Source organism: Cricetulus griseus, chromosome 6 (assembly GCF_003668045.3).
Source record: "Cricetulus griseus strain 17A/GY chromosome 6, alternate assembly CriGri-PICRH-1.0, whole genome shotgun sequence".
Taxonomy (NCBI): domain Eukaryota; kingdom Metazoa; phylum Chordata; class Mammalia; order Rodentia; family Cricetidae; genus Cricetulus; species Cricetulus griseus.
In genome coordinates, this window is record NC_048599.1 from 7066332 (window position 1) to 7130577 (window position 64246).

At 46.8% G+C, this 64246-nt stretch overlaps 1 protein-coding gene and 1 pseudogene across 1 annotated transcript; both read right to left on the reverse strand.

Annotated features, from left to right (window-relative positions):
* Window positions 1-6519: 6519 nt before the first annotated feature.
* LOC100764849 lies at window positions 6520-7074 on the reverse strand (annotated as a pseudogene).
* Window positions 7075-40231: 33157 nt separating this feature from the next.
* Mc3r (melanocortin 3 receptor) lies at window positions 40232-41203 on the reverse strand. Its single transcript, XM_027423239.2, has one exon. The coding sequence runs from the start codon at window positions 41201-41203 to the stop codon at window positions 40232-40234; it is 972 nt and encodes a 323-aa protein (XP_027279040.1).
* Window positions 41204-64246: the final 23043 nt, after the last annotated feature.

Sequence of the window (64246 nt, forward strand, 5' to 3'; positions counted from 1 at the left end):
ACATATTGTCATAATGTACAAGTGGATGATAGAGAATAACTTGCAAGAGTCACTTCTGTCCTTCCCCTATGTAGGTTTCAGGGTTGGAACTCGGGTTACCAGGCTTCAGCAGGAGGCTCCTTTCCCCACCAAGCCATCTTGTGTCCCCTCTGTGTAAATTTCAGAAGGCAAGTGGCATCATAAAATGATCCCAGGAGCATCAGAATATTGATCACATTTGCAGTTCAAGATGTTTGGTCTTAGAGGACAGATAACTCCTCAAGTTCCCATGGCCTACAAAACTCACAGCTGGTTGCCTTTGGCTTTGACCTTGGCCCTTCCCCACAACTCCATCTTTCCAGTCTACTCTGCAGAGCTCAAACTTGCCAAGCCTTCATGGCCATGTGCTCCAATTCTTTAAAGTTATTTCTTTCTCTTTGCACATGTATGTATACATCTGCGTGTGCTCTTTTTATGTTTATTTATTGTGTATATATGTGCACGTGCTCACACGTGGAGAAGCACCATGTTGCAAGTGTGGAAGTCGGGACAATTTGCTGGAGTTGGTACTCTCCTTCAACCATGGGGACTGAGCTCAGGTCATCAGGCTCAGTTGCACGAGTCTGCTAAGTATAACACCAGTGACTGGTCATTGTGCTGATTATGTCACCCTAACACAAGTTAAAGTCACCTGGGAAGAGGGAGCCTCAGCTGAGTAAATGCCCCTACCTGATTGGCTATGGGCAAAGCTGTGGTGTATCTTCTTGACTGATGACTGATGTGAGAGGGCCCAGCTCACTGTGAGTGGTGCCACCCCTGGGCCTCTGCCTCCCAGTGCCACCACACTCGGCTGTAAACTTTTCTTTAAAGAAAAGAAATTGGAATTTTAACTGGTTGGGGTTTTGCCCTGAAGTCACCATGCCCTTTATTCCATTTAGTACTAGGTTTTTCTTTAAACTTTTTATCTCCTTGAACACAGATCTTGACTCCATTACACTTCCTGGTGCTCCCTTTCTCCTCAAACTCTACATTTTGTATTTTTCCTTGCTCAATTTGCTCCTTTTCATTATAGGCATGACCTATACATAAGCATGGCCACTAATAACCAAGCAACACAGTCAATACTAGGCTATCTGTAACTTTCCTCTGCTAAAGCTGTTAATCCATAACTCTTTAATTTAGACTCAGGCAGATTTTTTGGAAGAGGGCAGAAAGCAGTCACATTTTTTGCCAAAATATCACAAGAATTGTCTCTAGGCCTCATACTAATGTTCTTCTCATCTGAAACCTTTGGAGTCAGGCCCCCCACAGTCCAAGTCATTCCCCAACACCACTGTATTCCATACCCCAACTAGAATGGACCATCAAGGCTTTAAAGCATTCCACCACTTTCCTAACCCAAAGTCCCAAGTCCACATTTCTGCAAACAAAAGCACAGTCCAGCCAATCACCACAATACCCCAGTCCCTGGTTCCAACTTCTGTATTAGTTAGGGTTTCTATTGCTGTGAAGAGATACCATGACTATGGAAACTCTAACAAAGTTTTATTTATAAGAGTTTATAACATTTATTTAGGGCTGGCTTACAGTTCAGAGGTTTAGTCCATTATTGTCATGGCAGGCAGACATGGTTCTAGAGAAGGAGCTCTATATCTGGAACAGCAAGTAGCAAGGAGAGAGAGAGAGAGATAGAGAGAGAGAGAGAGAGAGAGAGAGAGAGAGAGAGAGAGAGAGAATGAGAATGGGTCTGCCTTGAGCTTTTGAAACCTCAAAGCCCACCCCAGTAACACACTTCCTCCAGTAAGGCCTGGTTTCCTAATTCTTGTCAAGTAGTGTCACTTCCTGGTGACCAAGCATTCAAATCTATGAGCCTAAGGGAGCCCTTCCTATTCAAATCACCACAGTCTGATCTTTCCTCTAGGAGCAGTTCAGGCTTTGCCTCTGTAGTCAGGATGCCATGGTAACGTTGGGTCCTTTTTGGATTACCCTATAATGTCTGTCTGTCCCTCCCTAGAGATGTTGTGGTAGTTTGAATATAATTGCCCCCATAAGCTCTGTGGTAGTTTGAAGGAAAATGACCACCAAAGGGAGTGGCACTATTAGGAGGTGTGGCCTTGTTAGAGTAGGCGTGGTCTTGTTGGAGGAAGTGTGTCACTGTGGAGGTCTCATAAATGTTCAAGCCACATACAGTGAGACAGACCACTTCCTGTTCCTATAGATCAAGATGTAGGGCTCTCGGCTCCTTCTCCAGTTCTATGTCTGCCTGCACACCACCGTGTCCATGATGACAATGGACTACACCTCTGAACTATAAGTCTCCCCAATTAACTGTTTTTTCTTTATAAGAGTTGCCATAGTCATGATGTCTCTTCACAGCAATAGAAACCCTGACAAAGACAGAAGTTGGTACCAGGGACTGGGGTATTGCTGTGCCTGACCATGTTTTTTGTTTGAAGGAATATGGAGCTTGGGACTGTGGATTAGAAAAGCAGTTGAGTGATATAAGTGCTGTTTAATGGGCCATCCTAGCAGGAGCATGGAAGACAGTGGTGCTGAGTGTGAGTTGATGAACTGTGGGGGCTGACTCAAGAGTTTTCAGAGGAGAATTTTAGTATGTGGCCTAGAGATCATTCTTGTGCTGTTTTGGTGAAGAATGTGACTGCTCTTTGTTCTTGTCTGAAGATTCTGCCTGAGGCTAAAGTGAAGAGTTTTGGATTCTCAAAACAGCCTACTATAGACTCTGCAATGTGCAAATTAGGGTTAACTCTAATGAAGATTTATAAGAAAAAGGAGCAAGCTGAGGAAGGAGATAAATAGATTAAGAAAGGGAATAAATGGAGAGGTGACCTCAGGGCAAGATCCCACCCAGCTACATTTCTAATTTGTGAAAAAGAATTTTAAAAAAGCTTAGAGTCAGGTGTGGTGGTACACGCCATTGATCCCAGCACTTGGAAAGCAGAGACTAGGTCCCTGAGTTTGAGGCCAGTCTAATTTAGAGTGAGTTCCAGAACAGCCACGCTTAGGCAGTGACGGTAACCACTGAAACCAGAAAGCTGGTGGAGATGTAATTGAATGAGGGAGTCACATGGTTCCGGCTTTAAGAATAGAAGAAGGGGGTTGTGACGTAATCCTCTCAGACTAAAGAAAGCTGCTGAGGCCAGGCATGTGTCAGGGGTGTCCCTGAGTGGAGGCCTAGAGAGAGCACTGCATGAAGCTGTGAAGTGAATCCCGGATTGCGTTGGAGACCCCAAGATGTTGGAGAAGCCTGTGGGATACCTGCCCAGGAAAGCTGCTAACGGGGAGAGAGAAGCGTGTCACAGTCAATGCTGACAGGAGCTGGAGATCTGAAGAGCATGCTGACATCAGACATGGGGATGCAGAGTCTGGAGTTTGCCCAGCTGGTTTTTGGTCTTGCTTTGGCCCAGTGTTTCCTCACTATGCTCCCTTCCCTACATTTTGTAATGACAGCATATATTCTGAACCATTGTATATTGGAAGTATGTTTTCTGATTTTTGATATTGATTTTTACAGGTGATTACAGTTAGGAAATTGCATGAGTCTCAGAAGAGACTTTGAACTTTGGACTTTTAAACATTGTTGGGACTGTGATAGACTTTGGGGACTTTGGAAGTTTAACTAAATGCATTTTGCATTATGATATTGTTACAAGCTTATGGGGCCAGGGAGTGGAATGTGGTAGTTTGAGTGTAATTGCTCACGGAAGCTCATAGGAATGGCACTAACTGGAGGCGTGGCTTTGTTGCAAGCGTAAGCCACCCCAAATAAATGCTTTCCTTTTTAAGAGCTGCTGATGTGGGGCAATGCTCTTGTTCACTGCAAAGATCTGTCACTCATATTGGTTTAATAAAACCCTGACTGGCCAGTAGCCAGGCAGGAAGTATAGGTGGAGCTACCAGAGTAGGAGAATTCTGGGAAGAGGAAAGGCAGAGATGGAGTCCCCATGTGGGGGAAGTACTTCTGTGTATGTTTCCCTAACTCTGGCAGGCAGCTGGCGTAAATCTCACACGTGGCGGTGGGGCTCAGCGGCTTTTGGCGGGAAGATTTATCGTAACACCCCCAGCCAGACACAGTGGAAGCAAGTTGAGAATGCCTTACTGAGAAAAGGCACCAAGCCACTTGGCTAAACATACATAAGAGTTATGGGTTAATTTAAGTTGTAAGAGCTTGTTAGTAATAAGCCTGAACAATAGGTCAAGCAGTTTATAATCAATATAAGCCTTTGTGTGTTTATTTGGGACTAAATGGCTGTGGGACGAGGTGGAACAGAAACTTTGTTGCAGTGGTCATGGTGTGTCTTCATAGCAAAAGAAACCCTAAGACAGAATCACAGGGAATGTACTGTGTATGTTCATCTTATTCATTATTGAATAAAGTACTGTTTGGCCAATGAGACAGCAAGTTAGACAGGACTAGGAGTCAAAGAGGATTCTGGGAAATGTAGTAGAGAAGTGGTGATCCAGGCAGGAAGTGACATAGCAAGGAGACTCATATTTAAGCAAGGAGAAACAGGAAGTGTTCCTTTTCCCCTCTGCTCTTCCTCCAGCAGCACAATGTGATCCACCAGCAAGAAGGGACACCAATGGAAGGTGTCTGATAAGATAAGTCTTATAAAATATATAGATTTATGATAATTAAGACTGAGCTAGTAGATGAGAATCCTAGTCATTGGCCAAGCGGCATTTGTACCTAATATAAGTCTGTATTATTTTGTATTAAAATAATATTATTTTGTCCATCTATGCCACGGGCAGAACTCGGGTTGCTAGCGGAGACCACCCACATGGTGGTAGAACTCGGGCGGCTTTTGGCAGAAAGATTTATCGTAACAACAGAAGTCTGCCTGCCAATCATCCAGTTGAAGCATTGTCTGATTGCTATACTTTATAGGAATTAACTTTCCCCTTAGATGTAAAAAAGACAATTCACATGGAGATATTTCAGGATGGGCTCGAAACAAATAATAAGAGGCAATTGTTCTGGATGAAGTTCATGCTCTCAACCCATTAGACCAGGCTTAATTTACAGTGAAGTCACTCATCATAAACTTTATACCGACAACTAAGCTGAAGCTAAAGTTGTATACTATCACAGAAGTCAGAATTAGAGAGATCACAGCCACATTTCCAAAACAGTCACTATAATGCAGTTTTCTCTCTGACTTATCCTTGCACAAAAAAGCCAACCTGAAGTGACCAACTGACAGCTATTTCCTATTGTTCTGTCTCCATTTCCATACTTACAGCAAAAGTAACTGGGAAATGATTAAAACATTTTTTTTTGTTCTTGGCTTCAGCTTTCTTTATTAATCATCATCATCATTATTTAATTTTTAGAACTTTTATGTACATGGGTATTTTGCCCACAAGTATCTCTGTGCATTATCTATGTGTGATACCCATAGAGCCAAGAGAGGGCATTGGATCATCTGTAACTGGAGTTACAGGCAGTTGTCAGCTGCCATGTGGGTGCTGGGAATCAAACCCAGGTCCTCTGGAAGAGCAGCCAGTGTTTTTAACCATTGATTCATCTCTCCAGCCCTAGTTTCTGTTTTCTTCAGCCTATAAAGCCAACCTATCCTTGGGTCACTGAAAAACTTGATTCTATTTTTGTTGCCTAAGCCTTGAATCACAGACAAATCCAATAAAGATGTTTAAATTTTTATAATCCATCCTTTGATGTGATGCAGAGAACCTTGGCCCTCATCAAAACCTTTGGCTAGACTTCAGGTCTTTGATGTTTTTTGCCTGAACTCATGTTTGAGGGCCGGGCCGAGGGATGAGTACAAACAGAAAGCTCGCCTCTTCTCTGTTTTCACCAGTTGTCAGTCACCGTTCGCCCTTTTATTTATTTTTTCTTTTGTTGTATTTACAAGTATGACGTGGCTTGCATGCCCTCTCACACCACACAGATACAAATAACAACTGAAACACAAAAGTAGAACGTATCAATGCAAAACCTAGTGCAAGCACTCAGATCCTCATCCCTGGTGGACCAGAAAAAGCCATTCGGTGGAGACTGGACACAGCTCCTCAGTGAGGGGGGCACTTTTGTTCTCATTCTCACTCACTGTTTTCCATTTGCCTTGGAGCTCTGGACTCTTTCAAGCTTTCCGAGTGTCCTTATGATGTCACTTACATCTCTTCCCAGTTTGCAGTCAGCCATGCGTTCTTTGCCTCTGCTTTCTCTGTGGTCACCTCTGGACATATCCTGAGACCACTTAAACCTCAAACCTCAAGGCTTTTTCATGGCTGGCTCCTTCCTTCACTTTGGTCTGATCTGAAACTTTACCTATGAAAGGCTCTTCTGGAACCTTTATTCTGAGGCCTTCAGGAAGCTGTTTACTGTTTCAAGAGTCAATGCTCACATTTGTTTTTTTTTTGGAATGTTTCAAGATGTTTGTGAAGCAGTCATAATTTTTTTCAATATGGGTCTTTTATTGTCCCAAAAGACACCCCAAATCATACTTAAATTCAGGATCTTGTTTCTGGAGCTGGGTAACTTAGGTCTCATTCATAAGCCTACTGCCCCGTTGCTTTTTCAGACACATAGAAACCATCCAAAAACTTCCTGATATCTTTGTTTTTAACTGTTGTGACTTGCTGAATCAGAGCTGCTGCATTTGCAACAAGTTCAATATCATTTCCTTCAAGGATTAACTCATCCTTCTGGGCTTGAGAGACAGAACAAGCAACACCTGTTCTCATCTGAACCCTGGGGATGTATTTTTCACCCAAGAAATTTCAGATTTCAACCAAAGACCCACTCTCCTGAATAACGACGTTGATGGGGAAGTGAGCAGGCCCAGACCTCATCTTGTAGTGGAAGCCCAGTGTGAGTCCCTTGATCATGTTCTGAACATGGCTGCAGATGGTTCGGACAGTGTCCAGTTCCTTTCTGTTACCCCACCGTTTGTCAATCTGGAGCCTCTTCGTCACAAGGACACTGAGCTCTACATTGATGTGGTTGGATTCCTCCCCCCCAGGGTTCCTCTGGGGCCTTCACAACGACTGTGAGCCCCTTCAGAGTGATGTCTACGTTTTGTCAACAGTCTGATTGCTGATAGTGGTCTTCATTCTCGCAGTAGATGGGGCAAAGAGAGAAAACAGTCACAATTTTTAAAAAGTCTATGAGTTTAACACTAAGGAGATTATATGGAAAACAAATGCTGGAGTGCAGCTCCCGCAGGTCAGAGAAACTGGAGAGGAGACTGGAGTCAGCAAGTGAACATGGGAGATTTATCTGAGGGAGCAAAGTTAATTCATTTTCTTTTCTCTTATCCCCCTTATACTGCCTAAGACAAAAACTTCCATGCAAGAAAAGACCATCTCACAGTCACAAGTTACCTATTTTTAAAAAACAAACAGAAATCTTTATACAAGAGGAAATCACATTAGGATCCCAGGTTACGTGTTTTCCTTAGAAGCCCACAGGTAGTGAAACATTTTCCTTTGCGTTGTTTTTCCACTATAACATCTTTACCCCAGAGCAATGATTCTCTTATTATTGATGTGCAACATTCTAAGCAAGCCAAGTATCCCAGCGGGTTCCTTTGTCCTGGCGGCAGGCAGCTGTTTGCAGTTTCAGTGTAGCAGGTTCCTACCCTACCCTCAGTCTACCTTACCAAACCTCTCCCAAGCGGTCTAGCTCACCATCTCTTCTGTTTTCTTTACACACAGTAGGGTCATTAAATTTCCTGTCACAAGGTGCACATGGAAGCCTGTGATTAAATCTGTAAGCTGCACAAGCAAGGAACTCAGATCAAACTGTGCGTGTAGGGACATAATTGCCTTCTTTGGTCCTCAGCTTGTTTTTCCAGAGGCAGAATCCATGGGTCTATAATGTGTGAAACTGAAACTTCCTTGTTCTGCTTTTTCATCCTCAGCAAGTCTCACATCTGGCAAAAAGGGAGGGTGTCTTCTACTCTTATTTCTGTCTTTTTTTTTTTTTTTTTTTGGTATCTCTCATTGGAACAATTGTCAGAGCAACCTAAATTATTTGACTACTCATCTTCTCTGTTTTAACCACCTGTGCCTTTAAATCATTGATCCACCTGAGAGTCAGTGCTCTATAAAAATCATCTTACGTGTGATCTGCAAGTAAACTGCCCAGTGAGGAGAGGGGCTTTCCCAGAAAACAATCACAATGTACTAGATACAGTGGATTCTAAAAAATCACACCATGCCAGAAGCGGTAAGAACACGATAGAAGGCGCAGCCTAAGCAAGGGACATTCTGGAGACCACCCCTCCCATTTGCCTCTCCTGGGTACACTCATCATAGGTGTACTACACAAACTCCATTGCTGACTGCAGCTCCTCTGACACAGGCAAGCAAAGACAATGAGCTCTCAAGATATCACTTCCCAATGGCTTTTCAAAGACTTACTTTAAAAGTATCTGTGGTGATGTATTGTTTATGATCTAATAAAGCTTGCCTGAAGATCAGAGTGCAAAGCTAGCCACAGTCATAGAGGCCAGACAGTGGCGGCCACACCTTTAATCCCAGCAGCCACACTAGTTAGCCATAGAGGCTGAGCAGTGGTGGTGTACGCCTTCAATCCAGCACTAGAGAGGAATAGATACCAGAGCTCTGGGTCTCATGTGACACTCAGTCTCCAGCCACGTTGAGGACATGATGGACCCAGCCTTGGTAGAGGTGAGAACTCTCTAGTGGCTGGCTGCTTTGCTTTTCTGATCTTCAGCTTGAACCCCAATGTCTGTCTCTGGAATTTTATTATTCATGCTACAATGTTACGATAAATCTTTCCACCATAAGCTGCCTGAGCCCCACCGCCACGTGTGAGCTTTACGCTAGCCACCTGTCCGAGTTCGGCCCAAATAAACACACAGAAACTTGTATTAGGTTCAAAACTGCTTGGCCAATGACTAGGATTCTCATCTGTTTGCTCAGTCTTAACTATCATAAACTTATATATTTTATAAGACTTATCTTATCGGATGCCTTGTTGGTGTCCCTCCTGGTCGGTGGATCACATCGTGCCGCTGGAGCAGGAGTGGAGGAGAAAAGAGGGGCCCTTCCTGTTTCTGCTTCGCTTAAATATGAGTCTCCTTGCTATGTCACTTCCTGCCTGGATCAGCACTTCTCTACTACATTTCCCAGAATCCTCTTTGACTCCTAGTCCCATCTACTTGCTGTCTCATTGGCCAAACAGTATTTTATTTAACAATCAGTAAGATAAACATACACAGTACATTCCCCATCACTACAAATATTTATTTTTTGTGTATATATTCATGTTCTGTGTATGCAGGTGCACAGGTGTGTGCTGTGTGTGCAAAGGTCAGGGGACAACTGGGGTGTCATTCATTAGGTGCTTTCCACCTATTTTGTTAGTTTTTCAGATAAAACCTCCCACTAGTCTAGACTTTGCCAAATAGGTTAGGCTGGCCAGTCAATGGGTCTTAGGGTCTCCTGTTTTCACCTCACCTGGGATTATGAGTCTCTCTGTCTCTGTCTCTGTCTCTGTCTCTGTCTCTCTCTCTCTCTCTCTCTCTCTCTCTGTCTCTCTGTGTATACCACAGCATATGGTGGTCAGGCAATAACTGTTGGACTTTAGTTCTTTACTTCCATAGTGTGGGCCCTAGAGATTGACCTCAGATTATGAGGCTTGTGTGGTGGAGTGGTTTGAATGTCTCCCATAGGCTCAGATATTTGGATAACTGGTCCCAGGTGGGTGGCGCTGCTTGGGGAGATTTAGTTGGTGCAGCCTTGCTAGAGGAAGTATGGCAGTGGAGGTAGGCTTTGAGATAAAGCCTCCATCGTTTCCAGTTTTCTCTCTCTGCCTTGTGCTTATGATTGAGGATGTGAGGTCTGAGGTCTCAGCATTATTATCTGGCTGCCATGCCTGTTGCCGTTGCCATGGTTACCTGCCATGATGGACTCTTGTTCCCAGGAACTACAGCTAAAATAAACCCTTTCTTCTTTCTGCAAGGTGCCTTGATTGCAGTCTTTTAGAGCAGCTAAGAGAGGAGCTAAGCCACCTGGCAAGTGCCTTGTGTATCAAACTATCTCACTGACCCGGAGCCTGGCCTTTCCCGTGGGGCCTGGGGCTGGAACTCAAGTCCTTGTCCTCAAAGGCAAGCACTTGACTGACTGAGCCAAGCCCTAAGCCCCACACTTGCTCACATTATGTCTGTCCTGAGACAGTGCCCATCTCTCTCTGTATAGCAGAAATGCTGTAGGACAGCGTCTGCTCATATTAACTCCACCAGTCCACATCAGGGTTATGACAGTAGCCTAGGGTCAGTCACAGGAGGAGGAGTGACACAAAACACAGAGAACGTGATCTGAATCAGGGTTCTCCCCTGAGGTGCTTCCTGTTAAACACCCGCCACCACATCACTGCCCCACCGATGGAGGTGTTCCTTCCAGAACTCAGAAGTGACTTTTCGTCACAACCCTACCTCCTCCATATCTCTTGGCAATACTGTGTGTATTTGCGTACTCACAACCCAGGAAGACATCTTTACGTCTTCCTGCTGTTTTAGATCTTACACCTCAAATGGCAGTTGGTGTAAATAGATTTCCGTGAGATAAGTCTGTTTAATTCGGGAACCACCAGTGGTGTGTGAGACTGCCACAGTCAACGTGGAAGAGGCTGAAGGCATGTTTGCTGAAGCCAGCAAAGGCTTCCAGTGGGAGAAGCTTCCAGCTGAGAAGTGAACAGTTAAGAAGACAGAGAGGGGGCCAGTTTGTGGGGAACTGGAATTCTAAGATTTTGGGGGAGTTGGAGTTCTCCTGGGAACTTGGGCCGCCTGAGAACGTCTGGTTGTCAAGGTAGACTTGATTTTCTACTCGCTTTCTCCTGAGAGAAATTCAGTGTGCTAGACAGTAGGATTTTTCACTTTCCATTAAAGCGCAAATGCCAATAATTATAAATAGAAACGTATTTTAAAATGTGGCCTTTTTGTGCACCCACTGAGTGGCCACTTTTCTCACAGCGTGTGAAAGTGCTTTGCCTGTGGTGTTGGAAATGTTAAGGGCATGGAGGGGTTGCCGAGCGAGCTATGTACTTGCTCCTTCCAGGCTCTAAATTCACCTAATACCTGTTTTTGTCCGTGCTTACACAGGCAAGCACAGGGATGACTGTGTAGGAGTGGAAGGCACAGTCCCTTTCTTCACCTGTTTTGAAGTTAGGACCCATGTTCCCAAACTGAAGCTCAGCCATATAAAGTCACACAAAAGTTGGTTGGTGCAGTTTAACATGGCATGGCTACCTCAGAGGTAATGACTTAAAGCCACAGGGAACTTGATGTGTTTCCATGTTTGAGTTTGACAATGCATAGATGCCTGTGTGGAGACAGGACAGCACAAAGGGTCTGGTCTGATGACAACAGACCAAGGGGACCCATCAGGGCCCATCTGTGTTGTAGGACTTTCTCACCAGGACTGCCAGCCCACAAACAATGACATAGAGACTTTTTATTAATTATGAAAGCTTGGCCTTAGCTTTGGTGTTTTCCAACTAGCTCTTATAATTTAAGTTAGCCCGTATTTTTAAATCTATGTTCTGCCACATGGGTAGCTTGTTAAGTCATCTCTATACTGTGTGCCCTGCTTCCCCTGTGTCTTGCTAGCAAATCCCACCTTCTTCTTCCCAGAGTTTCTCTCTGCCCAGAAGTCCCACTATACTCTCCTGCCACGCTATTGGCTGCTCAGCCTTTTTCTTACACCAATCACAGCAACCCATTTTCACACAGTGTACAAATATTCCACAGTGCATCTGTTCAGAGTCTTCTCTCCCTCTCTTTGTAGTCAAGGTTCTCTCTCTTTCATCTGGGGCAAGGAGTAGAAACTGCAAATGGGTCTCCCTGTGAGAAGGGAGAGAGCAGGGAGGAGCCTCTAGAGATGCTGTGGGTGGCTCTGAGGCTGTGGGTGGCTTTCTATGACCTGTCTTGGGGAAAGGGGTTCTGGTTTCTCCCTCCTTCCCTCCCTCCCTACTCCCCCTCCCCTCTCCCTCCCTCCTTTCCTTTCTTACTCCTCCCTTTTTCCCTTCCTCCTTCCCTTCCCCTTTCTTTCTGTCTTTTAAAAAGTTGTGTGTGTGTGTGTGTGTGTGTGTGTGTGTGTGTGTGTGTGTGTGTGTGTGTGTGTGCTGCATCAAGTGTCTTGCTCTATTGGTTTCCACATATTTGCTTATTTGTTTGTTGAGACACTGTCTCACTGTGTAGGCCTGACTGTCCAGGAACTCACTCTGTAGGCCAGGTTGGACTCATACTCACAGGATCCACCTGCCTCTGCCCCCTGAGTGTTGGAATCAAGCACTGTGCTGGAATGTACCATTATGACCAGCTCCACCTTAGTTTTTTAGATAGTGTCTCTCATTGAGCCTGCAGCTAATGAGTTTAGTTGGCTAAAGTAACTGGCTAGGAAACCCCAGGGATCCTCCTGCCTCTGCCTCTCCAGTGCTGGGATTATAGACACACACTGCCATGCTTTGGCTCTTTATGTAGGTGACAGGGTTGAAGGTCATGCTTACACAGCAAACGTTTAACTCATCAACCCATCTCTGTAGCCCAGGGAGTTCAGGGTTCTCTGAAGAAGATGCAGTCTCTGCTCTCCTGATGCTCTCTCAAAACCCAAGAGCCCATGCCCACAGTTCCTCTACCTTAAGAGGGTCACATCTGAACGGAAACCACGCCCAAAGGGTGTGGCCACTACTACAAGTTCACTGGCAAGGCAAGATGCCACTACAGACTCACTTTAGGAGAGCAAGCAGCAGGGCCCTTCCTCCTGAAGCATTGCAGTTTGGCAGCATGCCAACGTGCCATACTTGAGGAGTTATCTTCTGACATGCCATCAGAATAAAGCCGTGCTCAGTTGTAATCACTGCTGCCTCTCTTCCTCAGAAGAAATGACATTATCCCTGAACTGTGGGGAAACACAGGCTTGGCATGAGAGAGACTCAGATTCCAGTTCACGGTGTGGGAAACTCTCCTGTACTCTCGGGCCTCAGTTTCCTTCAAACTCTCCTGGCCTCAGTTTCCTCCATGACTGGAGAAAGGAAATAGGAGGTAGGCCATTCTGCAGAGACCTGAGGAGAAAAACAGTTATTCTCCACCTCAGGTCCTTTGCATTCTTCTCCTTCCCTTTCAAGGTCATCAGCTCCAGTTTCCCCAGTAGGGTTTTTGTTCTGTAAATGTCAGCTGTCCATACTCAGTGAATAGCAACAGCGCTTTGTTCCTGTGTCTTCTGCTTCTCAAGGCCCCTGAGGAAGATAGTCAGATCTCTCTCTCCTTCACCCAGACCTCCTTGCTTCCACCATTCCTTCAGCACTCAGGAAAATCTTGGCTGAGTGCCGGCTCTGATCCAGTCTCTGTGGAACACCATGGAGAGCATGGGCAGCTGGATCTCTGCTGGGGTGGAGGTGTCACTAGCTAGGGTTCCACTTCCTGGACTGAGAGTTTCTGTTTGCCCTCCACACCCATCCTCACCTCTCTCTATCAGTTGGCTGTCTCAGGGGGCTGCTCACACCACAGCCTTTTTGTCCCTGGCCTTGGATTGATTCAGCAGATGCGGGAGAGGGATGCCTGAGTGGGCTGCCTCCCTGTGCCTGTCAGGAAGAAACAGCTCTTTTCAAAACAGCCTTCCCCGAGGCTCTCTCCCAACCCTTTGTCTCCTGCTGCCTTCCATACCCCCATCTTGTAAGTAATACCTTTGTAAGTGTATATTCTTTTGAAATTGTGTCAGTCTGGAAGGCCCATCTGTTTTCTGTTGGGGCTCTTACTTGGTTGCACTGTAGCTCTTGTGTACAGTGAAGTGTGTGCTGCTAAGGCAGGATTTCTCACCTAAAAAGCACTCACAGATTTCTCTGTGAAACCCATGGTGCCTAATGAAGAGTGAATTACAGCTTAAAATTTCTCCACGTTGGCCATATCCATAAGGATTTTCTTCAGTATAAGTTTTCTGCTGTACAGTGTGGCATGAATTATTATTCAAAAGGGTTTCCCCAGTGAATGAATTCATGAGGCTTCTCCTCTGCATGGATTTCATGATGCTTAATGAAATGCGAGCCTTGACTATGAGCTTTCCAACTCTCCCTTCACAGAGCTGCTTGCTCAGGTAGACTTTCCCTTCTTGAGTCAGAGAAGTACATCATTAAACTCCGTTTCTCAGGCTCATTTCTTACATAGTGCTTGCCTCTGCTATGGATTCTAAAGAGTCTGGTGAAACTTGACTTCTGACTGAAGGGTGTTGTTTGCCTGTGCTCATGGGGCCTTCACTCCGTTCTTGGCAGAACTGTAGCAGAGCCATTTTACATCTCTGTGGATGAGATGCATCATCTTTTTAGAGGTCCCATAACAATTAATCAAGTCTAGTTTATGCTTCAGATTTGCTCTGGGGGTGCCACGGAGTGGGATTTTAGTTCCTAGGGAAATGAGTTGACAAGGTAACTAAAGTGTCTCCCAACATCATTACATTTGTTGCTAACCCCTTGGCCTGGGTGGTTGATGTTGTCATTGTTGTAACTTGGTGTTGTTTGTATGTCAAGTCTTCCTTATTTTCCTAGCTGTTGTATACCAGGCCCACACTTTTTGTAGATTATAAAAAATAGAATATAAAGGAGTTTTTTTCCCCAAATCTATTCAGTTACATAAGGAATAAACATCTTCAAAAACTTGTTTCCTGGAATGGATTCCTTTACCTCAGGGTTACAGTAATCTCAAATGCAAGTATCTCCCCTTACTCCCTCTTCTTCCCAAGGTCCATCTCTTCCTCTTTCTTTTTCTTTTTTTTCTGGAGCTGAGGGCTGAACCCAGGGCTCTGTGCTTACCAGACAAGTGCTCTACCACTGAGATAAATCCTCAACCCTTCATCTCTCTCTCTCAACATTTTAAAAATTTACCTTATTATTTGTGTGTATGTGGGAGGGGGCTCATACAGACCATGGCATATATGTGGAGGTTAGAGGGGAGCTATTATGTGTGTGTGTGGGAGGGGGCTCATACATACCACGACATGTATGTGGAGGTGAGAGGGGAACTTTGTGGATTGGTTCTCACTTAACATGGGCTCTAGGGGTTGAATTCAGGTGATGAGGCGTGTGCATGACGTGGTCAAACACATTAGATGACCTATGTAGTGGGTGACCTCTGCTATGATATCAAATGAGTCCAACCCTTCAGTGACTTGTAAAAGTGTGTATTTATTTCTTGCCTATGGTGCAGGCACCCTCAATCTGTGCGTGTCCTCCTCCTAGACGCCAGGCTGAAGAAGTAGCCTCTACCTGGGAAGTTCTAGGCTGTCAGAGGCAGGAATCCAAGAAAAACTGTTAAAGCTTCTTTATGGAAATGTTACCTTTGTTTACATCTCATTGCCGAAAACATGGTGCAAAGCCTAAGGAGTGTGTTAGTTCTCTCAGGAGGGGTGGGGTCAATTTTCTCTAGGTAGGATGCTGTCAGGCAGATGGTATATGCTTCTAACAGGAAAGAAACAGCAATGATGGTCATGAGTCTGAGGAACACAATACCCCCCCCCCTTTTTTTTTTTTTTTTGCAAGACTGGTTCTTGTAAACGCCACTCTCTCTGTTGTCTTGATGGCAAGTCTTTAGTTCTTCTGCCAGGCCATTGCTGTGGAGATTCCATCACGGCCATCGTGGAGACTGCACTCAACTCTCCTTTTGTTGAATTCTGTTTCCTACTTCAGTGGTAATTGTCTGACTTAGTATTTCATTTTAATCACAATAGTTATGACCACATAAGTAATAAAGCAAGACAATCTAACACAAACAAAAGTCCCCTTTGCCCTCAGCAGCGGTAATTATAGTAATTAGTGTATTGTATGGCATTTGAGATGTCTGTCTACTGATATTTACTTTTTGTTTATTTACATGTATTTTGATGTAAGTGTAATAATACCACAGATCTGATTATGTAACCTATTTAAAAAACAACAACAACAATGTGAAACTCCTCTCCTGCTCAATTGTATTCTTACCCTGACTGTGGGGTATTGCAGGGCATTGCTATCATCAGATTGTTCCAGAACTTCCCCGGTGGCCTGTATTTGTTTCCAAATTCTTGTCTCAGGGAGTTACTGGAATGTATTTTTCCCCCTATGTGCTTTGTATCACATTCTGTAAGGCAGACACACCATGCCACATTGTGCTGAAAACTTAATAGAGAGCCGAACTCTCCTCCGAGGGGATTTTACCATTCGCACCTTCAGAGTCAGAGGGACCCCGTGGACCCTGCCTCCCATGTGTCTATTCACACCTGCAGGGTCAGAGGGACCCCGTGGACCCTGCCTCCCATGTGTCTATTCACACCTGCAGGGTCAGAGGGACCCCGTGGACCCTGCCTCTCATGTGTCTATTCACACCTGCAGAGTCAGAGGGACCCCGTGGACCCTGCCTCCCATGTGTCTATTCACACCTGCAGAGTCAGAGGGACCCCGTGGACCCTGCCTCCCATGTGTCTATTCACACCTGCAGGGTCAGAGGGACCCCGTGGACCCTGCCTCCCATGTGTCTATTCACACCTGCAGGGTCAGAGGGACCCCGTGGACCCTGCCTCTCATGTGTCTATTCACACCTGCAGAGTCAGAGGGACCCCGTGGACCCTGCCTCCCATGTGTCTATTCACACCTGCAGAGTCAGAGGGACCCCGTGGACCCTGCCTCCCATGTGTCTATTCACACCTGCAGGGTCAGAGGGACCCCGTGGACCCTGCCTCCCATGTGTCTATTCACACCTGCAGGGTCAGAGGGACCCCGTGGACCCTGCCTCCCATGTGTTCAGCAGCACTGGGTATTTTCTACCTTTTCAGTCTGGGCCAGCCTGCAGGCAGACTCTTGTGCTTCATTTAGTTGTTAAAGGGTTTCGAAAACCAGACAGAACTTTTCCTGTAGAAGAAACCCGGTGTGTCTGGAGCAGCAAGGGTGTTGTCTGAGAGACCAAGTTAGTTAAACACCAACACCTCGGCTCTGTAAGCACTCACTGGGTCAGTAACATCTTTCATCACATAGGGCCAGTCAGTCTCAAGCCTGTCAGAAATAACTTCAGGGTAGCAACAAAAGGAAAAGACCAGCATTCCAACTGAAGTGTCGGACAAGGCAAACTGTGACGGAGAAGGTGTATCCGGAGGAGTGAAAACAGACGGAAGAGTATTTGGGTTTATGCTGACTGGGGGTGACGGTGTCTTTTCCCCGCTGGCTGGGGTAGACATCACAGTCTTATTTTATTGGCTAGTCTGCAAAAAATTGGTGCGTAGGAAACAGAGGAGAAACCGTGGGGTCGGGGCGTGGGGCAGGGCCATCATGTGGCATGGCTCCAAGGAGGCTGGGTGAGCAGCATCAGACCCTGGGGTGCAGGTGTGGGCCTTCGAGTAAACAAAGGTTTTACCAGCTTGGGGGGGGGCAGACATTTGCATACAAGTCTTAGAGGTGGGGAGATGAAAAGATTCCTTGTTCTAAACAGGCAATTCCAGTGTTAGAGGGGCAGAGAGGCAGAGGGAGAGAGGGAGGGGGAGGAGGGTGGGAGAGATAGGGGGAAAGAGAGAGAGGGAGGGAGAGAGGGAGGGAGATGGAGGGGGAAAGAGGGATAGAGAGAGGAATCCCTGGGATTTGCTGGCCAGCTGGCAGAGCAGGTCCAGTAAGTGATCTTGTCTCAAAATGTAAGATAGGAAATCAGTTAAAGAAAATACTAGTTGTGGATTTCCGGGCTCTGCATACGTGTGCATCCCATCCAAGTGTGGTATGCACAGACACATGCACAAAGACTTCATCTTCAAACCTGAAGAGGCCCAGGCATGGTGCCATTTCCTGTGAGCCCGGAACACCCGAGGGCCAGGCAAGGTATCATTTCCCAGGAGCCCGGCATACCAGAGGCCCAAGCATGGTATCATTTCCTGTGAGCCCGGCACACCTGAGGCTGAAGAGGATTGCTGCTCATCTGATGCTAGACTGTTTACAGAGTGAGACCCTGTTTCAAAACAAAAATAAAAAAAACAGCCTCAAATCCCCCAAACCTGAGGAAGTTTAACTTTGCAGAAAAGGAACAGACCTGGTGAAGGTCTCGATGTTTCCCAGGTCATAGTTTGTTTGCTGCCTGGCCTGGAATTGGAACCTAGCCTCCTGGCCCTTTGTTCTGTACATCATGTCCCTCATTTCTGGATGCCAGTTGTCCTAGTTGCTGCTGAGGAAGGCAGAATTTCTGTAAGGGATTTCAGAATAAACTCCCAAGCTGGGAATGTGCAAAATGAGAGCCCAGAGATTCCCAAACTGCCTCCCGTAAAACACAAGATGATCCCTGGAGGAGCCTGGATTCTCTAGGATCAATGTGATTTCCTTAGGGTGGATGTCACTGGGTATTTGACAGGGTGATGAGAACTCTGGATTTCAAATGACAAAGGACAGCATGTCTCAGACCCTGTACTCTGCTCTGACAGGTCCACCCATCCATGTGTGTACCTATCAAGTGCATGGCAGGCTGACCACCAGTGTGTGCACCTATCAAGTGCATGGCAGGCCTGTTCATCCATGTGTGTACCTATCAAGTGTGTGGCAGGACTGCCCATCTGTGTGTGCACCTATCAATGTGCATGTTTGCTCTCTTGCAGAGAACTTGGGGTTTTGGAGGGAAAGGCACTGGAGTTCAGAGCAGCTTTCGAAGTCAGTGAAAAACAGAACGCAAAACTCATCTGTTTAAATGGTTAATGGCTCGTGTGACAATCTTCCCAGTGTGGGACAGTGTGACCTTTCATTTTACAGACTATATAATTATTAAGATTTTTCTCCCAGGAAGCAACAATCACCTCATGTTCCATTAAATAAAATTAAAATTTTTTTGTGTGCTGAGCACAGGTCATTATCGAATCACAGAGGTACTGAGGCGGATAGCCTCTGATGTTAGGGCTTTCCCATTAAAGGGTGTCTGTCTCATCAGACTTGGGGGATCAGGCAAACAGCAGAATTTTGATGGCTGGTTCTTCTTAAAATACAAACTAGATTTTCTTCCTAAATTGTTTTAAGCTTTCAGTGTATTTATTTTATTTGAGATAAGGTCTAATTATGTTGCCCTGGCTGGCTTGCAACTTATTATGCAGACCAGACTGGCCTGAAATAAATGGAGATCCACCTTGTGCTTGGATTACAGGTATGAATCACCATGTCTGCAATTTGTTCATTAATTATTGATAGGATGGTTTAGAAAGTTTTATATTTTTTTATTCAGTTTTGTGTTTGGGTGTTTGCCTACATGTATGTCTGTGTGCTATGTGCATGTCTGGTGCCCTTGGAAGGCACAAGAGGGCATTAGCTCCCTTGGGACTACAATTACGGGTGGTTGTGAGCCACCATTCCGGTGCTGGGAAATGAAGTCACACCCTCTGCAAGAGCAACAAGTGCTCTTAACCACTGAGCCCTCTCTCCAGCTCCATCTTGGGGATTTTGTTCTTTTGTGTTTTTGGAGGCAGGGTCTGCTCTCCTTATTACTGTGATAGAATTCCAGAGAAAAGCAAGTTGGGGGAGGGAGGGTTTGTTTTGACTTTTGCTTTGAGAGGACACAGTCCATTAGGACGCAGAAGGCAGGGAGGCAGGAGGACAAGGCAGCTGGCCATGTTGCATCCATTGTTGGGGCTGGGGGTGGAACAGAGAGTGGTGAGAACTGATCCATTGATCATTGTCTTCTTCTGTATTCAGATGGGATTTCAGCCCAAAGATTGGTGCTGCCCAGGCTTAGGATGGTTTTCCCTCCTCAGTTAACCTAATCTAGAAAATTCCTCACAGACCAGCCTTGTCTCCTGGTGATTGTAGAATCTTTCAGACTGACAATACTCACCACCCCAGGGTTTAACTTTAGTCATGCTGGCCTGGAACTCACTATGTAGCCCAGGCTTGATGGGGGAAGTACTTCTGTGTATGTTTATCTTATTGATTATTAAATAAAATACTGTTTGGCCAATGAAATGGCAAGTTAGGCAGGACTAGGAGTCAAAGAGGATTCTGGGAAATGTAGTAGAGAAGTGCTGATCCAGACAGGAAATGACATAGCAAGGAGACTCATTTAAGCGAAGGAGAAACAGGAAGGGCCCCTTTTTTCCCATTTGCCTCCTCCAGCAGCAGGATGTGATCCACCGGCAAGGAGGGACGCCAACAAGGCGTCCGATAAGATAAGTCTTATAAAATATATAGATGTATGATAATTGAGACTGAGCTAACAGATGAGAATCCTAGTCATTGGCCAAGCAGCATTGTACCTAATACAAGTTTCTGTGTATTCATTTGGGCCTAACTCAGGCAGGCGGCTGGTGTATAGCTCACACGTGGCGGTGGGGCTCAGGCAGCTTTTGCCAGAAAGATTTATCGTAACACAGGCTAGTCTTGAACAGTGATTCTCCTGTCTCAGTCCTCCAGATGCTGGGATTACAGGCCTGAGCTACCAAGTCCCCCTAAGAGTTGGTTTTCTAAGAAGGGCAGGGTTCTTTCTTCCTACTGTTGGGCCATGGCGGAAACTGCTCAGACTTCCAGTTCAGCCCCAGGAGTCCCAGTCTTGTGTCCTCCGGGTGTGTGGACTCAGATGCCTCTGCCCTTCTGAGCCCCAGACTCAGCATCCATGTAACAAGGACAATTTCCATGTTGTTGAGAAGAAAATGAAGAGAGAAAGCTTCACCATCCTTCCAGATCTCCTCAGATGGGGCCACATGCCTGCAACAGAAATAGTCCCCAGTGGGTGAGCCCTGGTCACTGTCATTGTGGGAGAAGGTGCTGGTTCCTCAGAGGGGCTACCTGTGCTTACAGAACTGCAGGGTTAGATGCTACCTTTGGTTATGTTTCTTGTCGCCATGACAAAATAGCTGACAGGAAGGTTCATTCGGTATTACACTCCAAAGGGTTAACACCATCCATTCTGGTGTTGAATTCTGGTGGTGGGAGTTATGAGGGAGGTAGCTGATTACATTGTGTCTGTAACCAGGGGAGAGAGACAGAGAGAGAGAGAGAGAGAGAGAGAGAGAGAGAGAGAGAGAGAGAGAGAGAGAGAGAGAGGGAAGGAGAGACAGAGAGACAGAGAGAGGCTCATGTTCAGCTTGCATTCTTCCTTTTAGTTCAGGATCTCGGTCCATTGAAAGATGCCAGAGTAGAACTTCCTGCCTCAGTTAGCACAGTCTGGAAATTCCCCTGTAGGTATGCCCAGAGGTTTTCCTTCCAGGTGATTTATATGTTGTATCAGGGTCTCTAGAGTCACAGAATTTGTAGAATGAATCTCTCTCTCTCTCTCTCTCTCTCTCTCTCTCTCTCTATATATATATATATATATATATATATAATATATATACACACACACACACACACACACACACACACACACACACACACACATATATAATCAGGATGACTTACAGGCTGCAGTCCAACAATGGCTGGCTGTGAATAGAAAGTCCAAGCATCCAGTAGTTGCTTACTCCCACGAGGCTGGGTGTCCCAGCTGGTCTGTATCTGCTGAAACCCGGAAGGAGGAGGCTCTAATTCGGGTGAAGGAATGGAAGTGCTGACAAGGTGAGGGCAGACAGGCAAAGAAAGATGAGCCCTTCCTTCTCCCAAGGTCCTTATATAGGCTTCCAGCAGAAGGTGTGGCCCAGATTTAAAGCCATGCCTTCCTGTCTCAAGATCACAAGCGAGCCCCCCATTTCTGATGGCAGTTCATTCCAGATATAGTCACGTGGACCACCAAGAGCAGCCATCACACATGTCATGTCAGCCTCAACATCGCCGATTCTCTTCTTACGCTGCCTGCTTTGCCCCTCTGCCTCGACTCCAACTCTTCATGTCCATCTTCCACTTACTTGCTTAGACTTGTCACGGTGCACACGCTCCTCTAAGTCACATGCATTGGTTTCCTGGGGACAAAGTCCCACAACCAGGTGGCTCAAAGAGGCAGGAATTTATTCTGTCACAGCACAAGAGGCAGAAATCTGAGACCAAGGTGTGACCAGGACATCTTTCCCTTGGAAGCCTCCAGGACAGGGACCCTCCCTCTTCTGGTGTGGTGAGCAGCACATGGTTTGTGACTATGCTGCTTGCTGTCTGTCCACCTGGCCTCTTTCTGAGGGACTCCTGCCCTGTCTCCCTGTGTGCTAACAAGGATGTTTCCTGTAAGGAGTGAATTCCTTGTGAGTGTCTTAACATAATTATAGCTTCGAAGACTCCTCCAAACAGAATGTCTGGAAGGACATGTACTTTAAGCTACTCTGTCCCTAACTGAGCCACCTCAGGAGAGCAAAGGTGCCTCTGGTCTCCCACACAGGGCCCAGGTGCCACAGCCAGAGTTCTTGTGTACCTCGTGTGACCTGAGGATGTGGCTGTTTCTCCTAAAAGCAATAACTCTGCTGCCTATTTCAGGGCATCAAGGCTGCCGGGAGATGAAGCCCACTTATCCCACATGCTGCCCAGAGTAAAACACATACAATTGGTGATTGGTGTGTCATCTCCTAATGCACTCACTGAAGTACGCATACCTTCACGGGGGGAACCTGCATTAAGTTATTACCAAATGGTAAGATTTGGCTCCAAACAATTTGCTACTTCACAGCTAAACCAGCAGTGAGTGGGTTTGCTACTTCCTCAGAGTGATTTTGCAGATGAGGAGCAGGAGTGGAAGATGGGGGGAGCTGAGGGTAAGAACTCTGGGAAGTGCAGGCTAGGCAGCCAGTCTCTCAGCACAGCACTGTCACAATGCAACACTCTGGAGGCTTGGACTTAGTCTCCGTGGCTAAGTACTTCTTGTGTTCAACTAAAACAGAGCCTGGCATTCTCAACAGAAGCCCAGCGTTGGGTGATAGACTGTGCAATGCATTCCATTCCACGACTTTTACAGAGATGAAGCCCATTTGGCAAAATCACATCAGTAACTTCTCTGCCAGGCTCTATGACTTCCTCAGCTGCAGGTTTTGGCTGGGTTTGCAGTACCAGATGTGAATGCCTACCTGTGCAACAGATTTCAAATCCAACCAGCAAGTGGTTGGTTATTTAATTCCCCTAATAGGTTTGGCACTATTGCACTGGAGGGCTCATCTCGCCAGGGTGGCTGGGGTTGCTGCACAGGGAACATGTCTTTATTAATCACTGTCTTATATTGGGCGTCTTCACATGGTGGTCACTGGGATAAGCTCTTGCTGGAAAGGAACTCTTTTTGTTCTCACAATGACCTGATGGTAGGTGTAACTAGATATGGGGCATAATTGTTCTCATTTCACAGTGGGGGAAACTGGGACTCAGAAAGGTGAAGTCATTTGCCAACTATCCCTCAACTGGAGGACAGAAGACTAAAAATCAAATAACCGAAACAAACAGAAAACAACCCTTTAACCAAAAATCAAACCAAAACAAGCAAAAAAACCCTGATTTCAAAATCATACTTCTTTAAATGCCATCCTAGAGCCTTCATCTAGTAGCTGATGGAAGCAGAAGCAGACACCCACAGCTAAGCTCTGAGCTGAACTCCTGGAATCCAGATGTAGAGAGGGAGGAGGAATGCTGAGCAAAGGGGTCAAGACCTGGCTGGAGAAACCCACAGAAACAGCTGACCTTAACAAGGGGGAGCTCGTGGACCCCAGACTGATATCTGGGAAACCAGCATAGGACCGATCCCGGCCCCTTGAACGTGGGTGTCAGCGAGGATCCCTGGGCAGTCTATGAGGCCCCTGGTAGTGGATCAGTATTTATCCCTAGTATAAGAATGGACTTTGGGAGCCCATTCCACATAGAGGGATACTGTCTCAGCCTAGATACACGGGGGAGGGCCTAGGCGCTGCTCCAAATGAAATGACAGACTTTGAAGATTCCCCCATGGAAGGCCTCACTCTCCTTGGGGAGTGGATGGGGGAGGGGGGTCGGTGGGGGCATGGGAGGATGGGGGGGAGAGGGAACTGGGATTGATATGTAAAATATGATTGTTTCTAAATTAAAAAAAGATTATGAGAAAAAAATACTTGAGACAAAAAAGAACTCAAAAAAAAAAAAAAAGACCCCAAATCATGCTTCTTAACTAAAGCTGTTGAAAATATGTGACTTTACTGTTGAAAGCTATAGTACACCTTACAATAAATCCATGGGTGACTTTGAGAACCCATGACCCTTAAGAGCATCATGCTGGTCAGTTGTTTGTTTGGACATGAATACTTAGGTGCCTCAGTTTTCCTATTTGTAAAAGACACAATAGATACTTTCTACCTTTGGGCATGGGAAAGAGATTTAAGTAAGAACAGAAGTAAGTAGGTTAGTGCATTTAAAAGACATGGAGTGCTGCTCACTAGGGCCTTGTCAGGTATAATTTTTTTCTCCATGGTCATTGTCATTCCAGCCTGTCACCATCCTGGCCTCACTAAAGGCTCAACAATTCCAATGAGCAGAGACAAGAACTGAATCTTTAAATGTGTTTTATTCATAGTTCCAGTATCTGGGAAAGCAGCAGGTTCACACCATAGAAATCCCCTTTGTTTGTCTCATCTCAATCCAGTCGCTTATTCAAGAAGGGGGAAACAAAGGCAGTCAGTCATTCCAGAGCTTGGTGTTGCCGCTCTGGTTAGGTGGCCAGCCTCATCTCTAAGAGTCTCTGTGGTAGTTCCTCTTGCCTTGCTGTCTCTTGTGCCTTCCCCTCATAAGTCTCTCTGTACAGCTGGGATGGTGACTTGGTTAGTCTCTGCTGGCCTCAGTCCTGGGTTCCTCCAGGCGCTGTCTGTGCTGGGGAGTTAACTCAGAACAAAGTCATTAGCAGTGCGGATGTCATGAGCTACTCACACTGTGCATGTAAGATCCCATTCTGCAATATGGAGTACAAATGCTTCCTTATAATATAGGATGTATTATGTCCTATACATAACATATCCTATTTATAACATATCATATATATAATATGCCCTATTTATATGTCCTATATAATAAATCGCACACACCATATATACGTATAATATAAACCCCACACAATATGTCCTATGTATGATGTGTTATATATAATATACCCTATACATTATATCATAAATACAATATATCTCACCAGCGTAGAACACATCTACCCAAGTGTTCTGAGAGCTTTGACAAAGAGCCACACACCCAGCCCTGAGAGGGTCATGTGACTTTCTGAGCCTTGTTTTTCTTTGCCAAACAGGAAGACTAAATCCACCCTTGTATGGCTTTGTTGGAACTACATGTAATGCCACAAAACACCCAGCATATAGATGCATCGGGTGTTGTGAGTAACTCTACAATAAGTACTCCTTGAACAAAGGGTACACTGAAAGAAAAAAGAAACATTTTTCTAGAGAAATAAGGAAAAATGTCACAGAATTTCTTTCTTCTTTGAAGTTCCTTGTAGGCTATCAGTGAGAAGAAGAGGGCGTTCCCTGAGAGGATGGTAGGAGAGGGAGCGCTTTTTGATGTATCTCTCAAGGTTCTGCAGCTTTTAGAATTCAGGGCAGTTGTGCAAGCCTGGCTAACTAGGTAAAAGTAGAAGGAGAAAAGCAAACCCAGAAGGTTGACCTTTGACCTACACTTCACTTTTAATGTAAATATGTCCTATCTAAGTATGTGACACACGTTTATACAGAAAAATTAAAGGTTGCTTATTGAAATTCAAAATCAACTGGGTACCCTGGTAACTTATAGAGGAGACCAATGACATACATCCTGGGATTGTGTCTGACATAGAAATGGAAACACACACACACACACACACACCACACCACACACACACCACACACCACACACACCACACACACACCACACACCACACACCACACACACCACACACACACCACACACACACACACCACGCACACACACACACACACACACACACACACACACACACACACACACACACCACACACACACACACACACACACACACACACACACACACACCACACACACACACAAACACATACACACACCACACACATACACACACATACCACACACACACACACACACACCACACACACCACACACCACACACACACACACACCACACACACACCACACACACACCACACACCACGCAAACACATACACACACCACACACATACACACACATACCACACACACACACACACACACACACACCACACACCACACAAACACACACACACACACATACCACACACACCACACACACACCACACACACCAAATGCACACAAGCACACACACACACCCCAAATGCACACACCACACACACACACACACCCCAAATGCATACACCTCACACACACACACACACACACCGCACACACCACACACACACACACACACACACACACACACACACACACACACACCACACAAGCACACATGCACACACACAAGCATGTACACATGTACATGTCCCTGCAGCACTGCAGAATGAATCAATGTTTCATGCTCGCTAGCCAAATGTCTTCCTACTGAGCTCCACCTCCAGCATAGGCCAGGGAGCAGACTGAGGTGGTAGCACTGAGTTCCTGAGCTGTGGTTTGGGCCCTGGATGCTGCAACTTGGCTAAGTTTCCATAGCCTGGCCCCCGTTGCTAAGGGTTGCTGTTGTCTCAGGGTGTGCCCTTGAAGATGGGTCTGTGCAGGACTGAAGCTTCCATCTTTGATACCAACAAACTCATCCAGCACCACACGTCTGGGGCACCCTGGACTTCCTGATGGTTTGGGTGAGGCAGGAACTGTTGCATCCTGGGACAGCAAGTATCTCATGTCTATTTATTGGAAACTTTTACCTTTGTAAACAATGTGATTGATCTACATGGCTACAGAATCTATGAGTTTTAAATGTGTAAGCAATGATCTTTAATAGCTTTATTGAATTGTGTCGTTATCACCACAATCCAGTTTTAGGGCATTTCTATCACTTCCAAAAGGTCCCTTTTGCCTGCTAATCACTGACCCTCATTCCCACCCAGCCCAGGCAACAGCTGACCTGTTCTCTGTCTGTATGAGATCACTTTTTCTAGAAACTTCCAAGAAAGAGAATCACTTAGTGCATTGTGTTTGAGGCTTAACCACATTAGAAACCTAATTTTTAAAGACTCAGTTTATTTAAAAGTGTGGTGTGTGTGGTGTGTGTGTGTGTGTGTGTGTGTGTGTGTGTGTGTGTGTGTGTGTGGTGTGTGTGTGTGTGTGTGTGTGTGTGTGTGTGTGTGTGTGTGTGTGTGTGTGTGTGTGTGTGTGTGTGTGTGTGTGTGTGTGTGTGTGTGTGTGTGTGTGTGTGTGTGTGTGTGTGTGTGTGTGTGTGTGTGTGTGTGTGTGTGTGTGTGTGTGGTGTGTGTGTGTGGTGTGTGTGTGTGTGTGTGTGTGTGTGTGTGTGTGTGTGTGTGTGTGTGTGTGTGTGTGTGTGTGGTGTGTGTGTGTGTGTGGTGTGTGTGTGCGTGGTGTGTCACGTGCATGTGAGAGGAAATACCCTTGGAGGCCAGAAGAGGGCATCAGATTCCCTGCAGCTGGAGTTACAAGGGGCTGTGAGCTGCCAGACATGGGTATTGGGAACTGAACTTGAGTCATTTTTTTTCCCTTTTTTTCTTTTAGAAGCACTCTTACTTTACATATCAATCTCCCCATTCCCTCACGCTCCCATCCTCTCATGCCCCTCACCAACCCTCCCGTCCCCCCAAGGATAGTGAGGCCCTCCCATGGGGGACCATCAAAGTCCCTTCACATCATTTGGGGGAGGGCCTAGGCTCTCCTTGCTGTATCTGGGCTGCAATGGTATCCCTCCATAGGGAGTGGGCTCCCAAAGTCCATTGTGCTCTAGGGATAAAGACTGGCTCCACTGTTAGAGGTCCCATAGACTGCCCAGGCCTCCTAGCTGGCACCCACATTCAGAGGGCCTGGTTTGGTCCAATGCTGGTTCCCCAGCTTTAGGACTAGGGTCTCCATGCTCTCACTAGGTCAGGTCAACGTTTCTGCGGGTTTCTCCAGCACAGTCTTAGCTCCTTTGCTCATCCCTCCTCCCTCTTCACACCTGGATTCCAGGAGTATGGCTCAGTGTTTAACTGTGGGTGTCTGTTTCTGCTTCGATAGCTACTGATGAAGGCTCTCGAGGAGCGGAGGGCTTGAGCCTTTTATGAGAACATAACTACTCTTAGCCACTGAGCCTTCTCTCCAGCTTCTTGTGTTGTGCGGAAGAGACCCAAAGACCAGTCAGCAGCGACCAAGTCTGAATTGAGAGTCTGTATAGCGGCTGGTGGCTGCCCGGAGAGAAACACTTTTCTCAAACACTTGAATATATTTTATAGGGAGCTTAAAAGCTTAAAAAAGGCAAAGGACACAGAGAAACTACATATATATATATATGTCTCTTTTGCAGTTAAATCAAACTCCATTTATGAATTTGAAAGTTTTGTTTCCCCCTCTGCCAGTCAGTAGACAACTGGCTTTTTACCCTATGGCTCTTATGAACACAAAGGAGTCTTCTAGAACATGGCCTGAATATCAGGAAAGTACTAATTTGTGTGAACAGTCCTACTCGTGTGAGTAGGGGTGTGGGAAGAGGGTTTTAGGACAGAACTGATCTTTGATAAAAAGGAGAGCTCCTTTTTACAGTACAGGACTGTATTAGATGTTAAGATTCTGTGAACTTGTATTTCTCTCGTCTGTGATGATACCCCCTTGATTGGTTTGGGGGCGTGCTGGAGCCTAGGGAGCCGAAGCTTTGCTTAGTGTATTGTGAAACCAAAGGATAGACTGGGGAGGAGGAACAAGCTGCTTGGTAATTGAGCTTATGCAACCTCCAAATGTTCCAAAGAGTCAGAAAACCAAAGTGTTCAAAAGACAAGCACTGCTTCCTGGCGTGGGCATTTGTGACTTTGCTTAGTTCTTGGTGCGGGCATTTGTGACTTTGAGTAGGATCTTTCAGACATTGCAGTCTTTTCAGATGCATTGCTGGTGTTGTTTGACCTTGGAGCTCCTCCTAATGCTCCGGAGTCCTTCCCCATTTCTCTTCAGCAAACCCATGTTCTCTTTGCTTAAACCAATTACAAGGTAAATAAAATGGATGCACTTGTTAGCTCTCTAGGAATTACTGGCTACATTTTAGGGAAAGTGAAGGGACCCCGCAGCCTGCAGGAATGGGCGGGTGGCAGTGTGAATTGAGCCTACTAAATACCCACGTGGGAAGTGTTTGGGAGGAGAGTAGAAAATGGGAGAAAAGTGGGCTGTGCGGCCTGGATGCCCAATTTATTTTGAAAGCATCACCAGTTGTCTTTTGTAGGTCTTCCTCTCCCTCTCTACTGGTCCATGTTTTCCCAGGACTCAGATGCAGGCTAAGTGTCTATTTGATAGTAGAAGGACTTGGATAGGGAGGTTTGGGATGGGGTCCCTGGTTTTCTGCTGAAGCCAGTGTGCTGACAGAAAGCAATGTCCTTGGGTATTCTGTCAGTTACTTTTTTCCTTGATGGATCAAACTTCGGACAAGGAGCAACTCAAGGAATAGTGTATTCTGTGCTACACTTTGAGGGTACAGTCCACCATGGCGGGGAAGGGATGGTGGTAGGGGTGGCTTGAGCTGAGGCAGTGGGATCGTAATGCTTTTTGTTCTCATCTGGGTGGATCAGGCAAAAGAGGGAGAAGAGAAGGAGAAGGGAGGGGGAGGGGGAAAGGGAGAGAGAGAACCTGAAGTAGGGCCAGGCTATCCCTCTTAAAGACATCCTACAGTCAGGCTGCACAGCCTTGGGAAGAGCACCTCCAGCTGGAAACCAAGCACCCGGTTGGGGGAGTGGGTGGGAGTGGGGGGAGTGGGTGGTGGGGAACAGGACCTGCTTCAGGAAGAAGCTAAAGGAGAGAGAGGCATCCCAGGATCTCAGAAAGTGTTGAGTGACAGCATCCCAGTCCTTAGATGTAGATGGCTTAAATAATCTCTCTCCAACTGACAGGCTCTTGACTCAGTCTCAAATAAATTGAAGCTGTCAGAATCTGACTGAAGGAAAAAAAAAAAAGATGTGACATGCTATCTCTTATTCCTCGGTGTGTGGCTCCTGCTCTTTTTTTTTTTTTTTTTTTTTTTTTTTTTAAGCCAGTATTTTTACTGGCTTTAGAACACACCACACAATTTGGGTGGGTTTTTATTTTTATTTTTCGAGATCTACAAAGGGTCTCATAGAACCCTGACTGCCCTCAAACGTGGTATGTGGGTGAGGATGGCCTTGCGCTTGCTTCCCTGTCTCCACAACCCACGTACTGGGATTCCAGTGGCCCATCTCCACACTGGACCTTTTGGCAAGGGTGGGGGTAGGCGGGTTGGGTTTATTAAGGGAAAGACAGTGGGTGTGGCTTCTTAGGGAATAAACTGTCTCGCCTTTGTAGACTTTTTCCTCTTCTACCACCCCTTCTGCCTGCTGGCTTGTTTTCACCCTTTCTGGAGTTTTCTGACAGTTTTTATGACTGATGGAGTCATCGGGATGAATGACTCAGGACGGACTGTTTGCTGGTGATTCACACCCACACCTCGAATGCCGGTAAATCACCGGTTTCCCTTTATTTCAGACAAGCTGGTACCACATAGACAGATGCTGCCGAAAGATGACGAAGGTCGTCCCCCTCAAATGACAGCTCAAAACAATTTTGTTTAATTGTGACACTTTGGACTTCCCAGGGCATTTCCTTTGGCCTCAAGAGAGAGACCCTGTCAAATACTTTTGCTTTGCAAGGAAAGCCACCCTCGCTGTGATTGATTTTTCAACTGTGAGAAATTGTCCCATCTTGCCCTCATATCTCTGATGAGTGAGGCCCTACTGGGCCAAGTATGGGTTTCGGCCTAGAGCATCATCACTGAGCCATTACTTGCTGGAAATGCAGAGTGCTAGGCCTGGTCCTGTGTATCAGAGATTGCATTTCAGCAAGGTCACAGCCAAGGGTTGCAGGCTTTATTCATGTTTGGGAAGCCCTAAGGGGCATACATTGAACGTGATAAGGGTGTGTGTGTGTGTGTGTGTGTGTGTGTGTGTGTGTGTGTATGTGAGAGAGAGAGAGAGAGAGAGAGAGAGAGAGAGAGAGAGAGAGAGAGAGGAGCCTGGCTGGCCAGCAAACACAAGGCTCCACCATCCCCACCTCTCCAGCCTATGGTTATAATCATACACCACTATATCCACAGCTCCAGGGATCGAACCCAGGTCCTACTGCTTATAAACCAGGTAACTATACTGACTGAGCTATCTCTCCAGCCTGTGACTGGTGGCTTTTAATGAAATTGGAAGTGAGATTAGCAAAGTGAGCTAATAGGTGCGAGGCAATGCACTAAGTGACGGGATCTCCTGTGGATCTCATCCCTGGAATATCCCACCAAATGCTTGAGCCGGCTGCTAGGATCATGCCAGGTTTTCTTAATGAAGAGATGGAAATTGCCTCATGGTGGGGAGAGGCAGTGAGAAGCAGGGTCTGGGTTGGGTTCTCTGTAAACCTTAGGGCAGGCTCTGTAGACAGAAGTTTCTATCCCACCTGGTCTCACAGCCATTTAGTGTCAAATAAACACACAGAGGCTTATATTAATTGTAAACTGTTTGGCCAGTGGCTTAGGCTTCTTATTTGCTAGCTCTCTCTTAATTATTAATCCATTTCTATTAATCTCCACGTAGTCTTGGCTTACTGGTGAATGCCCAGGCATCCTATGTTTCTGGTAGCTACATGGCATCTCCCTGGCAGTGACTCTCCCAGTTCCTCTCCCCAGAATCCTCCTGCTCTGGTAGCCTCATCTATACTTCCTGCCTGGCTATGTCCTGCCTGTCCATTGGCTGAAACAGCTTTATTCATCAACCAACAAGAGAAACATATTCACAGCATACAGAAGGACCTCACCATCCAGACTCTACATGCTATTCTTAATCCATTTGAAGGGATTAAATAGTCAGTCTTGAGATCTCACCTGTTCACACACCGGGTCCCCAGACAAGATGAGACTGCAATGTACCAGGTGCATGCCATGCAAAGGGGTGACCTTAGAAGGAAGAAGATGGGTCCACCCTCCTCGACACACTTCTAGTGGGGAGTGGTCCTGGGAAGAGCGAAGGAAGTTATAGCCCAGGCAGGCACCTTGGGGCTGGTGCAGGCGGCCAGGCAGTGGTGGGGTGTCTGTGTCCTTCGAGTTGACAAGGAATAAGGATGAGTGTTGAAAGCCACCCATGGCATCTGGTTCTGCCATTCCTGAAGACAGTATGTCAGTGACAAAACAGTTGATCGAAATGACAGCAACATCACACAGGCCCAGAGCTGGATTTGGTCCCTACCTCTCCTGAATCCCAGCTTCCAATCTCTGTTTTTCAACTCCACTGTTGTGTAGGGGTGAGGCAACAGTTTCCTTCTTGATGAATGGACTCCTTCAGAGTCACTCTTGTGATACTTGTCCCCAAGGACTACCTGTGACATTGCTTTTGTGTTCCCTTGCAATTCTAGTGGGACATGACAGCCCCCCAGGACACAGCCATACTAGGGAGTCAGTGGAGCAAACAAGAGTAAAAAGCAAAGTTGGGGACATGGCGGCACAAAGGGCGTGTGTTCCCCAGTGCTCGGGACACTGAGCTGATGTCGGGCACTGTCTGGGGAACCCACTTTGGCTTGAGCATCTTGCAATCTTAGCCTCATTCTCCACTCACATTTAGGTTTAGCAGGCAGCAGCGAAGAAATACAGGTATGGTGGGAGAGGAACCAACGGATGGCACTGCGGAGAAGAAACATCAGCAGAACTTTTTTGTATTTAACAACTCTTCCACGAAAAATGCACGGCAAGGGGCTGTTGAGATGGCTTACCGAGTAAAGACACTTGCTACCAAGCCTGCTGACCTGAGCTTGATTCCCCAGACCCACACAGTAGAAGGAGAGAACCAACTCCTACAAGTTGTCCTCTGACTTCCACACATGTGCCATGCAAGTGTGCATACACACACACACACACACACACACACACACACACACACACACCGATTAGAAAGAACATTGTCTCTGGGCAGGCAATCTATGCAGTAACTTTTTTTGTTAGCTATGCCAAAATTATTCCATCAAGATACTCCAGCCACACGGTGGGGTGTGGGGTCATTTTTCCCTCTCACATCTTCTTACCTTTGCCTATCTTTCTACCCAGCCTCAGCCTCACACACGAGCATGCCCCCAATTCCCCCCAAATAAATGAATACATAAATAAAAATGTAATAGTTGTAAAGTTGTGGTGGTATACACCTTTAATTCCAGACTCTGGGGGCAGAGGCAATAGGGTCTCCATGTGTTCATGGGGGATAAAATAAACCATACTTAATAGCTGCTGGCCTCGCCCTTGGAGTTAGCCAATGAGCTGAAGGGTTGACATTCTTTTCTGAGAGATCCTGGCCGCCAGGGGAGGGTGTCCAGAGGGTTGCTCATGCCTATATTAGATAGAGTGAGCTCTTACTTTGCATCAACTGTGTGTCAGCTACTATACAGAGGTTTTTGCATTTATTTTTACTTTGCTTAAGTGTGTGTGTGTGTGTGTGTGTGTGTGTGTGTGTGTGTGTGTGTGTGTGTGTGCATGTGTGTGGGTGAACAGAGACCAGAGGTCAATCTTGGTTGTTGTTCCCCAGTCACTGTGTGCTTTGGTTTTTGTGGCAGGATCTCTCTGCCTCAGGGTTCACTGTTTCGGTCAGACTGGCTGGACAGTAGACCCCAAGGACCCTCGTGTCTACCTCTCCTCAGCACTGAGATTATAACCTCATGCCACCATCTCAGGTTTTACTTTGGTTCTGGGAAGTTGAACTCAAGTCCTCAGGCCTGTATAGCAAATGCTTCACCAGATGGGCCACCCCCAGCCCTACTTGGCTTTTCTTTTCCTGTGCTGGGCCTGGAATGCAGAGCTTCGTGTGTGTTAACCAAGTGTTTTACCACTGAGCATGTCCCATCCTTTCCTCCTTTTTCTTTAAAGCTAGCCCTGAACCATAGCTACAAAAAGTAATTACCCCCTAAATGAACTTCAGTGATCATCGTGCAGCAGGCGGAAGACACAGGACTCAAACGTGGGTCTGAGTTTGGGAGCTGGAAACCCAACAATTTGTGGTTCTCTGATTGTTGCTTACATTGTAAGATTTGTGGTTCTCTGTTGCTTACACTGTTCAGTTTGGGGTTTTCTTACCAATCAGGATGGTTTTAGTTTATCTCGGAGCCTGGGAGATGAGTTAACAGACAAATTCAGAGGCCAAGTTCCCTGGCAGAAAAGCCTGCAGGGCCTGGGGAGCCTTACTGAGGCCCTTCAACCCATCCCAGGTGGCTGAGTACAGTTAGCTCTGTGTCAAAGTGACACAACCACCATGATGCTACTGGCCTCTTAAACTAATGGGTCATCTAATCAAGCACAGTGGCACTCTCTTCCTGGGGCAGTGGCTAAAACTCACACTTGTCCCCTCGACAGCATGCATAGATTAGACTCCCATGTGAGGGCATCTCCATCTGGTGTCACTGTGAAAGGAACAGACTAGAGGAAGGGTCTCGCAGCGGCTCTCACTTGGGGGTGACCTTGCTCTGCAGGGGCATTTGGCAGTGTCTGCAGCCATTACTGTCATAACTATGGTGCTCCTGGCATCTTGGGGGCAGAGGCCAGAGCTGATGCTCCACACCCTGCCTTGTACAGGATGCAGAGAAGGACATAACTCCAGACTGATGTCTGTGCTGCTGAGACTGAAAAAGCCTGGTGGGATGCAGTGCCGAGCTTCCCTGCCCTGCTCCAAGGAACCACCAGGGTCAATGAAAGCATGCCAGTCTCAAGGCCAGGTGTGTGTATGTGTGTGAGTGTGCGAGTGTGTATGAGTGTGTGCATGTGTGTGAGTGTGTGTATTGTAGATGTGTGTGTATGAGTGTGTGAGAGTGTGTGCATGTGCGTGTGTGTATGTGCATGTGTATGTGTGAGTGTGTGCATGCAAGTGTGTATGTGCATGTGTGTGTATGAGTGTGTGCATGTGTGAGTGTGTATGAGTGTGTGTATGTATGTGCATGTGTATGTGTAAGTGTGTGTGTAAATGCTAGCGGTCATTCTTGGGTGTCCTCTTCAGTTACTCTCCACTTTGTTTCTTGAGACACTTTAAATTGTAACTTGCCATTTGACTAGATTGGGTGCCTTGTGAGCAGAAATCACTATATACTCGCCAAAACATGAGAGTCTCCGGTAGATTATATTCTCTTGGTTGGACTTGAACATGTACTATGCTGCCTGGGTGAGGTGCAGGGCCCACTCTCCTAAGTGCTGCAGCCAGTGAGGTCAGTCTTCCTAGTCTTGTAACCCTGGGGCCAGCTTTCCTGCCTATAGTAGGAAAGGGGTGTGTGTGTAGGGGGTCATCTCTCCCGCCACCACACCACTGCATGGCAGACAGGTAGTGGGGCTAGCTCTCCCATTCTCACACCTTCAGGGAGAGCTCATCCACACCCCTGCCAACAGGGTCAGCCCTACTGTGCTGCTCAGGTGAGGTGCAGGGTCAATTCTCCCAGTGCTGCAGCTGGTGAGGGGCGGGGCCAGTTCTCCCTAGAGCTGAAGCCAGGGAGAGGCAGGGTCACCTCTGTGCAGTCCTGTGCTCACTGCCCTCAGTGGCCACAGGAGCCGTAGACCCCATCACAGATTGCAGCTGTGGAAGGGCCCCTGACCCAGACGTGGACCTTGGCAGCAGCCCAGGCCTTGGTGGCACTGAGGCCCAGGGTGACAGCACAGGCCACTCAGATCAGTATGGCCCCAGCAGCAGCATGACATCCGGACATTAATATGGCTTTAGGTGGTGGCCCAGACCCCTGGCATCCACGTGGTCCTTGGGGTGACATGGGTCGTGGATATCAACACAGACCCTGGTTGCCTGAACCAACACAGACCCAGAAATGGTCCTTGACAGCAGCCGGGGCCCGGTGTCACCATGGATGACCACTTTCTAATTGACTTCTTTTATCCACCCCACATTGCTTTCTGGTGGAAGACACTGGTGGGAGTCAAACGAAAATGTACGTCAGCGTAAGACATAGAGTGAGACCATGAGGATGGGTTTGGGTGCAGCAGCGATAAGACGGGTGACGGAACAGGGGGGTGGAAGTGGCCCGTCTTGTTTAGAGAGACTCAGCAGGGAGGGCATCTCTGAGTGATGAGAAGGGCCTAATTACAGTTGGGTCTGGAGAGGAGACAGCAGCAGCGAAGGTCTGGGACATGGAGGGCGTGCGTGCGTGCGTCTAGGCAATGCGGAGGAGGAGGAGGAATGCAACAGAGGGCTGAGGAGTCACAGAGATCAAACGGTTAGGACCCCTGGTTCAGGGGGAGAACACATTGTTCTAAGATGCAGTGGGAAATCCTGCGCAGCACTGAACACTAGCTTCTGCCTTTTGCTTTAAACAATTGGCTGCTGTGTGGAGAACAGATCTTAGAGGAGGTGAGAGAGGGTGAAGATGGTTCCAGCCAAAGAGAAACCTTAAGCTTTATAGAAAGATATTAAATCTAACCTCAAGAGATCAGCTTAAATTTGAAAGACAACAGTTAACTAAAGAATTAAAACCATGGCAAGCTTTGACTTCCTGAAGTTGAGGCCTTTTGCTGTCTCTAGTTGGAGGGAAGGCGGGAGGGAGGGGGAAGGGGGGAGGGGGAGGGGGAGAAGAAGAGGAAGAAGGATATATCCCCTGGTACTAAAGGAAATCTGTTGTTTATAATCTCAGCTCTCCAACTAGGACGTGGTAGTCCTTACCTTCAGGACTCCTCCTGGTTGGCATCCGCTAAAAATCATTTGCTTTAACTTCACTTCAACAGATAGTCAGAAAAGACTGTGCATGTGCATGCTGGGAGGAAGGTCACAGTCCACCCTCAGTGGTTACTGTGTGGGTGGCCCCACAGAGAAATATACACATCACCCCCACTATCTATCTATCTATCTATCTATCTATCTATCTATCTATCTACCTACCTATCTATAGAGAGAGAGGGGCGGGGGGAGAAGCACCTTCCTTGGTTCGGACAGCAGGCTGGCAGAGTCCTGCTCTAGATGGGGGGAGACAATGCATCTTCATACCCCGAGTCCCAGCATCCCATAGGTTCCCTCATAAAGATCTGAGATGGACTGTAGAAGGAGACGAGGGCCAGCAGCAGTTCCCTCATAAAGATCTGAGATGGACTGTAGCAGGAGACGAGGGCCAGCAGCAGCACCCCAGCTTCCAGGGTTGTTTTCCCAAGGAAAGGAAGTCAGTGAAAGCTTGCATAGATGTCGGCTTGCCTCTTCTGCGTTCCATGGGGTCATGGACACTTTCAGAAAATTTTACCAAGTAAATAATTTGGTGTGCCCCTTTATTGTAACGTATCTTTCTGGAAACTCATAGAGCTCTCAGAAGGTGGTGGAGAACCTTCTTCCATGGCATCTAATGTCATTCAGGTCTCAGCCAGCCGCTCCTCCAGCCGCCCCTCCAGCCGCCCCTCCAGCTTCCATGAGGAGGAAACTGTGGCTCACACATTAGTTACTTTTCTCATGTTTGTGACCAGATACCTGACAAAAAGCAACACGAGGGACAGGGGTTATTTTACCCCATGGATAGAGGGTATAGAGTCCATCATGGTGGGAGAGTCATTGTGACAGGCGTTGGAGGTAGCTAGCCACTTGTCTTCCACAGTCAGGAAGCAAAGAACAGACAGGAATTGGGGCTGGGCTTCCAAATTACTTCCTCCAGCTAGGCCCTGCTTTGAAACACCCAATGTGAAGATAGCCTTCCAAAATAGCAACTACCAACCGGGGGTCAAGTGTCTAAACACATGGGCTGTGGGAGATACTTCACACTGAAACCACAGAGGGGTTGATGAGGGGACAAGGGCTGCAGAGCCTGAGGCAGACTCTCTCTGCCTGCACTTGTCAGCAGAGTTCCTCCAGAAATCCCTTAACCCGAGTCTCAGAGATCTCATCTGTAACGCACAGATAGTCAGTGTCTGTCTCGTAGGCTGTTGTAAGGGTCCGAGCAGAATAAGCGTCTAGACATTTCTTTCTCAGCTCCTGGCACAGGTCAGCACTCCATGAAGACCCACACCAGGCTTATTTGAAAGTCTCCGGTGCCCACTCTTCTGAAGATGTGGTCCTCTGACCAGCAGCCAAATCCTGGGGAGTCAGACGTAGCAGAACCTTCTCTCAGGACTCTGCTCAGACCTTCAGGACCATTGTACACCTGAGGAAGGGGCTGGGTGACTCTTGGGGCACCCTTATCTAAACATGCACCCTAAAACTGATGCTCACAGTGACAACTAGGTCCCATTTGATTGTGGAAATCCATTGACAGCAACATGTCAACAGATGTCAGCCGCAGGACACAGGACACAGGACACACCATGGCTGGATCCCCCCACAGCCTCACTGTCCTCTAAAGCCCACAGGAGCACATGTGTTCACACCCAAAATGATACCACTTGAAGGTTTGCTGACAGGCGATGATGAAACAATGTGAAAAATGACACAAAACAGGAGGAGTAGGTGATTTTTATCTTGTTTAAACAGAGTGAGGGCATTGCAATTCCTGCAGCTGGTCCTGTAGTTTTGACTTTCCATTTCCCATATTTGCTTCCTGAGTAGCAGCCAGTAAATTCCTTTTATTTAGTGTTTCAAGTAAAACCGTGAGAACTGACAGTGGCTGGAGAGCCAGACGCCCGGTGATTTGGAAAACTAAATGGGAGAGTTTTGTGGTTTGACTGAAAGGAATTGAACCAGGAAACACTAGCTTTCTCACTACTTTTATGATTTGTTCATTTTTATCTTATGGATATGGGTGTGTTTTCTGAATGCATGTCTGTGCACCACACGCATGCAGTGCCCGTCCTCAGAGGTGAGAAGAGAGAGAGCTGGATCTTGAGCAGGAGTCACAGATGTCTGTGAGCCATCGTGTAGGTGCTCGGCTAAGAGCAGCCAGTGCTCTTAAGTACCGATCTGTCCCCCAGCCCTCAATTCTGTGGGAATACCATGCACTTAGACCCTGTACCGTGCCCCTGTGTGGGAGGCACAGTATGACGCAGGGCCATGGCTGCACCACAACATCACATGTGTTTAGTGGCCACAGAAGCCGAAGCCTTTATTATCACCCAGCACCGCAATCAAAGCAAGAAACAAATGATGTTTACTAATTCGTTAGCAGGAACAATTCAAGCGTGGTCTCTCCATGCCATATATTTGAGAACAGGAAAACACAGACAGAGGGGAAAGCGCTGGCTGAACTTGTTTAGGGCAAGAAGGGACCCACAGTTGTCAGCAGCACACAGTGATATACAGAACGCCTGTAAAGCTCGCCCTGTGGTGGTGGGAGTGACTGCTTTATTTGACAAGGTACAGATGTTGCCAACAGGGTCATTTGACTTTAACATCATATCTAGCAGAAGAAGGAACAGCCAAAACACAGCCTCTCTCATAGATAAGAGTGAAGTAACCACTTGATAGACACACAGCAGAAGTGGGGAGAGGAGCTTGGGAGTAAGGGTTAGAGGCAGACCCAGCTGCTCAAGGCATCGTCAACAACAGCAAAGCAGTTTCTAGTGAAATACATACCTTCCTGCAGGCAGAGAAGCAACAGTAGACAGACAATTTTTGTTTAGTAACATCTACCTTAAAATGACCAGGTAGCAAAGTCCAAGGATACAAGGACCTGTCACTGGTCATAGCACTTTGATTTATTAGGTTTTGAAGCTTAGATTTAATGAATGAAACCCCAATAACAGTAACAACCCTGACAATAGCATAGAAAGAAGGGGGTCACATCTGCATGCTATTTTCTTTTTGCAGGGGTAGGGGGGGACTGGTATGGATGTGAAGGCTGGAAGGGAAAATCCAAACTTAGCCTTGCATTGCTTTTACACATTGTAACCACAGGAATGGAAACTCAGTCTCTCTCGGAATCTGCACAAAGCCCTCCATGAAGCAGACAGCTGGAGGTGGTAGCTGTGAGCAGGTTTGCTTGCACTCATACTGTTCACGAGAGCCCTCCATCTCGTTGGCTTGAAGCACACAGTTACAAAGCAGATGGGCAGGCAGAAATCACAAGCCCTGGGTGCCCAGTAATGAACACAGAGGACACCAAGTGCAGCCTTCCCCGATTCTTCCAGAGACCAAGTGGAAGATCAGACTCAGACTTACCCACACGCAGATCCTCACAGAGAGCCCATCCTACACCACCTGTCCTTTGCGAAGGGCCACCAGCCTTGCGAAGACAAAGCCAAGCTCAGTCACGGCTGCTAACATTCTTTACGTCTCTTCTGAGAGTTGCTTTTGTCTCTAAGCTCCTTGGCTAGACACAGGGCACCTCCACTGGTACTCTAGCCCAAGTTCACGCCATTGCAGCCACAGAGAATCTCCTTGAAAGTGTTGCGCAGCTCCAGGCTGCGGAAGGCGTAGATGAGGGGGTCAATGACAGAGTTGCACATGATGAGGACCAGGTAGGTGTTGAAATGTGCCGTGTAGCAGATGCAGTAAGGGTTGGTGGGGCAGGTGATGATGAGGACCAGGTGGAGGAAGAAAGGTGCCCAGCAGAAGATGAACACCCCTAGCAGGATGGTGATGGTGACAGCCCCCTTCATGCACGAGTGCTGCTGTGGGGCCACCCCATGGGCAGGCGGCAATGCCGCGATGCGCTGGACGTGCAGCCTAGCAAAGAGGAACATGTGGATGTACAGGGTGCCCATGAGGAGCACCATGGCAAAGAACATGGTGACGAGACACACGATGACCATCTTGCTCTCCGAGTAGATGATGAACATGACACCACAGATGCCACAGCAAACCCAGATGGCCACGATCAAGGCGAGGGCCTTCCTCACTGTCATGATGCTGTGGTAACGTAGGGCATAGAAGATGGTGACATACCTGTCCACAGCGATGGCCAGGAGGTTGCAGATGGAGGCCACCAGGGAGATGCAGATCATCGAGTCGAAGATATTGTCCATGTGCTGGATGAACTGGTCCTCCAAGGTCAGGGAGTCGCTGTTGATAATGGCGATCATGATGGTCTCTAGGGAGTTGGACAAGCTCACCAGCATGTCGGCTGCAGCCAGGCTGCAGAGAAAGAAGTACATGGGCGAGTGCAGGTTGCCGTTCCTGACCACAGCCAGGATTACCAGGATGTTTTCCATCAGGCTGACGATGCCCAGAGCCAGGAAGACCTCCGGCTTGATGAAGACCTGCTCGCAGAACCCACCTCCACTCCGGTTGCTGGCCGAAGGGGCTGCAGGGTGCTCTGAGAGGTTAGGCAGCATCGGAGAAGCAGAGAACAGGCAGCAGGAAGAGTTCATGGTTAACGGAGGGTGACTCCCAGCTGTGGCTCCCGAGGGTCCTGAGCAAGCTGCTGGAAAACTTCTCCTTCTAGGTGTTTCTCTTGTGGATGCTAACCAGTCTAGACTTTAGTTATCCGAGAGAGAGAGAGAGAGAGAGAGAGAGAGAGAGAGAGAGAGAGAGAGAGAGAGAGAGAGAGAGAGAGAAGAGGAGAGAAGAGAAGAGAAGAGCTGGAGCCGTAGAAGAACTTTCTAAAAATCAGTGCAGACTCTGATGAGCCTGCCTCATCCCCTGTTGCTCCGACCCTCTCTCTCTCTCCTGGGCTCCTCTCACATCTCCACCCGACACCGGTTGCTACAGTTACAGCTCTACTCATAAGCGAGGTAGGGAGTGTGGGACTTGTGAGAAGGGAGTGCACTCGGATTGTATGCATCGGAACTCCTACTTCGTCTCCAGCGCAGCAAAATGACCACTGAGCAGCTTGGCACCGTCTGACTGACAGCAGGTCCGGGCTCTGGGTTCCACTGGGAGCTATGGAAGCAGACTGGCGCCCTCTGCAGGCCGGACTGCTCACCCGCGATGGTGCAGGAATAGTTCCTATCTGCCAGGTAAAGAGGGGCCGCAATCATTCATCCATGAGTGCCTTTGTGGGTTGGTTTGGTCTCCTAAAAATAAACTGATATGTGTCAGGACTGCCCTGGGTGTAAAGGAATACAGAAGCAAGCAAGAGAGGTGCTGGCCCAGCTCCCGTCCCCACTCCCCACTCCCAACTAGAGCCTGGAATGGAAAACAAGAAATCAGCATTGCACAAGACACATTGGTGATATAGCAGGCTTCACTCAGGAATCCCACAGTTAAGCAAGTAACATAATGATTCGAATTACACCGATTTTTGTTTATTTCCAAGAACATACAAAACCACATCTGCACTAATAGCTCATAAAATGTGCAATGTAGTTTGTCTAAGATACAGTATGCATGCCTTAATTTAAAAATGGTTTATTACTAAAACATGCCATCCATTCTTTTTGCTATGGGAGGGAAGTGTCTTGCTCCAGTGTTGATGGGCATGATTTCTGAAGTTTGGGTGGGTGGGTGGGGGTTGGTCTTTGCTACTTTCTAAGTTACATCAACATGTGGGCCTGGCAGTGACGTAGGCAGGCTGGTGTGAGCAGACATTTCCTGTTTGTGGAGTGTTGGAATGTGCAGATTTGTGGCCAGATTTTCTTGGGCTACTATACTTTTTTGGAGACAGGTTCTCATGTATGCCAGGCTGGCTTTGAACTCACTATATAGCCAAGGATAAGCTTAAACTTCTGATCCTCCCACCTTTGTCTTCTGACTGCAGGGGTTATTGGCACGTGCCACCACACCCTGTGTTTGTGGTTACTGGAGACTGAACCCTGGGCTCATGCATGCTAGGTAGGCACTCTGCCAACTGATCCATATTTCTGTGCTTGCCTTTGGCTATATGTAGACCACATATAATAGTGATTTAATGCCCAACTCTGTGTGTGTTGTCATGTCCTGTGGCTATCACCTAGCACGTGGAATGTTGGGAATGAATTGAATTAGTAGAGCACTGCACCCACTGCAAAGTAAATTTCCACCCACTGCAAAGTAAAGCATCTCATCACACAGCATTGGAAACCTAGAGCAAGAAATCTCCCGCTTTGCTGTAACCCACCTATAAACCATCTCCACTGATACAATCTGTATGTGTTACTTTCTTTTATTTTGTATCTATAAAAACTTCAGGAAAACATTTACACACTGGAGTCAGTTACTTGTGGCAGGCTGAATCTCTATTCACCAGCGTGGCCACTCATATTTGGCTCCAGAATGAACTACCTCTTGCTCCCTTTGAGAACTGTGCTTTGTTTTGGCGCCAGGAAGATGAGGCAGGAGTGTTTTGAGTTCAGGTCCTGCTTGAACTATAGAGTGAGTTCAAGGCTAACCTGGGCAACCTAATGAGGCCCTGCCTTAAAATTAAAAACTAAAATGAAGGCTGGGGATAGAGCTCAGTGGTACAGCACATGTGTAATACGTAAGGAGCCCCGGGTCAACCTCCAGTGCTCCAAAGCAAACAAAACCAAACCCTCGACACCAGTGAAGCCTCTGGACTAGATGGTTCTTCCCCTCAGCAGGGACTTTTCTCTGCAGCATTCCACACTCTTCCTTTCCCTGGCATTTCACTCACAACAGAGCTTCTTGAAGGTGTGGGAATTAAGGATTCACCAGACACAGTACGAATGATTAGTGGAGTTTTACTGGTGAGAGAACTTGCATAGAAACAGCAACTGACTACTGAGCCATTTCTGCTCCAAGGATGCAACTCTGCCTCTTCCATGCTCTCCCAGACCTCAGTCTCCCCCCCCTCCAGCCCCATCCTTTCCCTTTAACCCATCATTCCTGCACCTGCAACCATGCCCAAAAGGCGTGGCCACTGTTACAGGTGCCCAGGAGAATATATCCCTACAGTTTCTCTTTTTACATGTGGATTGTTCCTCTCAGACCCTGCTGCTGACTGACACTGACGGGCTGGGTCTGTCTGGTACACTGTAGCACAGTGTGGCGGACACACATCAGGGAAGTCTAGGACCCCGTGGGGCAAAAGGGAGGGACTCTAATGTGGATGGTTGGTCAAAGAACCTTCCTAGACAGAGGGCTATGCAGGTTTTGATTTCTAGGAGGAGGTGACACCCAGAGTGGAGGTTGGTGAGGCGGAGGCTGGGGCTGACCCGTGTAGAGGAGGCTCAGGGGAGGAGTTTCACCTGGCAGGGTTGACGTAGAGGAGGGCTCTGGGACTACCGGGCTTGCCCTCTGGAGAGAATAGTGATCTGTAGCAAGTGGGCATGAGGACCCCCTAGATCTCTGAAGCAGAGTCACCCGGAGGGAGTAGTGTGAGCCAGGGATGCAGCATTTGGTCAGACTCATCCATTTTTGTTGACTTGTGGCAATTCTCCAAACCACAGTAATTTGATACCCAGAACTTAAGTATCTCATTTCTCTAGATTCTTCCCTCTCTGTAGACTCCCAGTAATGGCAGCCAGGAAAGATAGTTATCGATCACCTGACATCCTTTAACTGACTGCTCGCTGGTTACCCCTGGCAACGGCCAACTGTGGCCAAAATAAACTTTTCACTTCAAGTAGAAGAGAATTTAGGATATTCATTAAAACTTTGGGCTGAGGAAATCGTCTTAAGATGAGCAAACCCTGGTTTACTATGTAGATGATTGTTAAAGGACACCAGAAGACAGGCCAGGATGGATTCCAAATTTCTCTCCTAGACAAAGCATCTTTCCATGCTAACAGAAAACAGAATTTCTGGCTGAAAAAACTGGGTAGAAGGTGTGAATTGGAATTCACCTAGAAGGAAAAGTGAATAGGTGATAAACACATGAAAAGTGCCAAACCACCGGGGAGTCAGGGAGAGGCAGGAAGATGCGGGGGGGGGGGGGGGGGATCCAGTACTGCTTCGCTGGTTGGACTGCTCCATGTTAGAACTCTCTCACTGTCTCTCCAGAGTTTGTAAACAGATCCACAAGCTGTCAGTTTCTGAGCTGAGGGTTATGAAATATCACTTTATTCATTTTCCGTCCTTTTATGTAATTTCTGATCCTAAGCCATCGTTGTCTAGTGCAGGAGTTCAGCTCCAGTGGGATTCTTGTGCCATAGGAAGGATGTGTGAAGTCGGCAAAAAATGAGGAATCTGACCACCGGTTGTTACAAAAGCAGCCAGGGACAACTGGAGAAACTGGTTTCTGTAACAGATCAGAGAGATTTGGTTTTTCTGTAGGGGCCTTTGTTCCCAGTAAACTCAGGCATAATCACGACTAACAAGGCAAAGTTTCCATAAGAATAAGCATCGCAAAAGTTAGAGAAGCCTGAAGCCCATGGGTTCCCTAAGATCAGTGCAGCAGTCTGCAGTATTGTTTCCAGAGGTCCTTGCCAAATGGATGGGATTCTCCAAAGGGCCTTGTCATCTAAGGAGCTCCATTTGCAACACATCTATGCACTGTTCCCAAGGGTGACAGTGTGGCTTCTGGCAGTCTAATGTGGAGGAAAGCAATCTTAAACTTTTGGTGACTTCTCATGGTCAGCGTCACATCCAGAGTTGCTCGTACTACTTAGGTCTGTGTATTTGAGGGCACTAGCATTATGGGCAAAGCTGGGTTACGAGGCAGGCACATTTGGTATCTATGGAATTTTCCCTGTTCTGTACTTGGCCTGGGATCACTTCCTGGATTCTACCCTCTGGCATGCATGTCCTTTGGAGAGAAAATGGGGACCTGACACTTCTAATCTGCATCCTCACGTGATAGCACCTTAAAACTGCTTTTGCTTAAAAAAAAAAAAAAAAGCCAAACTAACAACAAAACAAACAAACAAAAAACATCCCAGCATCGAATCCACAATTGGGCTTACAAGGTAACTAAAATATTGATGAAGGCCAGCATCTCTTTCTTCATCTTGTGTCTTCCTACCTAACCAATCATAGCATATCCCTTCAAGGCTAATGACATAGTAGGCTGTTGTCCCCAACCAGCAGTCACCTCAGACAACTCTTTTTATTAATAAGAAGGAAGATTCGACAGAGTCACAGACCCTACTCCCTCCAGATGAGGGCAACTGCCCCTGGAGCTGAAGTGACCGTCTTGTAGACTGCTGACCTCTAGGGATAACACCGCCCCACAGCTGAGATAAGCCAATGGTGGGCATGAGGACACCTTGGCCAGGGCTAGTTAGTCATACATACCTCTAGCCTCTCCTTAGCTTAAAGTTCAGTCCAGATCTTGAAAGATAGGCTTTGGGTCACATTGATTACATCCCCTCTCTCTGGTTTTCACCATTGCGTGTCTATTTTATTTTTTATGTATGTGCATGCATGTATGTACGTATAAATGCAAAGAGCATGCATGTGTTCACACGGAGGCCAGAGGTTGATCTTCAGTATTGTTTCTTAGGCGTCCTCCACCTTGCTTTTGTGGCTGGGTTTCTCACTGACCTCAGAGTTTGTTCATCAGGCCAGGCTGGCTAGTCAACCACCCCCAGAGATCTGCTCTTCCAACCCCGGCCTTCCCAGCACTGGGATTCCCCTCATAAACCATGCTCAGATTTTTAAACCTCACAGGAGTTCAAGATCAGATTCCCAGGCTTGTTCAGAGAGCATGTTACTGACAGAGTCATCTCCCGATCTTAATTGCGCAGCCTTTACTTGGTGTATTGGACTGGATGGCTGAGCCTGGACTGTTGCAGTTGCTGGCTGGGGCTTTGGCCCTAAAACTCTGGCTATATTCCAACTGCTAATGAGCACTGTGAATCTCTAAACACCACCTCTCCACTTTCTGGGAGAACCACACAGATGCAATTCTACATTTTAGTAGAATCTTCTATAAATGAATTGGCTTTTTAAAATAATGGCAAAACATGACAGCATCTGCTGGTGTTTGCCATGTGGTGCCGGCACATGTGGGAATTCTTGTTTTGAATCTGTGGTCCTAAGTCATCCTCAGAATTTAGAGAAGATTAGGAGAAAATCCACCCAGGTGTTCTTCGTACTGGAAAAGCATCTTCAGTCTCGTAGCTGGTGTATTCCTTTTTACCTTTCCAGATCCTGCTTAAATGTCAACTTTTAAAAAATGTTTTTCCTCAGTTTTTCATATGCCAGTTTAGCCTTTCTGCTACAAAATCCCCCAAACAAGGCCACCAGGGTTCTGCACACCTACTGTATTCTCAAATACACACAAAAGAGAAAAAAATGCATGAGCTGGATTTCATCAAAATGAAAAATTTAATGTTTCAAAAGCTATCAAGAAAGCAAGGAAACAACCCACAATAATGGGAAAAAGGTATTGGAAAGCAGGCAGCCTGATAAGTGATTTATACTTAGAACACAAAGAAAATGTGTATAATCCAGTCAGAAAGCCAGTAAATTACCTTCATCTGATTGTCACACACTATACATGTGTGTCATAGTACCATAAATATCAATCCTTAAGCAGTTCCAAGTAGTTATGTGCTGGTTAAAATATATCAAAAATAAGTAGCAAAGGATTTGAACAGATACTTCACCAAAAGAGATATCACATGTCCAGCAAGGGGCTGAACAGACTCTACAGTGGTTAAGAACACAGATTGCTTTTGCAGAGAACCTGAGTTCAGTTCCTGATACCTGTAGAGAAAGATCTTACTAGGTATGGTGGTTCTGACCACGCCCGTTTGGGTGTGGTCACAGGTTTGTAGGAGAACCTGTGGGATTTAGGTCTGAGGGGAAGGACAGGCTCGATGTCTCTCAGGGTTTCTGTTGGCTCTCGGAGGGCAGCTGAGCTTGGATGCTCAGAGTTTGGATCCAGTGTTATTGGTTTCTCATGTAAGTTATTTCTCCCCAATAAAATTAACCTACTTCATCCCAATCCCGTGTATCGTAATTTGTGCAGCCCAGGTACCAATGATGGAAGGCTCACAGCTGCCTGTAACTCCAGCTCTAGGGAGCCAACATGTCCTTCTGGCTTCTGTGTGCAGGTACCTGCACTAAATTGCAGTAAACTGCACAACACACAGGCACACTCATATCTATCTATCTATCTATCTATCTATCTATCTATCTATCTATCTATCTATATGTAATAAAATAAATCTTTTAAAAGTGTCCATCAGACATTCACTATTAGCCATTACAGAAGTACCAAAAATCAATTAAAATTCATTGGATTGTATGACTTATGCAGGCAGACTTCATGATTCAGTATTTTATGTCAATAAAGTTATCTTTAAACATAGCCTGAATGTTGTCATGTGTCATGGAAAAAAGGTGGCCTTGGCGGTCATGACAGAACATGTTGCTCGATCTTGTGTGGGTGTGAACTTTTCTCACAGGCAGCTGCCTCCCTTGCCTGTGGCTTCTCAAGCCCTTGCTGGACAGTTCCCAGTCGTCAGCTGCCTCCAAATTAGCTTAAGCTGCCATCATGTTCAGCTTTGAGACCCTCTCACGTCTCTCCTTATACTCCCTGATGCTTTAATTGTCTTCTGCAATAATTGTTTAACCCCAATGCATAGAGCTCAACCCTGATCTTGTTACCTGCTGGATTAAAACTCTTCAACTTACTCCCACTATTTTGTTTGGTTTTTGTCTTGCCAACTTGCCATAATCTAGAGTCACTTTGGAAGAGAGTATCTCAGTGAAGAAATTGCTTCTGTCATATTAGTCTGATTATTGATTTGGAAGGTTCCAGCCCACTATGGGAAGTGTTACCCTTGGGCTGGTGGTCCTAGGTTGTATAAAAAAAGCAAACTGGGCAAGCCATGGGGAGTAAGCCAGTAAGCAATGGTCTCTTCTTCAGTTCCCGCCTTCCTGCCCTGGCTCCCTTAAGGATGGACTGTAACATGTAAACCATATAAACCCTTCCCTCCACGTTTGGTTTTGGTCAGCTTTTGACACAGCAACAGAAACCTAACTGGGACAAACACTGGCATGAGGTCTGTGGGCTATGGCACCAGGGAGCCAGCTATGGCTCACACACCACTTCTCAGCGTCCCTTGTGGAATATTTAACTGTGTGAAGCTTCGTTACATTTTCTTGTGCTGCATTTGTTTGGTTATGAAGAGAGGTGTGGCTGTCTCACCTTGCCTGCCTAAGGTCCCTGATTGGTCTAATAAAAAGCTGACCAGTCACTAGCCTAGGTAGAAGAGGAATAGGTGGGGCTGGTGGGCAGAGAGAATAAGCAGGAGGGGGAATCTGGGCTCCAAAAAGAAAGAGAGGAAGAAGAGAGGAGAATGAGAGGGAGAATAAAAACTATGAGAACGAGAGAGAGGAGGACACGCCCCGGGCCAGAAACCAGGCAACCTCCAGCCAGTAAGACACAGGAGGAAGCAGGAAAGTAAGATGTACAGAAGGAAAGTAAGGTAAAAGACCCAAAGCAAAAGGTAGACAAAGAGAAACAGATAGTTTATGTCAAAAGAGCTAGCCAGAAATGAGCCTAAGCTAGGCTGAGCATTCATAACTAATAAGAAGTCTCCATGTCATGATTTGGGAGCTGGTTGGTGACCCCACCCCCCAAAGAAAGCCTGGTACAATCCCTAGCTCTCAGTCATTTTCAGAGACTTTTCTATAAGATGGGACATGCCTCGGGAGGGGACATAGGAAGGAAGACGTGGTTCATCTAGAGGTACATTAATGGTTGGGAACTTACCCACCAACCCATTTAGTGTTTATCCAGCTCCCGTCTGAGGACCTTGGGCTCAGCTCAGAGATGGAAAGACCCTCCCTGCCTCCAATCAGTTTCCACCCTGGAGAAAAATCAAAGGGCAATGAGGCAAGCTGGTGGACTCAGTATGTCTCAGGAGGAGCGTGCTGGCTCCCAGTCTCTGCATACCCAGCAGCTTGGCCCCTTCTGACATTAGTATGTCTGCACCCCGCTTTCTTTTCCCACCCTCTGTGGTTAGGATGAGCCTGGTCATAGCCCCAGTGTGGGCTCCAGGCCTGAGCATCTTCAAAGCTGATCTATCCAATACAGTGGATAGATCGCCATCTGCAGCTACTTATATTTAAGTTAGTTAATATTAAGTACAACCTCACAGTCCTCAGCTGCAGTAGCCACATTTTGAATGCTCAGTGGCCACCGGTAGCCAGTGGCATTCATACTGGACAAAGCAAGCGTAGAAAAGCCCCATCAAAGAAGACTTAAGGCATCCCTACATTCAGCCATGCACACTAAGGCCAAAATGGAACTGATGAAGGCCCTGCCCAGGCAGTCATGCTGAGTTAAGTGACAGGAGCAAAACCCAAGCAGCTGCTGCTCCTCTCTCTTGATTATTTAGTTTATTTCATGCCCCACCCCTGACATCCATTTTGACACACACAAAAAATCTAGACTTTATTCTTTTTGATGGCTGAATAACATTCTATGGTGTCTATATATGACTTTTCTCTACTCATCCAGTGATGGGCCTCTAGGTTTGCTCTCTGTTTTAGCCAGTGTGAATAGAGTTGGGGCAGACAAGGGCATGAAGATATTCCCCTGGTATGCTCATTTCATTCCCTGTGGTTCTCTGCTCTGGAATGGGTAGCTGGACTATAGAGTAGACCGACATTTTCTGTTTTTGAGGAAGAGGCAGAGTGTTCTAATGATATTTCCCTCAATGTGTAATGAGAGTCTTTCCCCACATATGTCTTTGTCTACATTTAAAAAATTAGTGAGGTAGGAGAGAGGGCTCATTGGTTAAGAGCACTGGATGGTCTTCCAGAGGACCTGAGTTCAGTTTCCAGCAACCACATGGAGCTTAAAAACCATCTGTAACCCCAGCTCCAGGGGATCCAGTGCTCTCTCCTGGCTCCTGAGGCACTGGCTCACACATGCTGCACATATGTGCACACGAGCAATGCTGTGTGCACTTGGCACACTTACATGGAGACAGAACATTCACACACATAAACACAAATGAAAAATAATATACCAACCCGAGTGTCGGTGGCACACACCTTTAATCCCAGCACCCGAGAGGAAGAGGCAGGTGGATCTCTGTAAATTCTCGACCAACCTGGTCTACCAGAGCTAGTCCCAGGACAGCCTCCAAAGCCACAGAGAAACCCTGTCTCAAAAAAACAAAAACAAAACAAAAAACCCCAAAACATGCCATTGTAGTTTTGATTTGCATGTCTCGGATGGCTAACTACACAGCATTTTCCTCGTTGTTTTTGGTACATGTAGTTTTGTTAAGTGTCGCTGTTTTAAAATCACATCCTTTGTCTTTTAATGAGGTCTTTGTATTCAGAACGAACGCTGGTAAACCATCGTGCAGGTCGTCTCTTCACTCTGTTTCTTCGGCTGCACAGAGCTTTTGAGTTTGATCTAATCTCGTTCACCTACTTTTGCTTTGGTTTCCTTTGCTTTGGGGTCAGAACGAAAAAAAGTCATCATCTCTACCAATGTCTTAAAGTATTTAGTTCACTTTTCCTTCCAGCAGTTTCAGAGTTTCAAGTTTGGGTCTTTGATCCATTTGGAATTAATTTTTGAGCAGGGTGTGAGGGCTCTAGTTTTAGTATTCTGCATGCAGCTAGCTGGTTTATACAGCTCCATTCGCTGAGGCGCTGTGCTTTCCTCCGTGTGGTTTTGGGAGAGTCAGTTGGCTGTGGATGTCTCTCCCTTCTCATTAATGTGTATGAGAGAGAGAGAGAGAGAGAGAGAGAGAGAGAGAGAGAGAGAGAGAGAGAGAGGGAGGGAGGGGGGTGAAGAGATGAATGCTAGGGAAATGGCCCAGCAGTAAAAGCATGAACCCTGACAGCCTGAGTTGGGCTCTGGAATTCACATCAAATGGCCAGATGAGGTGGCCCACATCATCTGCAGTCCTATCACACCTGTGGTGAGATGGGGGAGACAGAAAATCAGCCAAGACCCCTCCAGACCAGCTGGCCACTGAAACAAGTGAGCCTGACTCAAGGGGAAGGAGAATACAGATGCCCTAAAGTTATCCTCTGCCCTATACATGCATGCCTCGGCACACACACACCAATACTGTCACACACAGGCACACACATACCAATACTGTCACACCCGGGCACACACACACCAATACTGTCACACCCGGGCACACACACACCAATACTGTCACACACAGGCACACACACACCAATACTGTCACACACAGGCACACACACACCAATACTGTCACACCCAGGCACACTACACACATACACCCACTTGTTTTTTGTTTTTTCTTCCTTCCTTAAGAGGATTTGAATCGCTTGCCTGACACTTGCAACTGATTAATAAATTAATATGCTGGTAGTAAGGGAATCGTTGATTGTCAAAGTGGAGGCCCTCCCTGTCATCCCGAGGGTGTGTAATCAGTGCACCAAGGAGAACAAAGCCCTTCCTAAGCCTGTGGAATTAAGGTCCTTTCTTCTTCCCCCCAGATTTTGTTTTTTCTTGCATTCATAATTAAGATGGAGGTAGGAAGGGAGAGGCGATGAGAGACAGAGGATAAGAGAGGGGTGGGCTGGGACCGAGGGAGCAGCTGAAGCTCTCCATCCTGTCTTCATCTTCCAACAATGAACGAGCAACCAGTTCGGAACCCTCCATCAGCAGGCACTAGGCACTTGCTCGCAGGGTTGACGCTGCTAATAGCGTTTTCATAAAGCTCTCATTAACAGTTGTTCAGGAGAGCACTCTTATTTCTAATATGAGCTGTTTCTATGCTTGAAATTCTGAAGAGACTGGATCAATAGGGCTTGCTACTCATAGAGGCACCCTGGGCCCAGAGGAAATCAGAAGACTTGTTATACTTTGGCTCAGTTTCCAGACCCTTCTTTTTGTGTTACAAACACCTGTTGGGTCCAAAATTAGGCCATTGTCAAGGAAAACTGGGCCATAGATGGGCCTGACACTTGCTGATAGATTAAAGTCTGAATCACAGAGACCTCTGGTCTGGAGGACAGCAGCAGTCTACATGGAGGAGTGTGCCCCGGTGGTCAGCTCTGGGTTCCAGAGTCCTGTTTATTGAAATAGAAGCAGATGGAAGGCACAGAGGAGCCCTAGCCAGCATGTAGTATCTGGGAAGGAATGGACAAAAGGAACAGTGATAAAGTCGAGGATTCACTGTGTGCCAGGCCTCATGTGAGCTATTCATAGCTAAGAAATGGAGGGAGTTGATGTGACAAAGCAGGAGATGTCCCCATCACCATCCTGCCTGTGAGAGCACTGACACATGGATGGAACGTGAAATCTGCTAAAGATCACACAGGCAGAAAATGGCAACCTCAGATATTGCTGGTCCCAGTATTATACTACTTCTACAGGCATTGAAAGACAGTGTTTGGGACTCAGACATAGGACATTTTTATGGGACAAGGTGAGCTATGGCTCCTGAAATAGTGTGAGAAGCAAGAGGCCCACCCAGAGCAAGTTAAGATGGTCATAGTTTGGAGAGGCTGTGCAAATAAGAGTCAATTATTCTGCAACAAAGAGATTTGATAATAGAGAAGACACAAGAAATCTATCAAGTTACCTCTTCAAATTCTGTAATATAAGCATATTTGGCCTAATACAAATGCCTTAAACAATATGACCAACCACTGTCTATAAATACTTGTTATTTCTATAGTAAAAAAAAAATCAGAAATAATTGGATGGGGTGCATGGTTGTCTAGTCACTGCAATTTTCCAGCCTCCCTTGCAGCTAGGTAGTCTCGTGGCTAAGTTCTGACTCATGGTTGGGAGCAGATGTAAGGCCACCATTTTTACATTGTGATGTTCAGAGGGACAGCCACCTCTGTCTTGTCATACTGAGCTCCCTGTTGGCTGAAAGATTCCCCATCAATGGAAGCCACATGCTGTGAAGTTGTTTGAACATCTTTATTGGCCTTCATTGTGGCATCTTTTTCCTGTGGGTGGAAACATTTCTTTCTGGGGGGAAGCGGAAGCCTCCCTAGAAACTTAAGGCTTTTGAGTCTCCCCTTGAGTTATATAAGCAGTCAGCAGGGGCTGAAGAAGAGCCAACTCTTTGATGGGACATTGTAGTGATACAGTTTTTGTGAATTGTCTCTTACACTACGCTGGGATTTTTCTGCTGAGCCAACAACAATCCTGTATGGAATCCCAATAAACTCCCTGGTTCATCGTTGTGGGATATTTGATCACACTGTGTGAAGATGTCTCTGTTTTACTTCACCTGCCTAAGGCATTTTCTTGTTGGTTTAATTTAATAAAAAGCTGAATGGCCAATAGCTAGGCAGGAGAGGACAGGTGGGACACCCAGAGATAGGGAGGGAGGGAGGGAGGAGAGAGAGAGAGAGAGAGAGAGAGAGAGAGAGAGAGAGAGAGAGAGAGAGAAAGACTAGGGGAGGAATCTGAGAGGTAGGGGATTTACCAGCTAGATGCAGAGGAAACGGGACATATGATACAGAGGAGAGGTAACGAGCCACGTGGCAAAATGTAGATTAATATAAATGGGTTAATTTAAGTTTTAAGAGCTAGTTGGGAACAAGGCTAAGCTAAGGCCAAGCTTTCATAATTATTAAGAAATCTCCATATCATTATTTGGGAGTGCAATGAGCTGGACTTGGATGTCTGTATGTTTTGTTTTGTTGCTGCTTGTTTGTTTTGTTTTATCTTTGCCCTCTCTGTATGTAGTGAGTGAGAATAGACTCCCCAGGAGGAGTTTGTAAGAGCCTTGACTGCTTCTCTCAAGACTGTAGTGTGAATTGAGAAATGTTCTTCCAGTTAGTCTAAACCACTAAGAGGTTTTGTTGTAACCCCTAGGATGTCACCTACCCAACACATAGTCTATAATAGTTACTTTCCCTATTAGAAAGCTGAAGGCAGAGTCATTCTTGCATCTGCCTACTGCGTGAACTGTTGTAGAGTGGCTTCTGTGTGTCAGGTGCCATGCCAGGCACAGGGGACACAGATGAAAAGACCTGATCCTACCCTCATGGGACTCAGCCTCACTGCAAAGATGAGATGATGGGGGACGAGGGTGACAGATACTTGGAACGCACTAGGGGCCTTTGGAGGGGACACTTACAGGGATCCCTGAAGAATGAATGTCTCTCCTGTACAGACACCTCACACTTTCTCCAAAGACCGTTACAGAGTACTCTAAGTGACTTTGCATATGTCTGATGAGCTCATCGTTTGACACCAGTATAGGATAGAACCCTCTTCATTGTGGAATGCAAATCTTTAAACACTCTAGGCTTTGATGAGCCGAGATCAGCTTCACATTCAGAAGAAAACAGACAAGTGTGATGCGTGCGAGGAGGGCTATAAACACCTATGCTTTGATGCAAGGTCAACCGGTTTCATTTGGATGGTCCGGAGTTTATACTTGGCTGTGTTTATTTCACTGTGTGGAAAGACTGTGAATAGAAAGAGAGCACAGGTTGGCTGATTAACACCCTGTGCCTGTCCTTCAGAGTCGCACAGACATGACCATGAAGGTTTTCTAATTTGACTGAATTCATAATCCAAAGGAACATTTGTTGACACAAGTAGATACTGACAGAGGGGGCTGGGAGAGTGTGAAGGGCTCCAAGGACAGGTGGGGCACCTGTTTCCCCTCTGGAACCTCTCTCCCTAGAGCAGGAGAGATAGGTCTGTGTAGGAGTCCAGCCACGGTAATATAGCTGCTTCTGTGCTGAAAATGGATTTTTCATTTCTTTCTTTATGTTTATCTAAAGTCAAGGCTTTTATGGAAATTATTCTTTTTAAAGAGGGGAAAAATAGAGTGTGCTCTTGGTTGGTGATGAATAGTCTCCATTTTGCTTGGAAGTTGCCCACACATTTTTACACAATTACAATTTTCCCAGGTGTGAGTCCTCTGGGGCGGGGGAGTGCCCTGGAAGTCTTGACAGAATGGGGGAGGGGGTTGATGCCTGAGCAAGACTGGGAACAGACGTGATAGTGAGTGCTCCCACTCTGTTCTTCCACGGGACAGTGTGCTCTGGCATCTCCACAGTGATAGCCATCTTCTGTGGTCCCTCTGAACCCATCTGTACTTGGTGGTTGGGTGAAGTGTGAGGTGTTGAGCTGTAGACAGAGGGTTGGAGTTGTTTTCGGATCCTGGCAGTGCAGCAGGCACATTTGGTACCTGTGTGAGACCTAGGAGGATCTCCATGGAGCTGGAGTCCTCTGCAAGAGCAGTGTGTACTTTCAACCACAGAGACACCTCTCCGTGCTCCCATATTGTATTTGAAGACAGGATCTCTCATCAGACTGGATCTTACCATTTCAGCTGGGCCAGCTCAGGCCCATGTCCAGAAGGTTCCAGAACTTCCCAAGGCAGTGCTCTCAGTGGGGCAACAACTATCCAAATGCCCAAGAATTTAAACCATGACAGCCTGTAATTAGAAATTCAAAGCAGAATTTAATGTAGTGTTGTTACGATAAATCTTTCTGCCAAAAGCTGCCAAGCCCCACCGCCACGTGTGTGCTCTATGCCAGCCACCCTGGTTCTGCCCGCCCCGTGGATGGACAAAATAATACACAGACTTCTATTAGGTACAAAAGCCACTTGGCCAATGACTAGGATTCTCATCTGTTAGCTCAGTCTTAATTATCATAAATCTATATATTTTATAAGACTTATTTTATCAGACACCTTCCATTAGTGTCCTCTCTTGCCGGTGGATCACATCGCACTGCTGGAGCAGGAGCCAAGGGGAAAAGGGGCCATTTCCTACTTCTCTTTCCTTAAATATGAGTCTCCTTGCTATGTCACTTCCTGCCCAGATCACCACTTCTCTACTACATTTCCCAGAATCCTCTTTGACTCCTAGTCCTGCCTAACTTGCTGTCTCATTGGCCAAACAGTATTTATTTGTCATCCAGTAAGATAAACACATACACAGAAGCACTTCCCCCATCATAGTGGTGTACACCTTTAATCCCAGCAATTAAGGCAGAGGCAGGTTGATAGATGGATCTCTGTGAGTTCAAGGCCAGCCTGATCTACATAGAGAGTTCTAGGATAGTCAGAGCTACATAGTGAGACCCTGTCTCAAAAAGAAAAAAAAAGTTCAAAGAAGATCAGAACCAGTAGTTCTGGCCCAGAATCTTTTTGCCCCAGGGTCAGTCGTGTGGGTAGGGCTTGGGAGCGGCTACAGATAGCTAGCAGATTCAGGGGTACTGTTGAGCCTACCATGAGAAGACTCCTTCAGTGGGAGTAAATCATCTCCAAACATCAACATTGTTGAGGTTGAGAAAACTGGTACCAGATGAAGAGTTAATTTTGGATCCTGACTGTTTATCTTACAGTCACATCTGGTATTGGATGGGTTGGTCTGATCCAGAAATGCCTGGTGATACCCAACAGAAACCTCTACATCCTGGAAGATGCCATCCTCCTCCTTAATGTGCTCGTTTCTGGATTCCAGTGTAATAATTGCTGGCTCACCTCCTCCTGGGTCAAACACTCCTTAAGCATGGGACAGTGAGCAGGTTTCCTTTGAAGGAGCCCCAGACATGCAGGGCTCTTGCTTCCAGTTGAGGCATCAGCCTGCTGTGAGCCTTTCCTTCTGCCTTTGCTGGTATTGCGAGTCCCTCTGATCCTCTGCTCTCCTGGACCCAATTTCCCGTTCTCTGCAGACAGAAGGGCAGCAGGAGGTGTTGCCACAGAACCCGAGAGGAACATCAAGAGGCTGTGACTGCTAGAGGAGCTGCTCAGGGCCACCATCCGGCTCCAGGCCATGTGCCTGGGATGGTAAAGGAAGCAGGCTGTGAAGCTGTCTTTACGTTTTAAATGATGATCAGAGTGAAGGGAATACGGCGGTGGTTGGTTTTAATCCATCAAATATGTTGTCACCATCACTCGAAGATCAAACCAAACTACAGCAGCAGACACTATTAGTTTGCCATCCTCAGTGCCAGAATTTTTATTTCAAGGTAAAATTTATTTCAAGGCAAAAGACATGTGGCTACCCACAGCAAACGCTCAGGCCCTCAGCTACATGTCTCTGTAGCTAAATTCTGGTCCATAGGATGGGAGTATAAAGCCTTTTTCTTTTAAAGGTTTGTTTATTTATTTATTATGTATACACTGTTCTGCCTGCATGTATGCAGAGGGCACCAGATCTCATTACAGATGGTTGTGAGCCACCATGTGGTTGCTGAGAATTGAACTCAGGGCCTCTGGCAGAGTAGCCAGTGCTCTTAACTGCTGAGCCATCTCTCCAGCACCATGGGAGTAGGAATCCTTTTGTTTCATTTATTTATTGTGAGTGTGGTGGGCTGGGGTTGGTGCCATGGTTCATCTGTGGAGGTCAAAGGTTACCTTGCAGGAATTAATTATCTCCTCCTACCATTTGGGTTTCAGGATTTGAACTCAGGTTGTTAGTCTTTGCAACAAACTCCTCAATCCTGTGAGTCATCTCTCTGGGCTTGGGAGTGAATGTTTGTGTGGAAGCTTCCAGAAACACTTGTAGGGGCCCCACATTGCAGGGGGTGGGGCATCTGTCTGGAGGAGTGTGGATTGAGGAAAGAAATAGACAAGAGATAAGAGATAGAGTCAGGAGGGCACCCAGTGAATACCAGGATCAGCCCCAAGTTCATTACTCAAAGCTCTTTTACACCCCAATAAAAAGGCCGTGGGGGGTTGTTTCCTTACCAAGATACAGGGAACAAGCAAGCTATGCAAATTTTCCTGCTGGAGAAGCTCCAACTGAGGTGTTTCTTTAACATCTTCCTTGAGCCAGGAACCGAGCTAGTCTCTGGCCAGAGTGGCCGGGGGTAGAAAAAGACATTTTGGGTTGATAGCTTCAAGTGCACACATCTGGGTTGGAGAGAAGGGCCATGGCTTGGAAGAATAGGCATGGGAGGATATTCTGAGAGTGTATTTCCTGCCTTGCAGACACACCAAGTATCCACACTGCTGAGGTTCTTCCTCAGTGTCCCAGACCCATCCCTACTGTGTGAGCCAGCCTCAAAGTGCCATGAGCCTGAAGGATGAAGGAGACAGAGCTGGGAATGCACAGGAGGCAATCTCTTGGTTGCTGTGATTGTCAGCGTGATAGGGTTTAGATAAACTTCGCACTTGTCTGTGAGGGTGTTTACAGAGAGGGTTAACTGAGAAGGGAAGGTCCACCCCGAATAAGGCCGCAAGGTCCTAGTACCAGCCTGGATAAAAAGGAAAAAGTGATACAATGTGACCAGGGGCCTCGAGCTCCCATTACCGTTACCTGATGGACCAGAGCCCACACATTGTGAGCCAGAGTAAACTGTCCCCCTTGGAAGTTTTGTTTGTCAGGTATTTTGTTATAGTAACAAGAAAAATAACAGATGCAGGGACTTACCACCTGGTCTCCCCCCCCTCAGGAGGGGACAGCATGGAGCACAGGTCAAAAGCGGAACAAGAATGTATCTGCTTTATCCCAAGCTGATTTCAAAGGCATCAGACACATGCTTAGTGCTGATGGCACCAGGGCTGTGTCATCTAGCTCCATATGACACCTTTGTTTATATTGTGCAGGGAAAACCAACCAGTCTCTCAGATGCAATCATAGCAGTTTTATCTCAAATAGTGGTGGTCAGGTTTAGCTAGCGAGTAGGTCTCTTCTTACAGAGCATCGAACATTGTAGCTGGCTCCTTGCCTTCCCAGCTGAGGATGTTTTCCAGCCATCTTGGTCACATGTCATGTGATCATTCTAACCAATGGCATGAGGGTGGAAGTGAGAAACCAGCTTCTAGGTTGGACAATTTTTCCTCCCTTCTGGAAGCTGAGATGAGGAAGGGATGACAGGGTCTCTAGGAGCCACCGTGGGCCACAAATTGGAAACAGTGGGTTGGGGTTGCCAGGATGACAAGTCAGAACCACACAAGCATTGTTCTGATGTTCAGAGCTACCAGACCAGCCGGGAGCTGCCTACTTTCGTGTTTATATTGTGTTAATCAAAAGTCTCTTTCCCATGTGCCATTGTTATTTTGGGTCTTTGGATTCAGTGACCAAACCTGTATCCAATTAATATGCTAACCCCATTGTCATTCCCCTTACCGTGCTGATTCCAAGGAGAGAGAGGAGAAATGAGACAGTCATCACAGATGACATTGGTCAGTGCTTCTGTCCACAGTCTTAATGAAACTCATGGGCCACACACACAAACAATGACATCAAAGCTGGGAAAGAGGAGGAGGAAGGGACTCAGCAGGGTGGGGGTCACACATGAGAGGGTAATGGGCAATATCATAGAAAAATGAAAATGTCATAGAAAGGAATTATTACATATAATTAATGTATGCTAACAACAAAGCTAAAGATTAAAAGCGATGACATTGTGAGGGGAGGCTGGCAAGAGCATGGTTCCTACCCTCTCCAAGCCTGGGTCCTGCAGAAACACAGGAGCAGAAGCAGATCCAAGCAGCGTTTCCAGGTCCATGCCTTAGATAACAGGGTTAAGGGCATTGGAGTGACCCTGTGTACCCAGAAGGGTCCAGCAGCAGCTTGTCTGTGCTCAGATTTGACATTTCCCGGGAACCCAGGGTAATATTGGGAGCCAGGGAGGGCACAGCTTGAAGTGACAGTCCCGCTGGGTGACACTGGTGGGTGATGACATACACTCTTGATGTTCCCTGTCTAGATACTCGGTGCTTTGGAGGTTTCCAGAACACCCCAGGAAGGAAGTAGGCTGTGAGTTTAGGATTTAGTTTCCAATGCAGGATGGAGTACAGCTCAGAAATAGAACACAGGTGTTGTACACAAATGTGCAAGGCTGGAATCCACATCTGTGAGACACATGGGGCGTGGCATGGGAGGTGACGTGGGGTTCAGTGGCCCTGTGCACTGGAGGATATGCAGCGTCATGCCTGGCCTCCACAAGATGCCAGTCACCCCCCACCCCTGCAGTGACAGCCAGAATATCTCTAGACAAATGTCCCTGGAGATGGAGACAGCCAGGTGGCCCAGAGGTGGAGACAGCCAGTGGTGTATCTGTCTTATCAAGAATGAGCTGGATGGAGAGTACTCAAGATGGATTTGGTTCCAAAGGGACAGTCGAGGATATCAGAAAGTTAGCCTACTAGAGGGAGGTCCACTGGAGTCCTCTGCAGCCCAGGAGAGCTGAGGTCACCCAGGGGCTGAGGAGGCCCCCTCTTGGTGAGGATAGTGTGTGGAGAGAGATTGGGAGCCACCCAGGGAGGGGCTTAGTGCTTCCCACTCCCTGAGCTCAGTTGGGGGGTCCTGCCTCCCCAGGGGCACCAAGGCCAGGTTTCAACTATGGGATCCTGGGGGGCCATCTCTGCCCCTGGGGAGGGAGGAAGAGTCCCTCTGCTTCCCAGCTACAGCTTCCACACAGGGGCTGGTGGCTCTGAGCAGGGAGAGGCATTGCCACTGGCTTCAGTGAGTATTTGAAACTTGGATGGACTATTCCACCATTCTCCACAAAGGGCAGGAAGAACTCGGGGGCCAGTTGAAGGCATCATTCAGCTGGAAAGAATGAGTAAGATGCAACAAAGAATGCATTTGCCTCGCTGCCTGCCCCCTGCCGAGTTCAGCTCATTTAATAAACTGGGTCAGGAAAAATCACAAGACTCTGAAATGGACTAAAAAAAAATCAGTAAGTTTTTTTTTTTTTTTTAGCACTCCAGCATTGTCTGTGCTTCTGGTCACCTTTGAGATACTTCATATCTCAGTAAGTTGTGGAGAGCGGAGAGAGACAAATGAATGCATTTTGTCCGGTGAAATAGAATTAATTATTTTCTGGTGACAGAGACCATTTTTCTCTTTGTGCTTTGTGCTGTGTGTGTGTTTTCCAAGTTGCCTTTGAGACAATTGTGACATCTTACAAGTTCCCTCAACAATAGAAGACTTAACTAGGCTCTTCGGTACTCATTTATATATGCACAGGAATCGTGACTTTCTAGGCGAATCATTTTTTAATAGCTGCTGGTATTTTAATTTCCTGGGCTCTGGGGTTTCTGTCTGTACATTTGCTTTCTTGGTCTGCAGTCTGAGGTTCCCGCAAACCTATGCTGTATGTCACTCTGAACAGCCATTGTTCTGGAGGAGAAGGGGCCTTCACGAGGGTCTCTCAGTCACCCACTTGATCCCCACACTGGGGACATATGCAATGAAGGATGAGCTGGTTGTGGGTCACTGCTTTTGTCTCTAGGAGTTCGTCCCAGAGCAAAGGTAGCTCACACTTTATCCCTTCTGTTGCTATGGCCTGGCAAGAGGCAGCTTCCGGGAGGAAGGTCCATTTTGCCTCCCAGTTTGAAGGGTACAGTTGACATGGTGGTGAAGGCATGGCGGAGGGAACGGCTTGCAGCTGTGGCAGCAGAAGCCTGAGGTTGCTTGTTCATATCCCGGAGGACAGGAGGCCGAGAAAGAAGAGGGAGTGAGGCTGGGTTATAAGCTTCAAGGTCTAACCCCACACCAGTGACACGCTTCCTCCAGCAAGACTCCGCTTTCTAAGGATTCGACAGCCTTCCAAAGCAGTGCAACCCTCCAGAGACCCAGTGTTCGCACACATGGGCATGGACGGGCCTGTCACATCCAAACACTAGCACGCTTGGCACGGTTTCCCTCTCCAGCTTTTTCCACAAGGGAGCACTCCATATGGAAGTGAGTAGATGGATCGGATCCCAGAAAGTGGAAGCAGAGCCCCCTGAACACTTGACCTCTGGAACTAGTGACAGGAAGTACAAAGACTCGTCTAACTTCCTGGTGTACACGTTTGACCTTAGTAGGATGCCAGCATTGAGGTGTTTTATGGACACTCAAGAACTTGGTAACATGGGCTTCAGTTGCTGGTGAGGAGTTTGTTCTTAGTAACCAGGGATCTCAGCCATGTGTACTAAGGGCTCACCCGAGGGAAAGCCTTGATTTTAGCACAATGGCCTGTAGCCTGTGTTTTCCTTTACCAGGAGAACCATTTCCTTCCTTTCCAATCACCATGTTAATTCTCTTCGAAGGTTCAAATGCTCTAGCAGGACACAGGGCTAAGTGAAGAAGTCCCAGAGACGGAAATGACACTAGATGGCTTTTCCACGCAGCTGGTCTGGCCTCCCTGGACCGCTGGTCAGTGCCTGTAGGCCAAGAAGCCCTCTGCTTCTCTCAGTGAGTCAGCTCTCACCTTACTTCCTGAGTTTTCTATCTCCCGCAAGAATGCATGTTTCAAAAACACTTTTTTTATAAACTGAAATTTTATTCATTGTAGAAAATCTGTGTATAGGGGAGTTTAAAGACTAAAAATAAGGAACAGTATTGCTGTGTAAATTAAACGTGATCTCAACTAACCAATGGGCCAAGCTCCTGGAGTTCAATTGAAGTGAGGGAGGAACAAAAATATGAACAAAGGAGTCAAGACCGTGATGGGGAAATCCACAGAATCAGCTGACTTGAACTACTGAGAGATCACTGACTCAGGTGTGACAAATGGGGAACCTGCATAAGACCTAACTAGATTCCCTTAATATAGGTGACAATGGTGTGACTGGAACAATATATGAGGCCACTGGCAGTGGGTCCAAGATCTCACTCTGATGCACAAACTGAGTTAGTGGAGCCCATTCTCTATGGAGAGATGCCTTGCCCAGCCTAGACACAGGGGTGTGGGGGGTGGAGAGGGGCCTTGGTCCTGCCTCAGCTAGATGATGGGACAGACTGAGTAGACTTCCTAGGGGAGGCCTCACCCTCTCCGTGGAGCAGATGGGAGGAGGGGGGAGTGGAGGAACGGGAGGAAAGCAGGGAGGGGGAACTGGGATTGGAATGTAAAAAATAAATACAAAATTTAAAATATTAAATGTGATTTTTTTCCTTTTGATGAATTTTGTGGAGAAACAAGACATGTTTGTGGCTAGAATTCATATTTCTTCCTTGATTTTAAAAAGATTTTACTTCATTTTTATTATTTATTTAACTATCTGTTTATATAATTTATTTATTATGGGCTGGAGAGATGGCTCCGAGGTTAAGAGAACTGGCTGCTCTCCCAGAGGTCCTGAGTTCAATTCCCAGCAACCACATGGTGGCTCACAACCATCTGTAATGAGATCCGGTGACCTCTTCTGGCCTGCAGGCATACATACAGGCAGAACACTAGACATAATGAAGTAATTTATTTTATTTTAAATTATGTGTATGCCTGAGGGTCTGTGTTGGTAGGTACACATGAGTGCAGTACCGCCAGTGTCCTGAAGAGGGCAAAGCTCCCCTGGAGTTACAGGCAGTTTTGACCCTTTCAGCTTGGATGCTGGGACCTAAACTCGGGTCCTCTGCAAAAGAGGCAAGTGCTCTTAGCCCCTGAGCCATCTCTCCACCCCTTCCTTGGCTGTTTTCTCATTAATGCAGGTCCTGTGTTTTGTTCACCTCACTGATGGGGGTGGGGCAGCCTGTGGTGGGGAAAGGGCACAGGTCCAAGCTGTCTCCAAGACCTGTCTTTTATGTCCATCACGCTGTATGGATGGCAAGAGAGACGAGATCTTGCAGAGTCGATGCCCACTTGTGAATCAACCTAACGTGGAGGTTGACTGAGAATCATCCTTCAGAACCACAAAGCTGTCAGAAACAACACCCAGGATGTGTTCGCCATTTTCGGTCAAGTTAGCATCTTGAAAGGAACCTCTCTGCTG

Coding starts and splice junctions, on each gene's coding strand:
- Mc3r (XM_027423239.2), bottom strand. CDS start 41,203: ATGAACTCTTCCTGCTGCCTGTTCTCTGCTTCTCCGATGCTGCCTAAC.